The sequence below is a fragment of the Populus nigra genome, chromosome 16 (assembly GCF_951802175.1).
Source record: "Populus nigra chromosome 16, ddPopNigr1.1, whole genome shotgun sequence".
Lineage (NCBI taxonomy): Eukaryota > Viridiplantae > Streptophyta > Magnoliopsida > Malpighiales > Salicaceae > Populus > Populus nigra.
Window position 1 is genome coordinate 11,900,461 of NC_084867.1, and position 70,902 is coordinate 11,971,362.

At 33.5% G+C, this 70,902-nt stretch overlaps 6 protein-coding genes and 1 pseudogene across 13 annotated transcripts in view; 4 read left to right on the forward strand and 3 right to left on the reverse strand.

Moving 5' to 3' along the window:
- Positions 1–14,543: 14,543 nt before the first annotated feature.
- LOC133675942 (pentatricopeptide repeat-containing protein At5g61990, mitochondrial) lies at positions 14,544–19,263 on the forward strand. 3 transcript variants are annotated; one of them, XR_009835536.1, is made up of 4 exons: positions 14,676–14,851; positions 15,364–17,734; positions 17,844–18,137; positions 18,741–19,263. XR_009835536.1 is itself a non-coding variant. In XM_062097508.1 (2 exons), exons 1-2 carry the CDS (start codon positions 14,621–14,623, stop codon positions 18,036–18,038), a joined length of 3,309 nt encoding a protein of 1,102 aa, XP_061953492.1. In that variant the 5' UTR covers positions 14,544–14,620; the 3' UTR covers positions 18,039–18,141. The 3 variants fall into 3 exon arrangements, 1 of the variants encoding a protein (XP_061953492.1); XR_009835535.1 differs by having other exon boundaries at positions 14,544–17,734; XM_062097508.1 differs by lacking the exon at positions 18,741–19,263 and having other exon boundaries at positions 14,544–17,734; positions 17,844–18,141.
- A 555-nt stretch (positions 19,264–19,818) lies between these two features.
- On the reverse strand, positions 19,819–31,495 carry LOC133675510 (ADP-ribosylation factor GTPase-activating protein AGD1). Of its 2 annotated transcripts, XM_062096913.1 has the most exons (20): positions 31,185–31,495; positions 30,731–30,807; positions 30,542–30,642; positions 29,631–29,701; positions 29,432–29,494; positions 29,122–29,166; positions 27,912–27,977; positions 27,739–27,786; positions 27,554–27,649; positions 27,426–27,467; positions 26,493–26,708; positions 26,231–26,362; positions 25,895–26,122; positions 25,625–25,711; positions 25,220–25,543; positions 23,740–23,879; positions 23,532–23,625; positions 22,146–22,305; positions 21,823–22,072; positions 19,819–20,311 (listed from the first exon to the last, which is right to left on the reverse strand). In XM_062096913.1, the coding sequence occupies exons 1-20, from the start codon at positions 31,227–31,229 to the stop codon at positions 20,185–20,187; spliced, it is 2,412 nt and encodes an 803-aa protein (XP_061952897.1). In that variant the 5' UTR covers positions 31,230–31,495; the 3' UTR covers positions 19,819–20,184. The 2 variants fall into 2 exon arrangements, with proteins under 2 accessions (XP_061952897.1, XP_061952898.1); XM_062096914.1 differs by lacking the exon at positions 29,631–29,701 and having other exon boundaries at positions 31,185–31,239.
- A 589-nt stretch (positions 31,496–32,084) lies between these two features.
- LOC133676255 (uncharacterized) lies at positions 32,085–39,104 on the reverse strand. Its single transcript, XM_062097901.1, has 14 exons — positions 38,989–39,104; positions 38,766–38,861; positions 38,533–38,599; positions 38,331–38,441; positions 37,653–37,848; positions 36,512–36,597; positions 35,719–35,914; positions 35,236–35,347; positions 34,549–34,676; positions 34,179–34,385; positions 33,924–34,033; positions 33,412–33,541; positions 33,070–33,219; positions 32,085–32,637 (listed from the first exon to the last, which is right to left on the reverse strand). The coding sequence occupies exons 2-14, from the start codon at positions 38,854–38,856 to the stop codon at positions 32,416–32,418; spliced, it is 1,806 nt and encodes a 601-aa protein (XP_061953885.1). The 5' UTR covers positions 38,857–38,861; positions 38,989–39,104; the 3' UTR covers positions 32,085–32,415.
- A 2,032-nt stretch (positions 39,105–41,136) lies between these two features.
- On the forward strand, positions 41,137–48,063 carry LOC133675537 (magnesium protoporphyrin IX methyltransferase, chloroplastic-like; annotated as a pseudogene).
- LOC133675204 (trihelix transcription factor ASR3-like) lies at positions 45,150–47,410 on the reverse strand. The gene is made up of 2 exons (XM_062096501.1): positions 46,444–47,410; positions 45,150–45,571 (listed from the first exon to the last, which is right to left on the reverse strand). The coding sequence occupies exons 1-2, from the start codon at positions 47,177–47,179 to the stop codon at positions 45,279–45,281; spliced, it is 1,029 nt and encodes a 342-aa protein (XP_061952485.1). The 5' UTR covers positions 47,180–47,410; the 3' UTR covers positions 45,150–45,278.
- Positions 48,064–49,474: 1,411 nt separating the features above from the next.
- LOC133675676 (protein MHF1 homolog) lies at positions 49,475–52,598 on the forward strand. 4 transcript variants are annotated; one of them, XM_062097126.1, is made up of 6 exons: positions 49,475–49,741; positions 50,219–50,333; positions 50,435–50,506; positions 51,395–51,475; positions 51,789–51,916; positions 52,283–52,598. In XM_062097126.1, the coding sequence occupies exons 2-6, from the start codon at positions 50,225–50,227 to the stop codon at positions 52,346–52,348; spliced, it is 456 nt and encodes a 151-aa protein (XP_061953110.1). In that variant the 5' UTR covers positions 49,475–49,741; positions 50,219–50,224; the 3' UTR covers positions 52,349–52,598. The 4 variants fall into 4 exon arrangements, with proteins under 4 accessions (XP_061953110.1, XP_061953109.1, XP_061953108.1 ...); XM_062097125.1 differs by having other exon boundaries at positions 50,224–50,333; XM_062097124.1 differs by having other exon boundaries at positions 49,479–49,741; positions 50,208–50,333; positions 52,283–52,595.
- A 12,450-nt stretch (positions 52,599–65,048) lies between these two features.
- LOC133675057 (protein MEI2-like 1) overlaps positions 65,049–70,902 on the forward strand; it is an 8,553-nt gene continuing 2,699 nt past the window's right edge. The window contains exons 1-11 of one of the 2 annotated variants that reach the window (XM_062096327.1): positions 65,049–65,534; positions 66,370–66,546; positions 66,723–66,768; positions 67,378–67,716; positions 68,035–68,441; positions 68,547–68,705; positions 68,850–68,966; positions 69,054–69,202; positions 69,491–69,573; positions 69,673–70,065; positions 70,537–70,902. The exon at positions 70,537–70,902 is cut by the window's right edge and continues 283 nt beyond it. In XM_062096327.1, the coding sequence (XP_061952311.1) occupies positions 66,466–66,546; positions 66,723–66,768; positions 67,378–67,716; positions 68,035–68,441; positions 68,547–68,705; positions 68,850–68,966; positions 69,054–69,202; positions 69,491–69,573; positions 69,673–70,065; positions 70,537–70,902 (2,140 nt within the window). In that variant the 5' untranslated portion in view covers positions 65,049–65,534; positions 66,370–66,465. Of the gene's footprint in view, positions 65,535–66,369; positions 66,547–66,722; positions 66,769–67,377; positions 67,717–68,034; positions 68,442–68,546; positions 68,706–68,849; positions 68,967–69,053; positions 69,203–69,490; positions 69,574–69,672; positions 70,066–70,536 lie in introns of those variants that run through there. The other variant, XM_062096328.1, reaches the window with a different exon arrangement.

The window sequence follows — 70,902 nt, forward strand, 5'->3', positions numbered from 1 at the left end:
TTTTCTTCCACTTTCCTGGAAAGAGGTTTAGAACAAGATTTTTTTATTAATTTTTTATATATATCTAACAAGTAAAGTCTTGGACAATTTTATTTTATATTTGAAATCTTTTTATCAAGAGTGAAGATAATTTTTATTTTAAAAAGTACTTATTCCTGGCTCGGCCGGCTCTCACCCCTGTAATCCGATTCGTGCTTATGTTGACCTTGCCGCAACAATGCTTCTTGATTAGAGGATACGCCGTATCTCTTAACAAATCTAATTCGGCAAGATATGGTTGATTACTCGGTATAAAATGTGATCATTTCAGAGTTGAGATACGGTTTATTAAAATATTTTTCATAACAGATCCCATAATCCACTTCCCCTGATGCTTGTATGATCTATAAAATAATTTATTTTTGATATTAATATATTAAAATAAAATAAAAATATAAAAATAAAATAATTTTTTTTTTAAAAAAAATATTTTTAAAATACAAAAACAAGCTAAATTTAAACTATGTTTTTTCTTGGAGAATTGTGTGTCTATTTTGGAACAAACGTTTTGAAAGTGAAACAGGAACAAAGTAGGGAATCAATGCACTGGTACTTGTATTTTTCCTTAATTTCCATGTAGATGTCTGGCAATACTTGTATCATTGCTTGCTCCTTGTCATCTTCAAAGAAACATCTCTGCTCGCTCCTATGCCATTGCTTACTCCTTCCTCATTTTCAAAGAACAATCCCTGCTTCCTTCTATGCAGATTCAAAAGAATCATAGTAATTTAATAATTTAAAGTTAAATATAGTGAGGTTTTAAAAATAAATTTATGAGGTTTAAAAAATAAAGTCTAATCTCATACCAACCTTGGTTAGTTTTTTATTAATTATAATAAAATGATGAAATTTATACTCATAACTGCTTGATCAATAAAACTCTGATATTATTTTAAAAAATTAATTTAATTTAATAATTTAAACTAATAAATTAAATAATAACTTTAAAACATTCCAATAATAATTTTATATTATTATCTAGTAACTAGATATTTCAAGGAAATGCTCTCGACTTATACAAATTCTTCACTTGATTAAACAAATTGACTGGACCTGAATTTTTTTTATAAGGATATCTATACATGATTGAGTTATCTTACTCTCATCCCAGATTATAAACCAAATCCAAGTCAATAATAATGCTCACAATGAAATTGATATGATCCTGCTGGGTTTTCAAAGCTTCGACAGTGGACCGACTTCCCGAAAGAACAAGGATACATAACTAATTGATATTTCTTTGAAGTTTACTCGTTTGGACCAAAATAGGGAAAATAACAAATTAAACAAACATTGACCCCGTGACATTCACCTGCCAGATGCTTTCAAGCCTTTTATTTTCTCTTTTAAATTATTGATAATTCCAAAAAAAAAAAAAAACAAGAAGCTTGGACACATTTGTGACTGACCCGCGGGTATTTTTCAACCATGATATATACGGATATTTTCTTTTATCCTATGGTAAAAATATAACTGAGTTAGTTTTTGCACACTGAGTCTGTCCTTTTTGGTTTTCTTTTTTAAAAAGGAAAGTGTCCTGGCTGGCTAGATGATGACTATGGCACCACCCATAAATCAATACTTAAGGAATCCCTTGAATGTATATATTGAGGTGACACATAATCCAATATCCGCATATTAAACCAGCAATGGCATCATATGGGATGAAGACCTGGGCCATGCACGAGGCTTGAGCCATCCAATCTTGTATATTCTTTCCTTCGTTCTTTTGTTTTTGTTGTTGTTTGTTTGTTTATATATATATATATGATTAAATAATTAATTAATTATCTGCCGTCTTGTTATTATTTTGCAACCTCCAATATCATCTTATTTAATTTTGGATTATTTAATTATGACCCATAATTTGAGAGGGATGGTACAAAATTTAGGATAAAAAACACTTGACATCCTCTAACATGAAGGGGGTGTACGACTCTCTTTGTAATTGGAGTTTTTAAATTTTATTTTTTAAAAAAATATTTTTTTAAACATTTTAATGTGTTGATATAAAAATTATTTAAAGAAAAAAGGAAAAAAATATATTATTTCAATAAATTTTTAAGTAAAAAACACTTAAAAGAATCACCACCACTCACCACTCTCATGAGCACCCCTAAATTGTGTTAGTTTATAGCCTAGAGATTTAATTTTAAGGGGACAATCTGGTAATTAAAGAGGCATTTATTTTTAACATTTTGAGTTTGAAGGTAGAAGTTGGAATAATTTGTTAAATTTCTTTAAATGTACCGTGTTGATATAAAATATATGTTTTTAAAATCGTTTCATAAAAGATTTAATCTCAGCTAGCAAGCTTTTAACACCCCTAAATTTCTTGTGCAAAAAAATTATTTATCCTTTTAAAAAAGAAAACAAAAGGCACGTTGAATTCTTTTCAGCAAATGCACCCGTGGATTTCTTTCACTTTGTGAATTTGTTGGGCTTCAAGTGTGTTTGATTGCAGTGATGAGAGTTTTTGTTTATATATATATATATAATAAACACATTAAAATTATTTAAAAAATATTAAAATAATTAATTTAATATATTTTTAAAAGATATAAAATAATTAAAATAAATTATCATATCCTTGTACACTATACTCTTATTTATAGGAATAAAAAATATGTAAAAAAACTTTGAGGGGTAATTCAACTGGTTATATTTTAGGTTTACTATCCAATAATCACGAGTTTGAGTTCTCTCAGAGCTACTAGAAGCTTATATAGTTGTTAATTTTAGAATCCATAAAATTAGTTGAGATTAATATAAATTCACCTGATACTCACATTAATAATATATATATATATATATATATAAAAGAGTAATAACTCATATCACACACCACACGTGCATACCTACTTCCACAACACGTACTCAAATCAATAATTTAAATCTGCTATCTAACATGGTCCCCGTCTCTTTCTCTTGTGTCTCTTTACATTTCTAAAAATGTATTTTCCTTGCTATACAAATGTAGATTCATAAATTGTTTTCATAACAAATTTTATATTTCCTTACAAGTAAAATTATAATTTTTTATATTTCTAATAATTCTATCAGCTTAAACTTTAGTTTATGAATTTAAACCAATTAAAAAAATATTATGTACTTAATTATACAACTATAAAGCATTTGACTACTATCTTATGATAAAAGATACGAGGAAAAAAATGACATGCTCTCCTTATCTCTTATTGCAAAACAAAGAAATTGATTCTAAAACTGTTATGAATTCATATTTATTTTATATTATTGTTTTCGTGTCTTTAATTACATTTTTATCTTTTTTACATGTTTTTTTTGAAAAACTAACAAAAAATATTTTTTACTTAAATCCTATTTGTTTTGGCGTTTTAAAAGTGTTTTTGAAAATTTTATTTTTTTAATTACTTTTTTTTTAAAATAATATTTTTAGTATTTTTAGATCGTTTTTGATATATTAATATAAAAAAATCCTAAAATTTATTTATTTTATATTTTATCAAATAAAATATATTAAAAAATATAAAATATGACATTGCGAAACACTCAATTAAAAGTTAGGTGTGGTAGGGAAATGATGATGGCGTGGTTAATTTGGTAATAACACAGAGGTAAGCAGGAGATGAAACATCAGCGTCGGTGATGGAAGGGAAGGGAAGGGAATGGAATGGAATGGAATGAAAGAAAGTCAGCTGGACTAACAGGTGAGCCTTGAATGAGAGAGAGAGAGAACCAAGCAGAAAAAATAAAAAAAGATATTTCAGAACCAACTCAAAAAAATGGGACCCACAAATTTGTCCCCTGCTTAGTTTGCACTAATCTAGGCTGTGGGCCCACTTTAACTCTGCCTCCTCACATCTAGCAATTCAGACAATACCTTAATCCTCTTTTCTTTGATCCCTAACCCACAGACCAAAACCCCATGTCCCCCTCTCCTTACTAATCTCTTCAAATTCCATACCTGCCCTAAATTATTTTATTCCTCCTTTGCCTAGTCACCATCCAATGTTAAAGTCACCCATGGTAGTAGTTCAATCTCCCACCATGTCACCAATTCTCGGTGAACGGTCAGCTCAGCACGGGGTAGAAATGGAAATCTAATCCAATCATTGATTGACTGATGTTTTTTTCTCTACTGGGTGAGTGTTTGTATCATGTTTTTTTTTTTAAATATTTTTAATTAAAAATAAATTCAAATATTTTTTTTATTTTTAATATCAACATATTATAACTAAAATCTAAAAATATAAAAAGCAAAAATTAATTTTTTTTAAAAAATATATATATAACAGAAAAACAAACACTTATTTACGAACTGATTTTGTTTTTTTTACTGTTACCTGTTATTAACCGTGTATATAAACATATATTGAAAAAAATATCACAGTGGACAGAAAACTAATAAAATCAAAAATACCTGATATTATTTAATATATTGATATTAAAAATAATTTTTTAAAAATAAAAAATATTATTTTAATATATTTTAAAATACTGTAAAAAAATAAAAATAAAAAAACCCGACGCTGTCAGAAACCTAAAGTTAGTTGCTTTAGCCTTTTCAAATTGCTAGTATTTTTTAATTGCAGTCAATTCAAACTTTTACAGAAAACTAAGTGAAGCAATGGTTTCTTGCCACGTTTCCATATATTCCAAGAAAGGGCCATGTGGGTATCTTCTGGACTTTGGTTACGTCTTGTCACGCACGTATCGTGATCGTGGTTAGGTGAAGATAAGGATGCTACGGGATCACGTCATACAGGGTACGAATGACGTCATTTATATGTTTTTGAACAAATTAACTTCAATGAATGATTATCCAGAAGTAGCAATTAGTAATTTCGTGTATTTGAAATTATAGGAGATGTTGTTTTGTAAAATGTTTTTTATTTTAAAATAATATTTTATATTTTTTTAAAATATATTAAAACAATAAAAAGTATAATAAAATAATTTAAAGTTTTAAAAAATAAAAAATTTCATAAGCGTGGTTAGACCGTAATGTCAAATAGAATCCGCAAAATAAAACTAATTTATTATTAATTTAATTTTATAATTGCTGGTTTTATAAGTAATTTAATACGAGGAGATAATTGTTTGAATTAACAATAAATATAATTACAATCAATATAGTTCATAGACTTTTGGAAATCAATCAAACTTAGATTAATTACTGGAATCTTATTGTCCCACCGATCCTTAATCAGCTGCACAACAGCAAATTTAGCTTTTTAATCTAAATGTTAAACCAATGTAATTTTGCCAACGCAACCTTATCCTCAATTTTACACTATAATAATAATAATAATAATAATAATAATAATATGACAATCACATGAATATATATACAATGCTCTGCAGTGACACAATGTGGGCCTTTAAAATTTTAGGAAAGAATTCATAAAAAAATAATAAATAATTAATGAGGTGTTTTCATGGCAAGCTCCCTCCTGGAAACAATAATGACAATGGCGGCAATCCTCATTGGTGGGAGGAAAATTGAACCTCAAAAAAGGAAGACAGGAGGGCGTGGGGGTGATGGGGTTTCACAAGGAATGATGTAGAGAGGATAGAGGACAGGAACATTAATGGACAATAATCTCTAGTTAATTGATTTAATATTTTTGAAATTAATTTTAGTGATTCGGAGATAAGTACTGGCACGTATGCTTACACTTCAGGTCAATAAAATGAGACTTTTATTTGCATAAATATATACTTTGATTTTTAAGTGGGTGGATTGGTGGGGAAAGAGTGAGACCAGGTCATAAAGATGAAGAAAATTTCACAAAAATATGGACCCCCGTTTATACCATGCCCCCCCCATGTGTAATATTTCTTGCTCGTGGACTGCCTTACTTTATTTTCAGCACTGGGACACCAGAAAAGCCTGCTGCATTCTTGTATGAACGTGGAAACTCCTCGTAAGTTCACTGCTAAGACGCTTCCCCATGGATCTGGTTTACTTTTTCCACCACTAGCTTTTTCCTGTTTGTGTTTTTATCCGGTCAAGTTCATTGTTTTACCAGCTAGTAGGGCCTCTCATTCTTGTTGGCCTCCAAAAAAAAGAAAAAGGACTTTGGTACAAGTTCTAGTCAGGACAAAATTATATTCTCGTTGAAATTTGAGAGTCCAAGACGTGTTGATGAAATGCATGCATCTGTTGATAAGCATGAAATTTTTCAAATGTGAATGAAAGAAAAGAGTGTGTGTGGCAGTTCATGTCAAATTTCTTATACGAGAGGGAACTGCTGATGATGACATCGATTGATTTTCAACGTTTATAGTTAAATGATTCTGAATGTTAGCAAGTGAAATAGTGCTTATTGTTTAAAGTATTCTTTTTTATTTAAAAATATATTAAAAATATATTTTAATATCCAAGTACTGTCCCGATTTTTTTTCAAAATCCAAAACCTTGTTTTGGTGAACTTTCAAGTAAGATGCAGATCAGCAATGTCAAAATTTGTCGCCATGAAGTTTTTTGCATCCATGCATGCACATACCATCCATTCCAAACACAGAATTATCCCTTCGTAGAAGCTTGCTTGATTAATTTATAAACACCATATTAATTAGTTTTAGAAGCTAAAACATACTCCCAACTTCATGAACTTCAACGGCATGTATATGTAAGGTGAGAGTTATTACCAAACAGGAGTATCTCAGTGGATAAAGAAGAAGAAGAAGAAGAAATCTTGCTCTACCTGGGATGAGATCACGAGACATGTAGGAACCAAACCTATAGACTTTCTGTTTAGAAGAAAAAGAAGTGTTGACATTTTATGATCATCTCATGCAATGAGCTAGCTAGGGTTAACAAATCAACATCCATCATCATTAACAAACAGAAATTACCACCTTTTTTTGGTTTAATTCAACCAGTATTCCCATGATTGTTGAATTATTAGCTGGTGTCAACTATAATATATATGTATATTTTCACTCTTGAGGTATTTGGTTACCTTTGCCATCACCATAAATGGTGGTGGTGAGCAGCCTAACTTGAACCACTATATAAAAAGAACAAAATTCACCCATCTAAGTATAGATAGACACCACGCGAGCAGGTGGGCATTCATGGCCTGGCTAGCTAGCTACTCCCCGTCAAGGGAAAATGGGAGGATAATTAATTAGTGTGAAAGTTTTTTTATTAAAAAAACCGTTAGAAGATAATATAAATCATATTTTAGAATTTTATCTAACAACTTAAGTTATTGGGTTGAGATGATTCTTTTATATGGTATTAGAGCCTTCATAACCAAGAGGTCACGAGTTCGAATCTCACCATTCCTATTTATTTGATAAAAATTAAGCACAAGATAATATGGACCTGTGTAAGTTTCAAGCTTAAAAAACTTTCACTTAAGGAGGTGTGTTGGAGAATAATATAAATCATATCTTGAGACCTCACCTAACAGCTTAAGTTATTGGATTGAGATGGTTTTTTGAGATTAATAAAGAGATTATAAACTTTATGTTTGTTTTGATATTTTTTATAGTATGGTGTGATGCATCATGCAGTTAGTATATTATTTAATTATAAATTTAAAAATATTTCATCAATTAATACACATTATAATTTATATGGATTCAACTGCAAATTATTCTTTCGTTAAAAAAACAATAATTTTAATTTTGATTTATTTTTTCAACAACAACAACAATAAAAACTATAGATCTCACTCAAAACTACAAACCATGATACATCCTGATATTTTAGCAGGGACGGTTTGCTATGAGTTGCTGGCTTTTGTTTACGGTCTTTATCTATGATGATATGTCTTTAGTGTAATAAGAAACAGTTGGCAGGATAATATAAATTTACACACAAAGGGTGAAGCCACACGTGTGGTCAATTGGGTATCCCAACTATGCTGGAAATAATATCTTATTAGCATCTTTCTTTTTCTCCAATAAATAAAAAAATAATCACTTAAAGTTTTCTTCAACGCCCATCACCATTACTAACAAACAGTGGGGTCTCTTTCACAAAGTTCAAACCTAGCGAGCAGGGGATTGAATTTGTCCTATGCTGAGGAATAGTAGAGGATCGTATTTCAATGGACAGAGTTGTCTCAGCCCCACGTCTCTTTGAAATCAAAGTTAAAAATACGTAATGTCAAGGTCTTTTGAGACATACATAATCATCTCAAAGCTTCCAGCTTCCAAGTGGCAAGAAAGTAATTGATGGCTTCATGTTTGTTGATCATTAATTTAGTTTATATAGTTCATTGGTTCGATTGTTCTAGGAGATAAGATTATATATATAATTTGCAGGGTTAATCATTAAGTTTATATTTGGTACAATTCTTGTAAATTTACTCAAGTTGTTTTTTACCTTTGACTCAAATAAAAGTAGTTTGTTTGGTTAGAAATAGTTTTTGAATTTTAATTTAATTAAAAATTAAAACTTTTGACTTTTTAATCATGATTTATACCATATTATTATTTTTTTTAAAAATAGATCGCTTAAAATTGCTCTAGCTCATTTTTATTAAAAGATAATAATATTTAAAGAAATCAACTTTTGAATTATGACTCAAAATAAAAAAATCATATCGAATGAACAATAAATGCCTCTTGTACAATATAACCTCTATAAATTAATATTTTATGAATTATTACAAACTCTAAATACTCCGTATAGAAATCATTTAGGTGGTAGCCTAATAGTAAGAACTTGAGATCAAGAGATTTGCTCTCTTTGTGGTTTCATGTTCGAGCCCTGTAGTTGCTCATATAATGACCACTGGAGGCCTAAATGATTGTTAATTTTAGGGTCCGTGGGATTAGTTGAGATGCGCGCAAGCTGACCTGGACACTCACGTTAAACTAAAAAACAAAAATTACTCCATATATATAATATACATACATAGATGAGGCAAGGCATGATCAAGAGATATCTAATTAATTAATGCCTGTCAATAGCGAAATTAAATTGGTAGCAAGATTATCACAGGAGTATAACATGGTTTCTGATGAATGTAAACAAAAAGACCATTCAACAAACTTGGTAGAAAGAGAACAGAAAATCCGAAAAAATAAACGTTTAGATAATGGAAGTGAAACAGATTAAACAGAGAGAGCTAGGGGCGTGGCATCCAGGCGGTGTGGAAAGAGTCATAGGTCGTGGAGGAATGCTTGTGGTGGGGGCGTTCTTTTGGGTTGCGAAGGAGGAAATGGGGGCATGAACAATGCCTATTCATATCCAAATCAAGAGTCTAAATTTGAAACCCTACAGCCCACCTGCTCATATTTTTCATGTGTTCAAATTTTTTAGTGGGTTTCCATCCCTTTTGGTGGTTCTGGTTGTTGAGCAGCTTGGCTTGTTCAAACTCAACTCAAATTTACGTTAAAAAAATATAAAGAAATTTAAACAATTTGACCACGCTTCTTTCTACTCTACACAAAGACAACGAATTAAACAAGCCGATCAGCAAATCATGGCCGGCCGGAATGCCATTGTTTATGAGCAAGATAGCACTGCATATGTCATCCAGTTTTTTATCAACCCAGATACCAGGTCCATATGTCAAGAATCATGTGATTAATCGGCTGCTATATATAATCATCCCTTAATTAGACCTTAGTATTAGTAAACTCCAGTTGCCGACATCGACCAATAATTCTCCTTCTCGAGACTAAAAAAATAAACTGATGTTAATCCCATGTCGAGGGAGTTGTCCTACAAGAACCATTTGATTGCATTTGCATGCAAAATTTAACAAATAATTGTTCAAAAGGGTAGGAGTTTTATGACACAATTTAGCTATCTGTCTTTGTCAAGGAAGGCAATCATCACCTGCTATGGTTACTGGGACATCACACATGATAAATTTTTAAGTCCCACCGCCCTACACATGCTTCTTACATAAGTAGTGACTTCACTTCTAGGTTAGGTTTCTCACTTTCAGACCTGAATTTAGTGACATATCGAACTTTTTAATTATCTAAGCTCGAACTCTGCCTAGATTGCATTTGGTTTGGGGTAGAGAAGGGGTGAGATAGGGCAAGTGCATGCAATTGTATGCTTATGAGTATAATGCTTTGTATTATACCATCTAAGTTGGGTTTAATTAATGATTTGTGCTGTTAAAAAAGATAAGGATATGTGCAGGAAGAGATACATTAACCAAAAAAAGTAACAAAAAAAAAATTTTGTTTTTTAAATGACATGTGAATGATATGGCCGTTATAAGTTTTGATATTATATATTATTTTTTAAATAAATCCAAATTTAAATTTGAATTAATTTTGATGGTAAAAACTCAAACAAAGTTTAACACGATTTGTCCACTTCTTTTAGTTAATTTTTTTTTGGGGGGTAAAAACATGCATGTTATAGTTGCTTTGGGTTGATTATGGATTTAAAATAAAAATTCAACAACTGCTATTTATTTTCCCAATAAATTAAAAATAAAATAAAATAAATTAATTGTCACTATAATTTCTAGCAGTTAACTACTTTTTATTATGAAACTACAGAATAAAAAAAAACTATCATCAATCCTTTTGTAATTAGTCTAATAAGTGGCTTCCTATATACGATAAGTTTCAAACCTGGAAATTAATTGGAGTTTATAAAGTTTAAATGTCTGCTACGGTTATTTGATTCTATATAGTTGTGCACATTTAATTATTAATTAAGTATTGTTAGTTGTTTATTGTTTTTTAAAAATATGTATCAATATTTTATTAATTAAAATTTGTTTTTGAAAGCTTGATCTTCTACAGTAACTTGGTACATGACTCGGTAGGAGATTTTCATTGGCTGTGCTTCATGTCTAATAATTAATCATTAAGAATTTGGAATATTTGTTTTTAATTTTAGATTTGAGTACGTGGTTACTAATATAATAATTATTGAAAATTTATATAATTATTAATTTTAAAAATAATAAAAATTGACTTGAATATTTAAATTAATAATAAAAAAAAATGATGAGTCTAGCCTTTCTAATTATTTCAGCTTGTGTTATACGGGGTATGTAAATCAGGCAGCTCCTGATGGAGCAGCTGTCTTTTCTTGTGTATGTAGAATTGCAAACTACGCTTAAGCATGCTTAATTATAATAAATAATATAATTGACAAAAAAGATAGGTTTCCCACAAAATATGCAAAGAAACTTCTACTTAAATTGACGTGACGATGATGGGAAATTGATCCTTTACCAGATGTATAATATATAGTAATTATGAGATCACTACCATTTTATTATGGTCATATCATTGAATTTGTTTGCTCATTATTTAATAAAAGCAAAATTGTTTTAATTAAAATATAAACTAATCTAAAAATATTTTTTATCATTGAATGAATTTTTTTTCTATTGATCAGTATGCAAATTTCTTATTATTATCATATGGAATCTCTTAATATCATGATGTTGGCTTGATGGTTCAGGAATAGTCTCTTTTCTTAGTCATGGGAATTTAAATATATATCAAGAATATTAATTTAAGTGAAATTATTATAATTTTGTTAATTGCGATGTGAATGATCTTCCATACCAGAAATTAAGGAGTGAATATATATATATATATATATATATATATATATATATATATATATAAAGGAGAAAATTAGGTTGTATGCTTTGCGTAAACTTCATGAGATCATATGGTACAACAAACCACGCAAATACTTATAATATAGTTATATTACCATTCAATGTATTATTATTATTTCATATATTACCGTTCAATGTATTTTGTACCAAAGAAAACTTTCCATCTATATACTATGCGCGCTCACTCTAATATAGTTATATTGGCTATGAAAAGGTTTAACGAAGTTATTTTTTTTTAACATGAACATAATTCAAATTAGATTTCTTATTGAAAATGAGTAGGAATTAATTATTTTTTTAATAAAAATTTAATTTTTTAAAAAATAATATCATTTAAACTTTTTTGTATAAAAAACTACTAAAATAATATAGTTATGGATGGATAAACTCAACCCGTGTAAAGGAAGTTTTATAGCTAATGCTTTGAAGGGAATGTTGTCCGAACACGGCACTTAAAAATGTAGGATCATGAAATGGGCACACAGCGACCACAACATCCAGCATCATCACCCTAAACACAAAGCACACATAATCTTGTCTAAATCTTACCTTTTTTAATCTTTCAACATAAAAAACATTTGGTCCAAGCAAGTTTTAAAAAAATAATTAGAATTTTTTTTTCTTTCTCAGAAGGGGTGATTCATTCTATTAGGGGTGATTATTTTCGGTTCGATTCGATTTTTATAAAAAAAAATAACCAAACCAATTTTTTTTTAAATCGAAACCGGTTCAAATTGACCAGTTTCAGTTTGGTTTGATTTGATTTTCTTGAATAAAAACCGATTTGGCTCGATTTTTCAGTTTGACTCGGTTTTTTTTATTTTTTTAGGTTTGGGTTTGGTTTGGTTTGATTTTTTCGGTTTCAGGCTTATAAAACTGAAATCAAACCAAACTAGTTTGCTTTTAAAATTTTAATTAATTTAATTGGTTTTTTTCATGGTTAAGTTTTTTTATTTATTTATTTTTTTATTTTTTCAGTTTTATTAATTTTTTAATTTTTTTCTCACCGCTGTATTCAATCTTCATTTGTGTGGACGTGTGCGCTTACCCGCTCTCTCTTGACCTCCTCAAAGACAAGACACACATTTACTCATCTTTGTTTGTTTGAAAGCCTTTGGGAGCTTTTCTTTGCCGAGGATGGAAGTATACACGTGGCACAACAAGTCTTTTCCGTCGACAAGAATTAATAGCTAGAAGGGGAAAAAATGTAAACGTTCATGCACCCACGATTTAATATTTGATTGTCAGGGGACTGTGATGATTTCTTTTTCTTTTTTTATTTAAAAAAAGTTAAGTTTGAATTAGGAATTGAAGAGTAAACAGATTATTAATCTCTCCTCCGTCCACGAGGATGTTGTGGAGACACACTTGTTACGTGTTTCTTGCTGAGAGTGTGGATCGAAGTAAAATACCTACGGCGTCACTACATCAAGTTCATTCGTTTTTTGTGATGAACTCTTTCACATCTCAAATTTCTCATTACACGAACACAAAAGAGGGCGTGTGTGTGTCTATATATATACTGAAAGAAGAAGAGAAAAAAACGAAAGCTTATTGGGCTCTCACAGAGCTAAGAGGGCGGCCCATGGCCCATTACTCCAAAATTTAAATTAATCAAAACCCATTCAATGCAAAGGATCTTCTGGGTTGCATAACAATAATAATTAGCGGCTAATTAATTAACTCGTTAGAGTATTAAAAGATCGCCCTGGTTTAACGAATGTTTAAGAAGTAATTAGTGATTTTCTAATAATTATTTTATTGATTTTTTTTAAATAAATAAAGATATGTAACCAAGAGAGATAAATCCTTGGTAAATATATTCCTTTTGGTGGTAACTTGTTAGAGTATTAAAAGATCATTCATGGTCTCTAACGTGTAATTTTATGATATTCATAAAATAAAATAACTAGTGGTTTTTTATTAGTTATTTTATAGACACATTTTAAATAAATAAAAATATATAATTAAAAAAATCCCAGGTGAGTATATTTTTATAATTTTTAATGAAACATGAATTTTATATTTTATGTGTTTTATTTTGTGTCTATTTTTTTTTAAAAAAATAATAAAATAACTAATCACTTCTTAATAAAATATCATTTTAACCCTATCCTATCATATAGAAATATATATAAAAGTTATAAAATTCACTCAAACAAGGTCGGTTGTTGAGGTGAAAAGACTATGATTTATTCAACTTTTGCAACTTCAAATAGACTATAACATATACGCAACTTCATAATTATTATTATTTTTTTGTTTCAAAAGTTTTAGGGTTAGTCCGGCGAGCAAGGGCTCTTTTCTATGATTTCTTCCCAAAATTCAATGAAAAAGGTGTTTTGTGAAGTCTCAAGAAATATTATAAAAGTTATTTGAAAGTCAAAAGCGAGAAATCACAATATAAATTCTTCTGACCTTTGAGTATATTATAAAAGTAATTTAAGGTCAAATATATTTTTTATAGCCATAACAGTAAAAATTAACAACCATGATCATAATTAAAGGGACATCTCGTAAATAATACATGGATTATTCAAGTTTTATTAAACATGGATCTATATTAATGAATTATATTAAAAACAAATTAAAAAATAACATCCACAACTTAAAATAGTTTAAAAAATAAAACATTCAAAGTCTTTTGTTTATAATAGTTAATTAATATTATAGAAACAATAAAATTTTATTGTTTAGTTTATAGAGGAATTATCGAAGCATTATATTATATGTTTTATGTTTATTGAATCAATTAGAAAGCCGAAATCTAAAGTTCAAAAAAATAATTTGAAAAACAACCCATTGGTTCTGTTGTTTCAAACACCATTTGTAAAAGGCCACAAATTATTCTTTTGGCCCATAAAAAACCCAAATTGTAATGGGAATTGACTCAACGATGTCGTTTTATATCCGAAAGACAGGCAGCTTACCAAGAGTGAAGTGAAGCTTTGCAATTTCTCTCTGCAATTTCACATTCCCCCCTGTTCTTCCAATCTCCGTCATTTTTTTTTTGTTTTTTTAAAATGGGTCTAATCTGTCATAAGAGGAACCTAAATTTCTTAAAAATCACAGCAACCTTAAAAGCAAGAACCCAAAATCGTAAAGCTAACAACTTTTGCTCCAAAACCCAAAACAACAGCAACATAGTCAATGAAATCACAACGTTTCTCAACCAAAAAAATTGGGAGTCTTTATTACCTTTGGTGTCGAATAAGCTGAGCCCAGATGTTGTTCACTCAGTTATTACAAAACAGGTAAATGATCCTAAACGTTTGTTAGATTTCTTCAACTGGGTTCAGTTTCAAATGGGTTTCTCTCAAAAGTTACAATCTTTTTCGATTCTTGCATTAATTTTATGCAATTCAAGGCTCTTTTCCAGGGCTGATAGTGTTGTAAATCAAATGATAATGATGTCTAGTGGTGGATATTCAGAGATTTTGGATTCATTAATTAAGTCTTGTAAAGAGTTTGATTTGAATAATGGTAATGGTAATGAAAATAGTAATAATAATGATCGCGGGGTAGTTTTTGAGTTGTTGATTGATGGGTATAAAAAGAAAGGGCTTTTTGATGAGGCTGTTAGTTTTTTTTTGGGCGCGAAAAGGAATGGCTTTGTTGTTGGCTTGTTGTGTTGCAATGGGTTGTTGAGTGATTTGCTGAAAGCTAACAAATTGGAGTTGTTTTGGAGATTTTATAATGGGATGTTAGAGGCTAACGTGTTGCATGATGTCTATACTTATACCCATTTAATAAATGCACATTTTAGAGCAGGGAATGCTAAGGAGGGTAAACGCTTGCTTTTTGAAATGGAAGAGAAGGGCTGTAGTCCTAGTTTGGTTACTTACAATGTGGTGATTGGTGGGTTGTGTAGAGCTGGGGAGGTTGATGAAGCGTTTGAGTTGAAGAAGTTGATGGACAACAAGGGTTTGGTCGCGGATGTTTTTACTTATAGTATACTTATTGATGGGTTTGGTAAACAGAAGAGATGTACTGAGGCGAAGTTGATGTTGAAAGAGATGTTTAGCAAGGGTTTAAAACCTGGCCACGTTGCCTATACTGCTTTGATTGATGGGTTCATGAGACAAGGTGACAGCGGAGAAGCATTTCGGGTCAAGGAGGAGATGCTTGCTCGTGGAGTTAAATTGAATCTTTTTACATACAATGCTCTTGTTAAAGGGGTGTGTAAGTTTGGTGATATGGAGAAGGCAAATGCTCTTTTAAATGAAATGATTATGGTGGGGATAAAACCTGATACCCAGACTTATAATAATATGATTGAGGGATATTTGAAGGAACAGAATACATCACGGGTTAAAGATTTATTGTCTGAGATGAAGAAGAGTAACTTGGTGCCCACTGCATACACTTGCGGCATGATAATCAATGGTCTATGTCGCCATGGATCTATTGAAGATGCCAGTAGAGTGTTTGAGATTATGGTTTCTCTGGGTGTGAAACCGAATGCTGTAATCTACACAACTTTAATAAAAGGTCATGTTCAGGAAGGGAGATTTCAAGAGGCAGTGAGAATTTTAAAGGTAATGGATAAGAAAGGGGTTCAGCCTGATGTATTATGCTATAATTCTGTAATCATTGGCCTCTGCAAGGCTAGAAAAATGGAAGAAGCAAAGGATTATTTGGTTGAAATGATTGAGAGGGGACTTAAGCCAAATGTGTATACTTATGGGGCTTTAATACATGGATATTGCAAGTCAGGGGAAATGCAAGTAGCTGACAGGTACTTCAAGGAGATGCTAGGTTGTGGTATAGCACCAAATGATGTTGTTTGCACAGCCCTGATCGACGGGTACTGCAAGGAGGGTAGCACTATGGAAGCCACTTCAATTTTTAGATGTATGCTAGGACGGTCAGTGCACCCAGATGTGCGGACTTACAGTGCCCTCATCCATGGTCTCTTGAGGAATGGGAAGCTTCAAGGAGCAATGGAGCTGCTATCCGAATTTCTTGAAAAGGGATTGGTGCCTGATGTCTTTACCTACAACTCTATCATTTCTGGCTTTTGCAAGCAAGGTGGTATAGGGAAGGCTTTTCAACTTCATGAATACATGTGCCAAAAAGGCATCAGTCCTAACATCATCACTTACAATGCTTTGATCAATGGACTTTGCAAGGCAGGCGAGATAGAAAGAGCCCGGGAGCTGTTTGACGGAATTCCAGGAAAGGGTTTGGCTCATAATGCTGTGACCTATGCGACTATCATAGATGGGTATTGCAAATCTGGAAATCTAAGCAAGGCATTTCGGTTATTTGATGAGATGACATTGAAGGGGGTCCCACCTGATAGCTTTGTCTACAGTGCCCTCATTGATGGATGTCGCAAAGAAGGAAATACTGAAAAGGCCCTGTCCCTATTCTTAGAATCAGTGCAGAAGGGCTTTGCTTCCACTTCTTCTCTCAATGCTTTGATGGATGGGTTCTGCAAGTCTGGGAAGGTGATTGAAGCTAATCAGTTGTTGGAAGACATGGTCGATAAGCATGTCAAACCAGATCACGTGACCTACACAATTCTGATTGATTATCATTGCAAGACAGGTTTTTTGAAGGAAGCAGAGCAGTTCTTTGTTGATATGCAAAAGAGGAATCTGATGCCAAATGCTTTAACTTATACAGCACTTTTAAGTGGTTACAACATGGCGGGGCGCAGATCTGAGATGTTTGCTCTTTTTGATGAAATGATTGCAAAAGATATTGAACCTGATGGTGTTACCTGGAGTGTAATGATTGATGCTCATCTCAAAGAAGGTGACCATGCGAAAACTTTGAAGCTGGTGGATGACATGTTGAGGAAGGGTGGTAATGTGAGCAAAAACGTGTGTCATGTGCTAATTGATGCATTGTGCAGAAAGGAACATGTTTCTGAAGTGCTGAAGGTACTTGAGAAAATAGAAGAGCAAGGATTAAATCTCAGTCTCGCTACTTGCAGCACTCTAGTACGCTGTTTTCACAAAGCAGGCAAAATGGATGGTGCAGCCAGGGTCTTAAAGAGCATGGTCAGATTCAAATGGGTTCCAGACTTCACTGAATTAAATGACTTAATCAATGTGGAACAAGACAGTACAGACTCTGAGAATGCTGGTGATTTCTTAAAGCAAATGGCATGGGAAGTTGCTTGCCAGGTGCGGGCCTGATTGCTTGTAATTGGATGAGGGAATTGTAGTTGTAATCCTTCAAATTGTTTTCTTCCTGTAGTTTCATGGGATTATGAATCTGAGCAACATTTTCCAGGAATTAAGCGATGGGCTTAGGCAGCAACGGTGGCAGCCAAGTCTCATGTTCATACAATGTTGCTCGATACTAAAACGGTGTAACAATAAATTTACACTGTGTATCTTTGCTCGGAAGGTTATCAAAACAAGGTTTTGGTTGGAGAATTTGGAGAGAAAGGAATGCCAACTACAGACATCACAGAGGGACACTTAATACCTCCGGGATAGCTACAGTTTTCCATGAGGTGCTGGCCCTCAGAATTTGAAATGGACCACCATTGGTTTGAAGCCAAGGCCTTAATCTCTCCACCAAGTAATGACTTCTACTCTTCATCTTAAATTGGAATATCTCCTTGTTTTGATTTTCTTTTTTCTCATTTCTCTTTTTCTTGGAGATGAAGTCGGAAGTGGTTTCTGGTTTCCACTACAGTATGAATAATTCCATTGTTCGAAATGGGCAAGACATCGTTTTTAAGCCACTTTTTCTTTGTTGTAGGGATGCGCACGCCAGTCCTTATAAGTTTAGTGACTCTCTGTTTTCTTGTTAACTTTGTTTCTAGCAGGAAAATATTATTAAGAAAATTAGGCAGTGTAGGAATCTGACTGCATCCTGACATGAAAAAATTTGTCTCAACTCTCAAAAACTTGCCTTGATAGGTTAATGATCTTAGATTCTTTATTATCTTGTCTCTCTTTCTCATCTTATGGTAAACGGTGATTTTACTTGATGATATTTCTGTTGTCTCCCATCTCTAAATAATTGAACTTCAATTGGAGCTGTAAAAAATTCCCATGTCAAAAAAATGTATTTTTCTGGCTGCAACTTGCGAAATTTCGGGCAATGATAAGGAGGTTTGCTTGTGCTGACAATTCACCTCTGTGAAATCTGTACTAACAACTGCTTTACTTGGAACAGGTAAAAGCAGAAAATAGTAAGTCAGAGGGATAAGAATAAATGCATGAGGCATTGATTTGGTTTAGTGGCCACTGACCAAGATAGCAGATGAAGGCTTGAAGCAGGCTGCTATCGCCATCAGCCTTTGGCACTGGCTGCAAACATAAAAACTTGCAGCTGCGGCAACTAAGATTATGGCTTTGAAAGCGAGCAGAGCAGCGCTGGGCAGAAGATGACCATGATTTTAACTTTTGTCATGTCTTCCAGTTCTCTGTGTATTTGAGTTACGAGGTTGTATACCCTCTTGCATCTAATGATGCTCTTTTGTATCTTCAAGGTCTAGACCTCGGCAATGTTCAAATTTAAAGCAGTTTCATCCGAGGTGCATTGCATGGGTAGTAGTATTTTATTCCTTTTGGTATCCAGCTAAGCAATAAAGAAGAAACCTAGCGATCTGGAGGATACCTGCAAGGACAACGTTGTACTGATGTTTTGTTACTCGATGTATTAACTATAATTATAATTAAGACATGCTCTTAGACCATCCTTCTCTCTCACCCTCCTCTCATACGCCATTATCTGCCCAATCATCTTTCTCCGGCACCGGGGACAGTAGAAGTATGTTCTTGTGGCCAAATATGACTTTTCTGAGACACGAGGAGTGGTGGAAAATGTCTCTCTCCACAGCTCACCTGGTTTACTGCATTTGTAAATGGACAGGCTTCTACATTTGTGCTCAAGTTGTGGGACAAGGCTGCCAAGATTCATGCTGAAACACTGCCCGATCTTTTTTATCATGAACAAAGCCACCAGTTCATGTCTCAATTTGGAAGACAGGTCACAGACTCTTGCGAAGGGGACCTTCTCACCTCAAATTACAAATGTCTAACATGTCGAGTACGTAAATAAATAGAATATTTGATTCTCAACTCATAATTGGATATTTCATCAATTAATCTATACGTGGGGAAATTTCAGAGAATAAATTATTCCATCTGATTGAGAGTTATTCCTTGATCGTAAGTAATTTCTTGATCGTAAAATTTAATGAGTTATTTTTTGATCGTTTTCTAGAGTGCGATGATACACTGAAACCCAGTTTTGGAGGAAGAACGACCGGGGTAACTTGGAAACAACAATACAGTAACTTTACAACAACACCATGTCAGAATCCTAAGGAGTTAAGAAGATAAGGCTGTGCAATAACTTTACAGCTATAACCTACCACAATCCTGATGGGTAAAAAAAGGTCAGCTTGAAGGGGAAAGTTTAAGCACCTATTTTGGCTATTACACACAGACTGAACTCGTATATATCTCATGAAGATGGAAGATTGACTTAACAGCCAATCACCGCATCTTGTAATCAAACAAATTTTGGTCCCATTTTTTTATACAAGAAACCACTTTACAATAACTAGAATATGATACAGAAGTTGTCCCTTGATTTGAATTGGAGACTCCATTCACCGTCTTTCGGTGAAGAGTTTGCCTGTTAACAGAATAACAAGCTCGCCGTCATCAATGGATGATCCTGGTGCAAGCTGTAATGCTGTTTTACCTTCGCCATTCACGGCTCGTGGATTGGCCCCCCTGCATCCGTCAGATTTGTAAATGAAAAAAATGGAAAATGATAAGCATTTGGTATTGAAAAGATGATAAATTCATCCAAATTATTTGCGAAGGGCTAATCTTGAGAGAACATCAGTTACAACTTCAGTGGAATCAAGTTTGGCTCTATAGAGTTCTGGTGATCATTTATTTCCAAAAAAAAAACATGCATTCAATTTTCATGAAAGTGTCCATGGAAAAAAGACTGGATATGAAGGAAACATTCTTCCCTCCTATACTAGGATAGTCTTTGAAGTGAAATATAATTGTGTAGGATTTTATCTGCAGAATCATAAAGATCATCATTGCAGCTATGTGGATAGTGCCATTAATGCCACTAGAAAACATTGCGGATGGAATTGGCCTAGCGACCTGCAACCCAACCAGAGGTCTTATGACATAATTATATGGTAGCTCAAAGTAAGAAGTATGGAGATTCTAAAGGAATCTTCTACTAAAGTCACTTGATCTTAAAACTAAATGTCTGAGGAGCTGTAAAAAGTGCAGAGAGAAAACAGAAATAGGAGCGCTAACAACTATAATAGATGCCCGTGTGTTAAACAAAGAAATGTATTTTTGCAATGCCTTTTCTTGTTTCATGACACTTCACATTCAATGAAATTATCTGACATTGTATTCATGTCATTGCTTCACTGTCCAGACATTATATCAAGCTATCAACATTAGAGGTTACAAAACAAGACAACGAGAACTATCCAAATCTACGGTTCAATTGTAGGAAGCTATTTTTCGGTGGTACTGGAAGACCTTGACATTCTTGTTCACTCCTATAAAGGTCTCAGCCAGATCTTCAAGATGTTTGGTACAAGCCATTTCTTGGTACAATGTTAAAGTCTTTGGCTTGCAACCATAATGGTGGAAAGTTTAAAAATGTCACGAGGACTTTCTGAATTCTCCCTCCAGAATTCAAAACCATACTTCAAAGCCATTATAGGCTATAACTAGGTAATGGCCTTCTATCAAAATGTTCAGTGCATGGAGCATTATAAAAGGAAAGGAAGACGAGAGGAAAAAAACATAAATTTCATAAGAGAAGCTCTTAGAGAGATCAAAGAGAAATGATAGCCTCCAACCATGAATAAGTTCAGATAAATCCAGAAAATTATTGACAAAAACCTAATATAACATAAATACGCAACATGGATGCTTGCCGACATATTCACAGTTTTACACTATCAAATTCCTTTCCCCCGCAATAAAAATAGCACGCAAGATGGAATTTTAATTATTGCATAGAAAGATGTTGGTAGGGAAGTTCAAGAAGCTAGCAGCTTAACAGTGGATGAAAAAACTTTCCATTTTACCAAAGCCAATAGAACTTCTTTAAAGAACCCAAGTGCAATGTATAATTTTACCAAGTTAAAAGCAAAGCATAAGGAAGATGTGATAGATCCTTTTCCAGAACAAGATGATCTACAAATTTTTGCTGGTTAGGACATGAAAAGCAAGGGCTAGAGAAAAGAAAGAACTACCTCCTAAGAAGCAATTTTGCAATAGGATATCTCTTGCTGATAATGCAATAGTGCAGTGCTGTATGACCTTTTGAATCAGAAGCATTTATATTTGCACCATATTGTAGGAGTAGTTCTACCATGCCATTGTCAGCTGTTAGGCAGGCAAGGTGAAGCAAAGGGCATCCATCAGAAATTTCCTTTATGAGCTGGTCGTCACTTCTATTTAATGATGTCAGATAGCTTGCTGATAGCTTGTTCAAAGAATCACCTGCAAAGCAATCAAACTTGAGATCAAGGTTTTCCAGCTCTTCCAACCACATTGGCCATTGTTAAGGACGTACTAAATGATGCTTGTCCATGGATAGCATTGACATCTATCCCAGAGCAGACAATATGGCGGTAAACTCCTTTCTTGTCATTAGCATGGATGCTTTCCCACATCTGTTGCACCACTGGGTGTTGATTGTCCCTTGACTTGAATACAAAAACTTTTTGTGCATACTGCAATACAGGAAAACAATCAGATTGAGTCCAAAAATGACATAATCTACTGGCTTATTACAGCTAACCTACACTTACTCCCTAATGAGACATTTCAATCAATAAGCCAAAAAAAATTGACAAGGTAAACATCAGGGCTAATAACAGGAATTGGATGAGCACACATGCCAAAGTAAAGAGTAAAACACCGCAAATTCAGGATGCATATCAGAGGAGGTTGCGAAATGTGTTGAACTTTAAAATTAGGAATTTTTTAATTCATTCTTGCCTTCTGTGAGCACATGGTTTCCCCATCATGAATGTAGGTGACAAAAAGCAATCATCTGAATGGGTTAGGAAGAGGCTGAAAAGTCAAATTGTTTGAAGGAGGCCAGAAAGACAAATCATGAGGATGCCAAAGTATCTGTTTCTTTAATACTTAAGTTGACATATATTCGCAACTGCTGAAGCAACAAATGGAATAATGATCAAGTCACTTTATGCGAGGTAATAGTTATTCCCAAGGCACCGACATGTCTTGACTAGGAAGAAACAAACCAAAACCTAAATTACCACTCTAACCAAACTTCTAAACAGACATGTATATGCATAATCCCCTAAAGGGACCATACAGCCTTGGGCCCACGCTGCCAGTTAAATGCTTAAAGAGTATAATGATGGTTAGATTAGGAGCTAAAGACCATCAAAAGACTGCTACTGTTGTAAAAGAATCCACATATGAGACAGCTCAGTACTTATGCCTTTCTTATATGCATCCTAGTTGCGAGCAAATCCCATTCAAATCTTTCACCATTTTTTTTGTCGTCTCCTTACTTCGAGAAAAGTATCTAAGAGCCTTCATAATCTACCCTTTGACCAAGAACTGGGTCTATCCCCACCCATTCCCAAGTTAAGCCCATAAACTAACTATAGGCATTCATTACAGAACTATCAGTGTGAGAATGGTATGTATATCTACTAAATCCTAAGGTTCGAGAAGCATTATGATAAATGACCAATTAGTTTACTAACAAATTCCATTTCCTTTTCATTCTCCAAAAAAAAAATCCATCTTTGGTTCAAAAATATATTAGACATGTTCTCTTTTCAGAATGAAAGTCATCTAGGGAGCAAGAGAAAAATGTCACATTGTCACAATCTCCGCTGATTGGTTGGGATGTTCTTAAATAAGACTGGGGAAATAAACATGAGATGTCCAAAAGAAATGGAATTATTCAGAGCAATACCTTCGCATGAATAAACTGCTCCTTCACTGAGATAGGATCATCTTGATTGGGTTTCCTTGGGCGGAACTGCTCGTGTCTATCAGATTTAGAAAATCTATGCCACCCAAACTTCCAAATTATTAGTGTTGAAAAAAAAATCTTGAAAAAAAGAAGAAAAAGAATAGAAAACACAACAGTTTAAAGCATATCAAATTTCTGCATTACTGACCTGAGTGCTTCATCAGAAGTAGAACTTGTTGGATGCAACAACTCCTCCCAAATTGTGTTTGCACAATAATTCCCCAGTGACTGAAACAAGTTTAAGATAGATGGATCCCACACTTTTACATCAAGTGTTAGTGATCTTACCTGCATTGAAGGATTACCACAATGCAACATGAATGTGCAAAAAGAAGGAAGAACAGAGCAAAATACCATAAGTGTAAATATACTCAAACATCAATGAGGCCAAGCTCAAATAAAAGAGAAAGCAAATAAAACAAAAATACATCAAACAATTATAAAAGACCTGGATTTTTCTCTCTCAACACACCCAAATTCAGATATTAACAACTGTAACAGTAACAGACTTTACATGATGTGAAAGTTTATTCACTATAAACTTATTAGAGAGAGATAGAGAGAAGAGAGTTGTACGGAATAGGATTTGAGTTCACACACAGTAAGAAAATGGAGCAAAGACTCGTCCGTTTTAGGTTCAGGTTTGATGTAAGTATATTTAAGACTGTAAAGGCAACTCCAGGAACACATTATAGTTGCATGTAGACTATTGTTCACACAGAAGAATACAAATATTTCGTCAGTAATGATCTTAATTTTCCAACAAAAGTATCACTGGCAGCCTCAATTATAGATCAACTTTCAGGACTAGTAAAAAGTAACAGTTAAATGAATCTGCAGTTTAGTCCCCTCAAAGTTATTAAGAGAGAGAGTGGTATCGAATGGAGTGGTCAAGTGCACGCACACAGTAAGAAAAGTGAAGCAATGACTGATTTTATTTTTGTTTCACTTTTGATATAAGTAGATAGACCATCTATAAACAGTAAAGGCATATCCAGGAACACAATATAGTTGCAAGTGGACTTTTGCACAGGCAGAGGAATAAAGTATTTATCGGTACTGATCTAACTTTCAAATGAGAATATCACTGGCAGCCTCAATTATAGATCACTTGGACATTCAGCACCACAAAAATGTAACAGTTAAACAAATCTACGATCTAGTACCCTCAGAAAAGTTAATAATACCTCGCTTACATGCCCTAACCACCTTACTCCTATTAGAGAGAGAGAGAAAGAGAGAGAGAGAACAGAACTGTATGGAAAAGGAGTCAAGTGTATACACAATGTAAGAAGAATAAAGCAAGGATTCATTTGATCTAGGTTCAGTTTTGATCAAAGTGTAGTTAACAGTGGTGGCTTGTGCATAAACTCAAGAATTGGTGAGGTCAAATGGTAAACAGAAGCACAGTTTTCTTTTAGTATACTTGCTTGTAGAGACATGTGGACGCAAGCATGTCCCCCTCATTCATGTTTGCCTGTGCTTCTCGTGAAACATTACTTTAAAATACAATGCTTCTAAGGTTCCTGTCTTAGGTTCATCAGAGAAAAGCACAAATTTCCTAATTCTTATCTGAAACTTCCATTCAGAAACAATGAAATGGACATGATCAAGCATTGATAAATTACCTTTGATATATGTACCCCAAGATTACGATGAACACCAGAACATTCAATGCATATAAGAATACCAAGGTTTAAGGATGCCCAGTCTGGTTCAGGTGCACCACAATCAGCACATCTGTCATTCCCAGGTACTCTTCTCAACACATCAATTGGCTTTTCAATTTTTATGGTGTAATCTTGCCGTCGCAAACTTCTGGTTGGATGTAAATGACTTCCAGTATCAAACGTGAACTCCTCAATCTCTGTCTGATCAGGAGAATCTATGAACGAGCCACTCTCACTAACAGAGTGATGGTCACCACTTCCCATCGGACTAGAAGAAAGAAACTGACAGATAAATGGGCCATGTTCATTAATATACAAATTGACACAAAAGATACAGGGTACTGAAAAACTGTAGATATTTACTCTTTCGGTTATCTGGGAACTCAATAACGAAGTGATCACCCCATTTATCTTTTCAATCCAGTCCATTTGGTCTAGTGCATTCTCTGCCTGCATTAAAATCCAATACAATTGAGAACCTTTACAAACTTAACCTACTTCTCAAATTTACAAACTCATTCCTGATTGTAATTTACAGCAGGAAGGAGAATAAGTTTTTTTCTTTTCCTGGTTATTTTTATATTCAACAGTCAATATCCAGTTACATGTTTGAGCTGCATTTCGATGACAAACCTGCAAAGTGTAGACTTTCATTGGTGAAATAATTCTGAAGCAGAATCTTAAATCTGATTGATCTGCATCAACCTTTATTGTTGATGTTAGAAGGTTCACAGTGTGACGAGCAACAGATTTTTCATCATGCACACCACCATGGTAGTGAGAAGAAAGCCACCGACTCAACAATCCTTGACCATTTTCAGAAGAACCATTTCTCTGTACCGCGGATTGACTCCCACCTGACTGAAATAGGGCGGTGCATAACATCCAGTGAACAAATATCAGACTCTAAAAGAGGTATATAATTGACAGCTATCAACATTACAGGCTATATTCCAGTGAAAGGCTTACGGATGACCAGTTGAATGGCTTGCGATAGTAGTAAAGCATTCCTCGATTATCAAGAACAAAAAACCTTCTTTTCCAATCACCTCTTAAATTTGAGGAACGCTTTGATAGATATCCTTGTCGAATGGTTTGAACCTGTATAATTGTAGTCTTAGCTAGTCATGCAAGCAGAGATACCATGAGGATGAAGTAATTGTGGGGAAAAGACAAAATTTTCAACTTATAGACAAAATCTTGTTAAAGGTGAGCTACACTTGCGAACTACCTTCCCCTTAGCAGCAGATTGCATAACCTCCTCTATCACTTTTTGTGAACTCCTAGCAGCAGGTCGCACGCTATCTTCACGAGGAGAACTGAAAATGTCATTTACAGAATGCCTACTTTCTTGATCAATATGCTTCATGAACTCTTGCATCCTTTCATGAAGGGATACTTGATCATAGTTGGAACATTCTCTACATTGTTGTGCATAAGCCAAGACCTATAACATAATAACCAATGGCTCATATATTGTTTCAACTAAGAGAAATTTAAAAGGTGAGGCTACAAATATGAAGCAGCCAACTTCTGCAACAAGGAGAGACAATCAAAGAAGAGGACAAGAAAGAATGTTCTGGCTTAATCAGATTAATGGATACTGGAATTTAGAACCTCATGTAGGAGGCAAGCCACAAAATTAACCTTACGAAAAATTCTACTAATTGAAAGTCAGTCCCCTCTATAAGTGGGGCAAAATTGGTCAATTATTAGTGGAGTCAAAAGACATAGTGCTTAATTGGTACATTTCAATTTCAAGCAACCCTTCATAAACCATCGAGGGCTTTACCCTTTCTGTTCATGTTGCTTGACTAGAAACTTTTATACTCTCCTTTTTTAACCAGTCCTAAAGGTGTCCTAGATGGCATAGACAATCTTTTGTTCACATGGTCAATTAGATCTTCTTAAATAAGAGTTGAATGATGGTAATAATGATTATAGGATCTTGTATTTTTCTTCGAAAAATGCCTTTTCAACCCCATAAAAAAGAAAAACAGAAAAAAATGAAAGCTTCTTCAAGGTCACTTATGGACAACTCCACGATACAAGAATTAAGGACTTGAGAAATTGTTTTTGAAAAGAAAAATGTGCTTTTTGGGGAAACTGAACTAATTTTTTAACAATACAATTTTGTGAGGGAACAATTAAAATTAAAAAGGACCTGGTTAATGAAAGGCTCCATCTGGTGCAATAGCTCATATCCCTGAAAAAATCAAGAATTCAAAGTCAACAACATACAGATTCGAGAATGAATTCAACCTTAATATGATCACATGATCACTGAGGTACCTGCTTGAAGAATCGAAGATGAGCATCCATTGTTCCACTAACAGCCTCCAGAAACTCAAATCTCCTCTTGGCCTCGACAACAGAAAGAGCACTAATCTGAAGATAGAAAATCATGTATTATATTTAATCCAACCTGCTTATTAAAAAGTTTATAGGATCCATGTTACTCGGTTGAATAAACTTACCAAATTAAAGCGTGCTTGCTCAAAAGAGGATCTTGCATTGTGCAGTTCCTGGAACGGTCTCTCTACCAAATTAGATTTAAACTGATGGTTACCTATGATTAACTACCTGAACAACCTACAGAACAAAACTAGATGGTGCTTTAGTATTAGAAGTCAGATGCAATGGATTGTACCTCCTGTATAGCAGAAGTTACATCCATCCTAGTACTCTTCCTCAGTGAAAGAAACTTATCACGCGCCTGCAGCACAACATCAAATTGGAACTGAATTTTGTCATGATCAAGTATATATTGGGCAACACAATCCTCGAAAATTGAAGTTTATTAACCATAAATAATTACTCATGCAGAAGAACCCTCTTCAGAAAAGAAAAGAAGTCCTAGCAACACTTCTGAATGGAAATGAAAAACCATTCTATAAAACAAGGAGATAGAAACTAATCTGAAAGAAATTAGCGAGTGTGGACCTAGAAGATGATAGTGATGTATTGTTATTAGTTTTATAGGTATGATTATTATCAGTTTTATAGGTATGATTATTATCGGATAAAGAAGAATATATAATCAAGAGATTGAAAACCTAAACATAAGGTGGACTTGGATTACAGTTGCATATAAATCAATCAACTCTAATGTCCCTTTTCTATGAGTTTTTTCATTCTTGTTCTGGATATAAGCAGCATCTACCACGAGTACCTTTCTCCTGCAACTACCAGTATATTTTGCCCCTGTATTAGTCTTTCAAGTCCAAGGGATATGAGTTCACCTTCCAGAAAAAAACAGAGCAAATGAATCCATAAGGCAGATGGGAAAGGTACCCTATGAGGAAATCTATTATGAAGGGCATTTATTACTTGGACCATATTTGTAATTATTTCCATACTTTTACATAAAACACTTGGAAATTTTGAATCTCACAATTGCTGCTTCTATCGGCTTACTAAGAATCTGGATATGTAAATATCTATCTGCATGCAAAACATATGCATTTACTGGGAAACCAATATCACCAAAAATTGAGAGATATTGGTAAATAATTTACTCAAGTTTTCTTTTCTATATGATGATTCTTGGGTTAACTTGTTAGTACCTTTGTACCACATAATTTCTCCTCAACATTTAGAAAGGAAACCAGAAAAACATGTTTTGAAATTTTAGTGTGCATTTACAATGCCTTTGTGCAAAAACAACATTGAGATATGACCCAATCAGGAATGAAAATGTAATCACGAGTAATGAAGGCCATCACAATGCCAGCTGAATTACATGGAATTTAGAGAATGAAAACCACAATAAGGTTGCAACAGAGATTATCAGCAGACAAGATACGGAATTTACATGCATACCTTCAAAGTTATATCATAGTATTAGATGAACAACCCACCTGATCATACATCACGGAAGCCTTGTCAAAACGTTTCCGTGCTTCCTGCAACAATAAAAGATTAACTGTAGCTAAGCAACAGTCTTTTTAGAGAGAAGTCCAAGATTGTTCTCAGAGCTTAGATGATGGTCAATGAAAAATGGATATATTTCTGATTATATATTATGAGCACACTATAGTTTCAACAAATAAAAAACGAAGTCAGTGTATAAGGAATTCTTCTTAAGCAACAGTATTATGAAGTCCAAACTTGCAGGCATTGACTTTTTTATACAAAGAAAGCATCTATTTGACAGGAAATACGAAGTACCTTGATGTCTTGCAGATCAAAATTAACAAAGTTCTGCAACTTATCATTTAGCATGTGCTCCACCTGAGAAGGCCAATTTCAAATGGCGGTACAGCAAATCACTTAAAACAGTTTTCCATATTCTGTATTTAAATGGACAAAATGAAAACCATATCTAGCAAGTCCAGGAAGCATGCAAACCGTGTTATAAATTGTCTACCTGTGACCGAAGAACTTCCTTGTATGTACCAATTTCTCTCAACGTGATTGTGAATTTGTTCATAACAGGACCTAAGGACGACCAAAAAAATGCAGTACTAGGTTATGAACAGCTAATGCATTGAGTTGTTTATTAGGTCCCTTAGATTGTTTTTTTGCTTTTTTGATAGAATAGGTCCCTTGAATTTTACATATAACAGAAATTATGGCAAATATAACAGCATTTGGAAAGAAAGAAAAAAGTGATAAAGATAAAAGCACGAATAAGATACATGTAACAGGCTGCGCAACAATACATGTTACTTCATCTTGACCGGCCAAGAGTTAATGTGATTTGAGTATATTTTGCACTCTCAGGGAAAAACCCCAAATCTAAACTCAAGACTGGTTTTTCAAAAGCTAATGTGATTTTATTAACATTCATCCTGTCATGAAAATGATTCAATATTAAGCTACGCCCAATTACAGCTTACCTTGGCTAAGTATCACTTAATTATGCCCTAAACTAATAATAAAATTATCCATACCAGTTAAAAATGCATGCATGCAACAGATGAACAGAAAATTTTGACATGCTGCACGAACATTTGGACCATACTATGGAGCACGTCAGCTAGTTACACCAGTGATTATCTTCACATCATATCAGGATAAAAATAAGGGACGATTTCAGTTGGAGAGAGATGTTGAATTTCAAATGCAAGTCAGTCCAAATACTTCACAGCAAGTAACCATGTATGCTTTCTATCCGTCAAAGTTACAAGACAAAGCAGTTCACTCAACTGGGGCAATAGCTAACTATCTACTTAGCGACACAAGCAGAGTTACAGGCAGAGCATTGCTCTTATCCAGCAACATAAAAAGCAACAACAAATTCACTTGATAAGCAAAAACAGAAAACGTGGATATTACCTCCAAAAGCAACACAAATAGGATCATTATGTCCTCCTCCAAAAGCTTCAAGCGCACTCGCAAAAGCAATATCCCCATCATATCCTTCTCCAAGCCCTTCTCTGCAAATTTCAACAAACACAACACTAAGCAACATTTTCGACATCACAGAATAAACTCGACATTATACGAACGACAACTTAGACTTACGTGTACTTTCGACATCCTTTGTAGAACTTCAAACACCTCCCTCGTAATGCCTCCGCGCTTTCTTCCATGCATTGCATCTATTTTCACACCAATTTGCTACAAATTAACCATAATCCAAACACACACATACACTTAAAAAAAAAGGTGCATAAATTCATAATGTTCACGTGCAAAATTCACAATAAACACATGTAGAGTAAAATTAAAAAAAATAATTACAGCAGAATCCTTAATGATGAGTAATTATAAACAATTAATTAATAAGGTAGCTTAGCATTTGGAATTATAATTTCTTGTCCTCCAGCGAAAATTAATGCAAAAAAGAAAATGCTTAAGAAAAAAACTGCGTTCAAAATGCTATCAATGCAATGTGGAATTCGTGGAGATTAATCGGATCAGAAACAGGAAGTTTCGGTTCAGAATATCGGCGACGAAACAAAAAGAAGAGAGAAACCTGTTGCCGAAACATCGGCGAATCGTCAAGTTTAGAGAACTGCATTTTTATTTTTAAAAAAAATTTTCTGCAATAATAATTGAAAATTCTTCTTCTTCTTCTTCTTCTTTGTTTGTTCTGTCGTTTCAGCTTTCGAATGTGTGCGTAAAGAGAGAGGCGGAGAGGAGACAGCTCCTTTTTCTTTTTTACTAAAAAAGGAGAAAATGCGTGTAGTTGATTAACGGCCGCAATCGATGGAATTTTTGCGTTGATTAGATTAGAAGGATTTATCAAAGCAGCCTTCTTTTTTGGCGAACTTTAATGGCTGTCTCTCAAAACCAGCGCCCCCGCCCTTTGTTTTCGCTCTCTCTAAACAAAAAGAAAAACCTCTCATTTTCGTCCCTTTTTTGTATCAATTTAGCAAACGAGTCCCTGTATAAAAAACATTTGGTCCTGTAATATATCACATTTTGCCAGTTTCACCCAATGAGAATCCATTGCATGTTTAGCTGGCTTACTTGGCTTTACCATGAAAGGAAGAACTTATGGAGAAAAAAATAGGTTACAAAAGCGTTTAGTTATATGTGTTATTGAATAGCTGTTTCAAATAATCCCTATTGAATTTCAATATCCCCTTTTACAACTAAAAATTGACAGTATTATTTATAAATTCTAAATGAGAGAGAATAGAATTCTCATAATATTAGGAGTATTTAGCGCTACGATTAGACCATGTTTTTTTAAAAAATATTTTTTTTTGTTTCAAAATATTTTTATTAATTTTTGAAAGTTTTAACATATTAATATTAAAAATAAATTTTAAAAAATAAAAAATATATATTATTTTCATGTATTAAAAAAAAAAAACTTTTCAGAATACAATCTTTCCAACTTATCCAAACACCTACAAGAAAGATCACATGAAGCAAATTTAGGCCTGGTACTAAAAGACAAGGCCCTCTTCCATCACCAACGTAAAATTTGGAATCTCATTTCAGACAGCAAAATATTGAAGGCACAACCACCATGTTCAGCTAGTTTACGAGAGTTCGGAAATAAATAGGCAAAAAAAAAAAATTATCAATCCCAAAATTCAAAAGGAATTGTCAACAGGGAAATAAACTAAATACAACTAAAATCCCTCCAGCTGATCTGACTACGAAATGAATACACCCAGTGCCTCGAAAAGGAATCCCCCGCCTCTCTTTTGGTGGGGGAGGAGGTGTCTAATCAAACGCTTCATCAACAGAACTCATCGCCAGAGCCTACTTATGAAGCCCTTCTTGTCCTTCTTCATCCTGTTTTCTAGAGATGGGAAATCAATGCAGTTATAGGCAAGGTCTAGAACAATAGGATTTCGAGGTATTGATTGGAAAGCTGGAGGGAAGACTTCGATGCGCGGAACACTTTTGACATTTGGTTCCCCAACTGCTGACTCGTAGACATCAAGTTTCTCAAGGAGGAATTTCTCCACCTGATACATTCAAATCAGTAAGTCAACCAAGATCAGACGTGCACAAGCAGGAGCTGAAGCGACTCCCTTGAATTATTCATAGGATGTAACAAACATTATGTAATGATCGCAGACAAATAGAAGCACTAAAGTGAAAGAGAAGCTATAAGGCTAATAAGGAGAACCCATAATAGAACAAACTAACTAATTAGAATTTATAATTTATTCATGACAACTTTATAGCTGGTCAGGATAGCTTAAAAGTATCTGCAGAATATTAATGCAAAGCTTATATCAGAGAATCTGTCTATAGAAACCAACAAAGAACTCGGAGCATCCTTGTCCGGTACCTGGCTAATGCCAGCTTACTCTCTTTTAGTAAACAATAAGGAATGGTGGTCCTCGTCTATTCTGTGAGAAGCAAAAGGGAAAAACAAAGCCCAGATGGTTTACCTTCTTGTCCACTCCGCTGAGTGATATCGTGGAAACTTTCTTTGAAAGATTCTCCGAAACCTTCTCATGCTCCATGATCCCAGTAGCATGCTCTATGCAACTGTTAGCTCTGCACTCGTTGTATAGTGTTCTCAACTCTTTGATCGTTACCTGTTATACAAAATCATTAACAGTCCAAGACAACCATTTGGCATGTCATACAACTTGCACGTCATGAATCAAAATCACACCAAGAAAGCATCAACAAGAAAATGTTCCTTAGGGTACAAAGCAACTAAAAAAACCACAATATATGTAAAGGATTGCCCAAAGTTTTAGTCTCCTTTCTTTAGGCTACATCACCTCATCAGTGCTCCTCACAGTTTGGAATTTCTTTAGGGCATTTTCAGCAAGGGATCGAGCATGGCAGTATAATACATATGCTTCTGCTCGCTTTCCAGCTGAACTATATGATTTTGCCAAGTAGAAGCACCTGCAAATATTTCAGGAGAAGAAAGATTAATAAAGATCCTAAACCTGGCAAGGATAAATTGATTGGCTCTTGGAGAACCAGCTTCAATTGTTTAATTCTGATAAGCAGGAATGTAACCGTTGATGTGCATTGTGAAGGGCATAATTAGGCAAGTACATAAGAAAAGATCATTGGGAAAGCAAAGGATGATTAAAGTTGATGATATGGGAGGATAAGATATCTAGCCATCAAGTGATTTCTTGAATATCACTTATAACACCCCCAAACACGAAAGGGATTGTCAAGAGATTCAACCAATCAAGAACTATCAATTGGGGGAAAATGTAAGTGAAGCAGCAAAAAAAATCAATCTAATGAATTGGTATAAATTTCAAATCCCAACCTTTGTGCTCGGAAAGCCGTACTTCGAAGATCACAGTCTTCAGTGAATTCTACTTCTTCAGGTTTTCGGTCTCTTCCAGAACTAACTAAATCAGAAAGGTCAGCTGTATTCTGTCAAACATAACATTAATAGAAACACAAGAGGTTAGTTATTTTGCTGAGATAGTGGCAAGTTTTGTATTCAGCAGTAGTTCAAATCATTCCTGTAAAAAGAAAATACATGTTGGAAACACATGCATAAGGAAAGATTGCTAACCTGTAATAAACGATCATACAAGCGAACAAGCTCTTCAGGCTTGGTAACTTTCTCATTTTTGTCATCTCGGCGCCAGGTAAGTTTACTCTTGGCAATGCTAACCAACAACTGGTTACGCTCAATGGTACGCTGTCCTAGTACAGCACTAACAGCTTTATCAAGCCCATTTAACTCATCTTTGACACTGTCAGCATTACCAGCACTGACCTAAAAAATAGTGTACAAAAAGTTAATTATGGAGGATTGGAATATAAAATGATTAACAAAACTAAGACTATAAAAATATTTAAAAAACAACCAAAATTACGATGGTACAAGCAGGAAAAAAGAAGGAAAACAATTAACAAGATTTGGCTGAACTTCCACACACCAAGTCACTGCGAATGAAGCTCCTAGCCTCGTGATATGCCGTGAAAATTTTGTCAAAGACAGCTAATTTTTTCTCAGCTGGGATTGAATCTGCTGCAGGACCATGCAAATCCTTCTCCAATTCTTGTGCTGAAATAATCATCAGACAAGAGACATAGTTTCAGGCTCTGTTAGAGGCATAAAAATAAGTGAGGGGGAAAATGGCCAGCAAATTATGAACATTCAATCCACTTCTTAATGAAATTGATGAAATCTAGGTATTGTAACATAGAGATCAATCTCTCAATAAACCTATTCTAATAATCCAACCTGCTAACAAGTCAGTACATTAATGCATCACTAGCAGAGAAGAAACTATTTGGCATATATTGCCATCACCCACGTTGAATCATGCATTCCCATTCAAAGATACACATGAACAGAATATATCAATCAACAATCAGTTCATAAAATTTAGAGAGAACCAGTTTATAAAATTTAGAGATGAGAATCATTAAAAAGAAGGAGAAATAGCATAATGACCATCCTTGTAATTGTTCAAGAGCTGCTAAAAGAGAAGATTTCATAGCAGAAATGGATTTTTGCTAAAAAAAACAATTACAGGAGGTGATTACACACCCACCACAAATATAGTACTCCATGATAATATTCCCGCCTAAAGTTTTACTCATGGAAAGAAAATGTGAACCTTTTAAAATGGCAACCCGAGTTTTTGCATTTGAAATTGGAAATCTGTGACCAAGCCAATGAAACTCTGTCAGGGATGCAGCCTGTTGAGATCTTGCTTCAGCCATAGCAGCCTACAAAACAGCGCAGAGCATTCTTAAATGCAAGAATGAAAATAACAAAATAAATATTCATAATATATTCCTCAAATCAAACTATAGAATGGACAAAAAAAGAGTTTAGAAATACAATAGCCATAGCCACCGAGTAACATAATGTTCTAGACAGAATCCAATGCAGTCAGAATCACTCATGCGTATAATAAAGGCTAGATTTAAATTGGTCTAAAATAAACATTCTGGAATGTATTAACTTTTCAAATGAGAAGGCAACAGATAAAAAACAGGCAACTACTGAAGACACTAAAAGTAGGAGAACAAAATACTGGAGACACAAAAAGAAACAATAGGTCAAGGACAAATTCTGATAAAAGATCAAATCTCACCTCCAATTTTGCTTTGAAAAGGTCTAGCGCAGGACCTTCCATCTCACCAATTTGTAAGAGCTCAGAAGTTTTCAGATTTGACTCGCCGATTTTGTGCCTGCAGTATCTAATACTAGGTTCCAGCTCCTCAACGCGCTCACGGCACAAAACTTGATTCTCTAAATCTCCATATTTCCCCAGTTCCTCATAAACCGCTCTATACAATACATTAAGCTAGTCAAGCACAATATTCAATATAAAAGCCAAATACTTATTGACCAAGCACTGAATATATCTTTTTATACTTTGGAAGTATTAGACGAGAGGAATTTGGTCTGAGAAAGTGATACTCAGTATCAAAATGTTAGCCTATGAAAGTGTCAATGTTTTAAGGGGACAGTAATCATTGCATCCACACAAATTCAATAGTGATGTTTCAACTATTAACTTTCTGTTAGTTTAATTTTGATATCAAAAAAGCACAACAGGCAATTTATCAAACAGACACAAACTCAATGTTAAATATTTGAAGTGGATAATCACTAATCATTCGCTATGGGAAGATGAAATCAGGCAGGAGGACAGACATAGCAGAATGGAGGGGGTACTGAACTCGAGTGCATGGAATTGTGTCTTTAGAGCATAGCTACCATATACAAAACTCAAATCCCCTCAAGAACCAGCTTGGGAAGTACCTGGCTGGCTAATGGCCCTTTTTTCAAGAAACATTTATTGACAGGTAGAAACACTGGAAACACTATTAAATGTGAAAACAGTAGTGATAATGATTTAATATGATAAAGATGAGAATAACCTGGAACTTATAAAATTCTTCAACGCAGTGTCCCAATTCCGATCTTGTTCAAACAACAGAAGCCCATTCATATATGATGCGTAGGCCTACAAATCAGGCGTCAAAGATTGTTAATTGAGAATAAAAGAGCCATCTCAATATGAACTAAATTGGAGGAATGCTCCTCAACAGGCAGTACATGGAGTAGTTATTAGCAAAACACAGAATGCAAAGCAACTTGGTGCAGTTAAGTTATCAAGAAAATGATCAAAATATCTAAAGGTAAATTATGATAGATGATAGAACATATGCATAGACTCCAGTCTTGGATGTATGATCACATCCATGCTTTTGCATCCTCAAACTCCTCAAAACAAGACACTCTTGAGACAAAACAGAAGAGCAAATTCTGTGGTCTTTAGTGCCAATGCATGAGGTTAGAACTATAAGATCTCATTTATAATTAAAAGACCTACAAAGCTACATCCATTACTTTTGAAATATTTGAATTCACATAAGCAACATGTTAATAGCTAGATAACATGTTTACAATCCCATAAGCACATTTTGCATACTCTAGCTTAGATAATAGGCCAAACTATGCAAACAGGTACAAAAGAATGGTGACGAGATCTGCCTTATCTTCATTTCCCATTCCCGGCAAAACCCAATCTTTCAAAGTTGCCAATGAAGCCAGCACTGGTGAATTCAATTCAAATAGCATTGAACTCAATGGATTCTTTCATAAACAATGCAACGCAACAGTGTTATGATTCTGTAGCAATCTAATACAAGCTCTAGTTGAATCTCATCTCACCAATGCAAAACAGCAATGTTTATTATATGTTATGCTTTTAGCTTCAAAAGCTGAAAAACAATTTCCCAAATGACTTGTTTGCAAGATAAGAAATAGAATTCCAAATGAATTAAGAACATAAGCTAGGAAAAATTGCTTTGACCATGATCTATGGTCATGCTGACCACCACTAGGAACAAACTTGACAGGGAAGTTCATCCAATTCTTTGTGCAAGAATTAGAGCAAAACTTCTTGCTGATGCAATCAATACACAAGTAGACACAATCTGCACTAACTTTTATTTGAATAATTATTAGGAGGTATCAAGGCAATATGACTTGAGATGACTAAAATCATAGACACACCTCTGCTTCCAAAGATGTTCTGGAATCTCCCTTGGCAGCACATAATCCTGAAAATAAATCAGCCCATTTTACTGCTTTCCTCAGTCTCCCAATCAAATAAATACGTTGCTTGGCATTTGGGCCATCTAGAAGCTGTCGTTTCTCCATAGCATGGCTCCATGCTCTCTCTGCCGTATAAAGAACCATATGCAGATACCTGTTCTTCTTCAAACAAGATAGATTATAATCTTGACAGACTATGAAACAGAAATATCATTTTCAATCTCTCATATATATAATGTCTGCTAATCCACGAAGATAAAGAAACCTCAAAAACAATGTAACCAGTGGACGCTCAAAATAGTTAATAAAGCAACACAACTACCACTATCCCCAACAAAGGATGCTCAAAACCGATTCTTGCAACAAAATTAGGCTACCAAATGTACTCTGTGACAGAATTGTTATCATTTGTTTCATAAATTCTAATTCTTACTTGATCAAAATGATCCCAACCCATTTCTCTACATTATCCCTTCACTGTCTATACTTACAGAAACAAAGTGCATGTTGCATTAAATTAAGGAAAAAACAACAATACAGGATTAAATGAACAGTGCTGATTTCTATAAGCTATACATATCAACAAACATAGTGCGCAAAACAAATAAGAAAAAAGCTATAATCAACAACACACACCTCACTTCCGTAACAGTGGACTCATTTATAGCTCTGCGCGTATATTTACCGCGGCCATGAGTAAACTTCAACGATTTATATAACCTCCTTAACCGTGCAGTACAATACCTTCTGTACTTCCAATAAAATTCAACCAGTTACACAGTCAAATCAAAATTCCTTAACAAACAACTATCAGAGTCTAAAAGCTAAATTCACATACCGATAACGTGCATAATCCCCATGCCTCAATCCATGCTGCATTTGCGCAGATTTCAGCAATTGCAAAACTAATAACCAGAACACAATTAGCAAAATAATAAATTAAATAATTTCACTCAATTTAAGCTTAATTCATTTAATTTTTTTGTTTAATTTAAAATGGAAAATGAGATTGCATGTTCATTTGGTTGATAAAAAAACAAAGACAGTGGAGATTTAAGAAAAAATAATAACCGTTGATTGAGTATCTCGGATTGATCTGATCAGAATTATTGGATTTCGGACCGTCGACTTCCATTGCGATCGCTTCATTCTCTTTCGCCATGATTCCTTCAAGCAAACAAAAAGCGAATCACGACAATCAAAGAAAAAAAAAGTGTCATAATTAGATCCGGAAATTGGCGATAGAATTTAAATAAAAGAAGGCGCGGTGGAGGGGGAGTTGAAGAGATGCTACCTTGCGGTGGTGGTAGTGGCGCCGCCTGCTGCCTGGCGGTGGTGGGTAAAATGGTTTCAGTTTGGTTTTTAACGAGCACTGTTTTTTAAGTGTTTGGTGTTGTGTGGGGTTTTGGGGTTTTCTATTGTTTTGTTGAGTAGAACAAAACGGTCCGGATCTTTGTTCGGTCGGGTCGGGTTTTTTTAAATTTTCTCAATATCATTCGAAAACAATCTGATTACCAGTTTTAAATGGGATGGTAATTATTTTTCCATTTTTCTTTGACTTTGTCTTATTATTCTCTAATTTTTCCTTTTAAACATTTCCATGATAAATTGGAAAATTTTTATTGGTGTAATAAAAAAATAGATGTAAATGTAAGAAGAATACTTCAATTAAGAAAAATCTTAGTAAGTTATTGCCCAGAGAATTATGGAAGGTAATGCAATTTAAGGAAAAACACGCATCCATGTGCATGAAAGGGTGATGACTAAGCATGATGATATTTTTGTTAGAGGTATGGCTGTATGGGTGATACGGTCATATAACAACCTCATTAATTTATTTATTTTTCTTTGATTTTGATTTTTAATATTAAATTTCTTAAAACTAGGATTTTATATTTTTTTATTTATTTTTTATGAATTTATTTTGATCTTGAAACCTGGATCACTGGCTTAACAGATTAACTGAGTTGACTCGGTTTATTTTTTTCAGCTGTTTTTTTAATTGATTTTTTTATCTCAATCTCTAATATAAAGTTTATTGGAAATTGAAATTTATATTTTTTTTTTCTTATTTTCTACAAGGTTATCTAGATTTAACGATTAGATAGCAAACTGACTCTGTTCATTTTGTTTGTGTAACGATCTGACCCAACATGTTGTGTATTGTCTGTTTTGGGCCTCTCAGTCCACCCATTACCAGGACTTCTGCCAAGGTTCCCCTCACGGTTTTGTTCTTGATAGCCACGCATGGTCCCAAAACGTATACAACATGTTAGCAACCAGCACCACCAATAAGGTCTTGGTTCTGGACGCTCACTTCTTATGTAGGATATCATAGTCTGATCCTTTTTAATTGAATATTTTTTAATTATGCTTCACAACTTTTTTTATTTTTTTTAGATGAAGCTATTTTATTCTCATGGCCTGGATCATAGGTTTAACAAGTTAATCCATGTGGATTTATTTTTTTAATATATTTTAACTTGATATTTTTATTTTTATCATTTAACATTTAGTTGATTATAAATTAACTTTCATAATTTATTTTGAATTTTTTTCTATAAATTTATCATGATCTCATGAAGCAAGTTGTAAATTTAGTAAGTTAATATGAACCAATTTAATATATTATTGTTTAATATATTACCATATAGAGCTCATAGTTAATTTTTTATAAGAAAACATGTTTAAATATTTTTAAAAGATTTTTTTTTAAAATTTAGCTCTCATCGCAGCACGAGAAATGATTTATTTTAATACGTATCAATGTACCATCATCCTTTTCTCATGTTCCTCGTATATAAAGGGGAGAAAAGAAAATCACATTGAAGTTAGTATCTCAACCATAGTTTTTAGTTTTAACCAAGTTATTCGGGTTAAATTTTTTTAAAAAATAAAAATAACATCATTTTAGTAAAAAAAATAAAAATCAATGGGTTATAACCAGGTTTTTGACCGGGTTTTGCCGGGTTGCCAAGTCACATTGGGTTTTTCCTTACCTTATTTTTTCTTTAACCCAGCCCCAGACCAGTCAGGTTCTAGATCAACCCTCTAGATCAAGCCGGGTTTTAAAACTATTATCTCAACCTATTTTTTTAATAAAAAAACAAAATTAATGTTGGTATTACTAATTAACTAAACCCATTTTTTAACAACTAATTAAAACACGCTCAACAAATACACACCCAAACTGAAAAGTGGGCCAAAAAATCAAGCCTGGATAACTTTTCTTAATCCGCAAGATATAACAAAATATTAAAAATCATCACAACCCAAACCCAAACTCAATCTCCAAGTACGTACCAACCCTCTCCTTGCCGGCCGGGAAAATTTGAAAAAGCCCAAAATCCAAAAATAAAAATATTAAAATGGCATTTACATCCTCAATATTCTCTCACATTCCCTTGAACAACCAGAGAATATACTCTCTGAGTTTCCATAAACCAAAACTACTCAGAACCACCGTCACCGCCGCCTCACTTCCGCCTCAATCGCCTCGGACATCGACGGAGCCACCTTGGCCGTCATCGGGGGCGGGTCGGTGGCTGCATTGGCTGCCGCCATATCACTCAAAGACCCCGAACGGCGGCGGCGCCCCCAGGCGGAGGAGGTGGGCGGCTGAGACAAGGAGGTGGTGAGGGAGTACTTCAACAATTTTGGGTTTCAACGGTGGAGGAAGATACATGGAGAGACTGACGATGTTAATAGAGTGCAGATGGATATTAGGCATGATCATTCAAAGACTGTTGAGAATGTGCTGAAGATGTTGAAAGACGAAGGGTCGTTGGAGGGTGTTAGTGTGTGTGATGCTGGGTGTGGTACTGGGAGTTTGGCTATACCCTTGGCGAAAGAAGGGGCGGTTGTTTAAGCTAGTGATATTTCTACTGCTATGGTGGCTGAGGCCGAGAAACAGGTGAGCTAGCGGCGGCGGCGGCGGCGGCTCTTTGTTCTGCTGTGTTTTCTTTTTGGTTCGTTGTTCTAGTGTACAAGTGTTAGCGGTTTTTTGAAAAGCTGCTTAAATTGGAAATGTGGTTTTTATGTGTGTTTTTTGTTCAAGGAAATGGTGTTTGGTTTTTGTGGATAAAGAAAGTGAATTGCTGGTGATTTTTTGGTGGATGAAATTTGGTTTCGCTTACCATGGATGGGTTTGATTTCATGGGTTTTTTAGGTTGTTTTAGAAATGCAACGGGGATTTCACAGAATTGATTCTGGTGCATTCAATTTGAAGAATGACGAGGACGGTTGAGGGTGTGGCGACTGTGCAATCATGGCTGCCACACTTGCTCATGCGCGGTTGTGAATGGACAGTGGGCACAACTTGGCGGTCTGAAGTATTTGTGACCATTTCGTTAAGAATCATGAGTCGGATTCTTGAATGGCATAAAATTATTTGGTAACGTGCAGGGGCAGAGATAGGAATTTTTCTTATCGATATAAATGCATATAAATTACTTTTTAAGATTAATTGTTCACTTGGATATATAAATTTGTCAAGTTAACAATAAAATTTTAATTCAAATATATAACATAAAATATATAAAAAATAAAATTTAAAGTACATAAAATTCAAAATAAAAATAAAAATAAATTACACTATTAAAGCTACACCCTTTGATGTTTTGTAGAATAGAATTCATCTATAATCGAATCCAAATCAATATCTTCAACAAGCTCTCGTTCAATGTAAATCATCGTAGAATCTGCTAAGAACTCCTCTTTTATTTTATTAAAAAGTACAGTTTTAACATGTTTCATAACTGAAAATGTCCAGTCTATAGTGGTATGAAAACAGGCAAAGTCAAAACAAGACGAATCAACCTGTCAATTAAATGATAGTGCTGCGATTTATTTATTTCAGCTAATCCTCGACATAATTCAGAAATGGTAAACATATTTTGAAAGCTCTCATGATAAATCACATAAATCTAATAATGCTCTAGTTGAGATCTCACGTAATACATCTCTTGTTCATTGAAATCTTTAGGATAAAATTTCTCAGCAAGCTTATAAATATCATCAGCTTTAAATGATTTAAAATTGTCCTTAGATTCTAAAGCAGAGCTAAATACGAGAAGTTCCACTGTCCCATCACTAAATTTAGAATTTAATTCTTCCAATTAAAAATCTATTGTTAAGTTAAATATATCATAATGATAATGCTGGTAAACAGTCACTGAACCTTGTTGTTGACATGAACGAGATGTAGCCTTTTTATACTAAGCATTCATATATGGTATGTTAATCTCATATTTTGTGCAAACTGATTGCACATTTGCAAGGAGAAGATCAAATCTGGCATTTCTCAAAATTCAAAGCAATGTTGTAGTAGTTGATACAAGATCCATTGCATTTAAGATGTCAAGAGATTTTTGCTGCAAAGCTCGACAAAGTAAATCTGTAATCCCTATTATTTTATGCATCAAATATAAGATGAATATACATTCAAAAGATTTCATCATAATCAAACAACCACCAGCTTCTCCACGTATAGAATTAGAAGATCATTCTTTAACCATACTTTCAAGCACAATAATAGTTGCACCATAAATATCTATTAAGCTGCAAATAGAATCAAAATGAGAGCTCCAGCGAGTAGTTCCACTTCGATGTAAATTACCAATTTGATTAGCCCCTCTACCAGTCTCACATTCTCCAATAACTACCATATGTGCAATTTCTATAGCTTGAATATCATGTAACTCGATATGATGTTTGGAAGAAGCACTAATAAGTTTAATAATGGTTGTTAATTTTGAGAAAAATAACCAAATAAAAATCTCATTTACAGCTACTGCAACTAATGCCAGTTATAGTCAGTGAGCAAAGCAATGTACATAAATATGCATAAGAACAATATCTGAAAAATAGAGTTTGGATTCCATTCCATGCCCCTGTCTGTCATAGTTAAGAGAACATTGTTTTTACACTTTAAAAATATTTTTTAATTATTTTTTTGATATTTTTCAATATTATATTAATATCAAAAATAATTTTTAAAAATAAAAAAAATATTATTTTAATATATTTTAAATAAAAAAACATTTTAAAAAATAATCTCCTCTAATAATACATTGAACTTCCAGGTTGCAGTCCTAGCTTGCCATTTGATTGGTACATGCCTGCCACATCGTGGCTAGAAAAACAAAAAAAGCTTCCTTTGATTTCATGGAGGAGAATAATTATGGGTTTTGAGTTGTGTTGGCAGTATAAAAGTGGTAACCGTATGATCTGGCAATCTAGTTGAAACTATATTATAATTTAATCAGAGCATGTCCTTGCATATGAAAATGTGGTGTGAAGAAGGACAATTACAAGATATATTCAAGAACTCAGAATATTTTGAAAAACATAATTATAAATATTCAAGTATTCGAATAATATTTTTTTCTTACCTGGGCTACAGCCCACCTGAGCCTTGTGCAAGGCTCCGCCCTTGGTAACGTGCATTGATTAATTCCTGAAGAAGTTATTGAAACCTAACTTGGTTTCCGATTTTGTGCAGGCAAAAGAGCAGCTTCAAGAAGGAAGTGAAAATGTAGTGCCTGTGATGCCAAAATTTGAAGTGAAGGATTTAAAGAGTTTAGATGGGAAGTATGACACAGTGGTCTGTCTAGATGTTCTGATTATCTGATACATTACCCACAAAGTAAAGCAGATGGGATGATTGCTCATCTCGCATCATTGGCTGAGAATCGACTACTTTTGAGCTTTGCGCCAAAGACATTTTATTATGATCTATTAAAGAGAGCAGGGGAGTTGTTTCCTGGGCCTTCAAAGGCAACAAGAGCTTATCTACATGCAGAGGCAGATGTAGAGTGGGCATTGAAGAAGGTTGGGTGGAAAATAAGGAAGAGAGGCCTGATCACTACCCAGTTCTACTTTGCAAGGCTCGTCGAAGCTGTTCCTGTGCAAATGGAATAGAGGTTAGGTTTGAAACTTGGCATTATTGCGCTTGCTCTGTTGCAAGAAATGGTTAGGGTGTTTGTTATTAATTTGTAGAGCCTTGAATTTTCTCTCTATATTGTCATTATACTCCTTTACTGTTATGTATTCAAGTGTGTACTAGATGACCGTGCATCTAACATTTGATACAGCTAGCAAAATTTTGCTGTTCATCTAAAATATCCTTTAATTGTTCATGTGATCATATGATGACACCAATTTGCTACTTTAGGAAAAGCTGTTGATCCCTTTTCCTTTCAGCTTTTTGTTTGCTTCTCTGTGTGCAATATGTCCATTTTACATGTTTCATTCAGTAAACTAGATGATAAGAGAGTGACTAGCATTGCAGTTTTTAGGCCTTTGAGGCTCTTAAACAGATATGTACTGCAACCTGTTGATCTTTTTTGTCCTTTCTAAATTTAAAAGCACTTATCAAGCAAATTTTCATGCTCGAAGATGAATTGATGTTGAAATTTAAGCAGAGCAGAATTATTCAATAAAAAAAATATGATGTCTGATGCAAGTCACGTCGATTATTTTCATAAAGAAGAAACTGGAGCAAAACCCAGGCTAACACATGTCATAATGCTCAACTACAATGTAGGAAGCTTCACAAACATCTCTTTGTTTTGAACCATTAGCTTATAACTTATCAGCAATTTTTACTATAGCATCCGTGAGCTTATTGAGAGCACTGACTAAGCTGTCATTATGGTCCTTCCTTTGCTCTCTATCCAGCTGACAATTAATATTTTGAGCTTTTAGTTGGGAATTCAGCATGCTCATGTTCCTCCCTAAAACTTTGATCAATCTATCCTCAAGATCAGGGTCCTCACTTTCATCTGATGATAAGCGCCTCTTCTTCCCCTCCCTAGACATCGATCCTTTCCTTGTTTTAGTTCCTAGATTTTGTTTTTTGGTTGTACCTGCACGCACTGCACAAGAAAATCATTTCGTGACCAACAAAAAAGCATTAAGATTGAATTCTATTGCACACTTTTAATATTGAATATGGTCTCAGAAACAAGAATGATTTATGACTATGATAATAGCCTAATAGATAATTTGCACAGAACATAACATAAATCTGCTTCTGCAATCTAGCATTAATACATTACACAAACATAGCAGGCTAGTCTTTGTTAAGATAGTTACAGTTTTGAGCATGTCAAGATATAATTCAGTATGTAGCATAAGCAGAGAAAAGTCTTGAAGAGAAAATTGGGCAGAGAATGAGAACTTAGTGGATATCTTTTAATATAACAGTTGACTCAAAATGGTTATATTTTGGGTTGGAACTTGATTGTGAGTGATTTATGGATATTCAATTTGCAAATATGGAAACTTTCAGACTTAAGTAAACTACCAGGGGAGGATTAGAACGAGGCTGTGACACATAATACATGTGAAAATATTTTTACCTGTTAAGCAGCTCTGTGATTGGAAATACAGATTGGGCAATCAGAAGATAAATTTAATTGAAAGCCCTGCTGATTGACTTTTTTTTATAGTGAAACCGAGTCCTTTACCTTAAACATTGGTAACCACACTAGGCAAAGGCCTAGGAGTCAATCGAGAGGAATTGTTTTGGGAATTTCAAGTGAGTTGTTTCCCATATTGAGGTCCAAGAATTAGAGAATTTAAGAAGTGATCATATTTAGCAGATTTTCCCGTTACCTGAGTTAAGAGTACCCCAAGCCCCTAGCAGAATTCCATGCAAAACATCCACACCAAATTGACATTGATTGAGGTACAAAAAGGAGCAAAACTGTATTCTGTAATTCACCTTGCAACACAATTTCTCTACCTGATGATATGGGCAATGGATTTGCCCGTGTCTTTCTCAGATTCCCAGTTGCTGTAGTTTCCTTCTTGGAGCTCCAGTAAGTTTTATCCTGTCCAGGTTGTTCCCATTCCAGAAATAAACCATCTTCTGCTCTAGCACACTGACTGCTATCAAGATTTGCCTCGGTGTATTCATGTTCCTCCTCCTCTTCCTCTGCTGTTGCTGCCTCGTCTCTATCAATGCAATCCATTTGTTTCTTGAAAGTGATTTGTGACAATGGAATTGCATCAGTAGTGATCACCCTCCCGTCCAAGAGATAGTAAACTTCCTTGTCAAAGAAACTGGGCAACTTCCTTTCTCTCCTCAGCTCATTCCTCATCATCCAAAATGATTCAGCCTCGTTCATCTGCTGAGACTCCCATGTTTTTATCTTCTTAAAATCACATAACATGTTTCCCCATCTTTTCCGGCATTGAACAGGTCCTCGGTTCACACCGTGCTGTCTACAATATGATGAAACTGAATCCCACTTGGATTCAATCTGATCTGATCTCAAGGCTGAGGTGGATCTGCGACTCCATTGAAATTGGTTCTCTACAACCTTCTTGCTCTCAATGAGGACAAAAGTTTCTTGCCTAGTCCATCGAGGATGTCTTGTTTTAGTTTTGTCATCCCCATCTAGTGCTTGTTCTTTACGAACTCCGTTGGGTCTAGACAATTCCTGTGTTTCTTGTCCATCATTTGACTCTGACACCATGACAATTGGACTGTGTATGACAGTAAGTAAAGCTCAAAATGTCTGAATGGTCTTAAATCAAAGGACCATTCAACTTGCTGCCTGAGGTAGGAGAGGAGAGAAGGATGTACTTCTTGTGTCTGGATAGTATCATGTATGTGGTATGGATTAGTGCCTTATTTCTAAGGATAAACCCTGAACAGTTTCATATCTTTTTCCATCTAATCAATTTTCTACTATAAAGGGAACCTCACCCACCCCCAAGTATTTCAGTGTTTAATAGGATACTTTCTTTGGTTTGGATACCCTAAATTAGCATCCTTATCTCTCCTAATTCAAAACATAAAGGCTAATCCCTGGCATTATGGTCAATGGAGGCCCTAATAGTCAGTGTTGTTTTTTAAGATTCTACCAGAAATGGAGATACTCATGCCTAATAGGGATGTCACCTTCTTGTTTTGCCACGGAGAGTTTGAAGGGCATCCAGTTTCTGTTTAGCAATATACCATAACATTGTGTGTCCTTGTATTTACACCTCTCTTTGAGTGGCTTGCATGTGTGCGACTGTGCGTGTGTACATGTGTGCGCTCTTTTGCGCGTGTGTACATGTGTGCGTGTGTCTGTGTATGCGCGCGCACATGCACGCTCTTTCAATGGTTTGTTCATAGTTGAAGGTGAGCTAAAATATGGGAAAAATTTCTTTGCAGTTGGAGGCTAGCCTCAGTACCATATCCTGGCACAGGTTGGCCCCGTCATGGTCTCCGTCTGATGGGAGGTAGATTTTGGTAAGGCAATTCCGGAGCCTGAGATACTCCAGGGAGTGCAAACCAGTTTTTATGGAAATTTTCATTTACGGCGAGTTCTTAACTTTGTATATGCAGCATAATCAACTTTGGTGTTTAATATCTGACCGTTTCCTTTAGTTTTTTTTTATTGTTTTGAATACAATATTTTTCATGCGTTACTTCAGATTTGCAGAACTTTTGCTGTATCCATGGGGGAGTCATTTGTGTCTATAGCACCCTATGGTTAATTATACTACCATACAAGGAAAAGGGCTGTTTAAAACTCCGTTGATTACCAGATCAAAGAAATCCCCCATTCCATGCTTTTCACTGCATACAGTCTGGACAAAAAAATCATGATTGATAAACGCATTGACTCACCAGGATTCAGGTGCTCTTAAGTCCAAAACCCTCCTTCATTAGGGGTGCCAAGCTAAATTTGATCGTTTCCATTTATAATTTGAGTTATGAAGAAATTCCCTATAGGAACAGGGTATAAAAAGCTTGTATATACGGTTGGCTGATCAATTTCTTGCATTGTACCTACCTTGTGTAGGAAGAAATTCATTACAGGAAAACAAAACGCATACATCATTTTATCTTTTCCTGCACTGCAAATAATTCTGAGACATCGGAAGCTATCAAGAAGGTACCCTCTTTTAGGAGAAAATGAACTTTATAATCAAGATGCCAACGCAAATGCCAAGATGAATTTCTAAATTTAAACCTTCATCAATTGCACAATTTTTGTTGATAATGTATGTGAAAGTAGGGTATCAATAATGTAGTCTTGAACTGAGCTCTCTTTTAGGTATGTTTGGTTGGATGGTTTAACCTGTTTTTTATTTTTTGTTAGAAGTTGATTTTTTTATTATTTATAATTATTTTTTTATGTTTTTGAATTGTTTTAATATATTAGTATAAAAAAATATTATTTTAATATATCTCCGAGTAAAAAACATTTTAAAAAATAATCGTTATTATATTCTCAAAACACTTTAGCATGATGGAAAATTGATTTTTCTATCTTGGAATGTTTAGAGAATAAGTATGGCTCCATATATCTTCTTAATTTCAAAAGATTTTCTTTAATGACTTTACTGTTTTATCTTAATATTGATTAAAATTTAAATAAGCTATATATCTTCTTCTTCTTCTTCTTTCTCATATGCTGTGAAAGAACATGCACTCAACAAAAAAAAAATAAAAATTATCGTTTTTTTTTTTTTACCGTAACCATCTAAATCTTTAAAATTCATTTTTATGTACATGAATTCTATTTATTTTTTTAAAAGAAAAAGTTAGGTGCTAAAATTTCCCAAATCTCAAGGAATAATTTTTTTAAAAAAAATAAAAACGTCAAATGGTTAATTAAAAATTAAAAAACTTGCCTCAAACTTCAAGTGATTAATTAATCATTTTTTTCCCATTAACAGGTCCTTTAAATCTACTCAATTTTAAAATGTCAAATAGATCTTCATTAAAACTCGGGTACTTAAATGAAAACAAATGTAATGGACAAGTAGTTATTTGACAAAATATGAAAATATCGAGAACGTAAATTGTAATTAACTTTTACATAACCCGATGAAGCTGATGACATGGCTTGTGAAGTAGTCCAGATCATCAACTGAATTAACTAATATCGAGGGGAAACCGTTAAAAGGAGAAAGGCAGCCCCCATCCCTCTCCCTCCCTCCCTGTCTTCAAGGATCTCCCTCTCTTCTCTCTGCAACTAATTAGGGTTTAAAGTCACTCAAATAATCACAATTATCGTGGTTTTTCTATCAACGTCAAGGTTAGTCGATTTATACTCTTGATGTCTTAAATGCATTATATGTTATCGATAATGTAGGTAATGTGGTAATGTGTTTGTAAGAAGTCCTCAAAGAAGAAATTTATGGGTTATTTGGAATGAAATTAACCCATTTCATTATCTTTGTTTAAGTTTTCTTAAAAAAGTGACGAATTGGATTTTGGTTACTTAGTATTTTTTATTGGGTTTTTCCTGAATTCAGAATCTTTTTGGTAACTGTAGTTTCGCGTGGGTCGTATCATATATTGTGAGTAATGTAGTCTATCTGTTCGTAAAAGTTCATTGTAGAAGGTCATTAATTATTGTTTAAAACTAACACATTTGATACATTCCTGTAATCTTGCTACTGGAGGTGGTTTTTCAGAATTTTGCTGCTTGATTGGGTGTCTTGTGTATTTAGAATTCTTTGGTCATTGTCAAAAGTTTTTAACTTCTGTACATTTTTTAGTAATTCCGAAGTTTAGCATGGAAGGGGGGAATGGAAGCGAGGTAGAAAGAGAAGAAGATGATTCTGTGAGCGATATTCTTCAAGACCGATTTAGACTCTCAGCCATATCCATTGCCGAGAATGAAGGTTCAGTTTGTCAACGTGACACTCTTTGCACTGCTGCTTGGTTGCTTATGTATTAAATGGGTTTTATTTCTTTAACGGTTGTGAACATGCCCTTTGAGCAGCAAAGAAAAATGGCGTGGAGATATCTGAACCAATAACTTCTTGCATTGCTGATTTGGCCCTTAATTATACAGGTAACAGACTAAAGTTGCACCCAATTTCTATTGCTTTAGTTTTGTAGAGCTTGTTTCTATTGCTATCCATTTGAGAACAGTTCATATTGGTGTGTTTCTGATTTATTAGCATTTCACAAGACCTGCAAATCTTTAGCCCATGCAGTTAGCAGAATTTAAGCAATGTTTTGAGTATGGTATGGTATGTCTTTACAGCGATGGATTTTTAAATTTAGCTAGATGTACAGTACTTGGTTTTGTCAGAGCCATCAAGTTCCCCAAAGTTTGTTCAATTCAAGCATTGCACCAAACTTGACAGAATAGCTGATTATTATGCATATGTGACAAAGCTGATTTTATGGTGATTTATTTACCGCAGTGCATCATCTCCAACACTGTCATTTAGCACACTGTACTGTAATATGTCTGATGATTACGTTCCTCTTTGGGTCATACCTGCACTAGCATGGACCGAGTTAATGCTGATTTTTGTTGGTGCAACTATGAAATGATGGTTGCACACTTATGGGGAACAAGTATATCCTTCTATCTGATTCTTTTGAGCTTAGTTTGACAAAAGCTTGGTCAAGCTGACGAGTAACAGTTCATTCTTGTGATGTTAACAAACTGAGCTGGGAGGTTTAATGCTGCTCATTGCATATTGTCTTCTAATTCCTTGTATAATTCTTCAGTGGCAGGTCAAACTCTACTAACTGATTAGTAATGGAACTTGCCATAAGGAAAACCACTAATAAACAATCGTTCCTAGGCAGAATTATGCATTTTATGAATACAATTCCTTATGATGCTTCCTTGGAAAAAATTCTAAGCTGATGGAGAAGTTTTATTTGTTCATTGTTAGATAAATCTTGATTAAATTAATGAAGTGGGTGCTCTTTTGAAAATCAGAACAACTTGCGAAGGAACTTGAGGCATTTGCACAGCATGCCGGTCGTAAATCTGTGAACATGGAAGATGTCATACTTTCTGGTGAGTTTTGTGACTCCTCAGGTTTGACTGTGCTGTTAGTCTATGAAAAAGAATGACATTGTTGTTGTTTTCTGTTTTTTTTTCTCTTTCGTTGTTTGAGTACTTTTTATATCGGATTTACATATACTTGCTATGAATCTTTTAGCAATTATTATTATGATGCAAGTGGTATTTTTGCTCTTTTCTCACACTTCTGCCAAAAGATCTCAAATAGAGTGAGAAGGAAGGCGTCCCTTTTTTCCATTTAAAATGTGAGGAGAAATCATTAGTGTCCTCATTCTAATATTCTGCATTTATTTTGTCTTGGTTTCAGCTCACAGAAATGAACATCTTACTGCGTTATTGAGGTCATTTTGCAATGATCTGAAAGAAAAAGAGCCCCAATCTGAGAGAAAGCGGAGGAAAACATCGAAAAAGGAAGATAAAGCCACTACAAGTGCTGTAAATATTCCTGATATTTAACAATTGCACATCTCGATTTTTGGGAGAATCATGTCTAGTGCATGTAATTGTATGTACACAGAAAGATGATTTCTATAATTAGGACTGGATGTAATGTTAATTGTTTAAGCTCTTTGCAATATGATGAAATTTCTAATGATCCTCCCCCTACTTGCTGCTGTTACCAAATACTCCTCCACTTCAAGTTCTTTTCACTTCTCGTTTTATAATTTGCTTGCACAGTCTATATGCTTATTATAACTCTCTACATGGATGATGGACAAGATATGATAACATTTTATTTTACAAGGATGTCATGTCAGATTTACATATATACCGTCTCACGTCCTTTTGCTGACTTCCCAGGTGGAAAACCAAACTAAGCAAAACGAAGTCTTCAAAAAGACCGCTGATTCTGGTCTTTATCTATAGTCCGCGCGTAGCAATCATTATTCTCAGCTGAGTGTATCTGCCTGCTTCTGTGGTGTTGAGATATGGCCACAGCTGACATCCAATATTGAATCAGTTTCCTCCTTTTTAATGTGAAGCTCGACCTTGTTCCAAAATATTACATGGGAATTTTTCAAAGTTTCTGATTTTGTTATATGGAGTCGGTCAAACGCTTACAGGAATACTCATATATACATTCTCTCTCACTTTCTTTGCATCCTCATGTATTTTTTCTCCTTTTATATTTATTAATTTAAACATCAAACATTGTTGTATTCTGACGAGACTTGTATTATTGCAAGAAACACCAATTACTCAAAAGATATTGGATAGAATTGAACGATCGGCCCTCTCAATTCTTGAGCAAAAGCCCATATTGTTTCTCGCACTCACAGTGGGCTGTGTCCATCCCGAGATATTCTGGCTTGCCAGACATTACTTGGGTGTCCATGCACTCTCTGTCTTCTATGGGCAAGGACACCCCAAAATTTCCTCGGGAAGATGCCTAAAAATCTAATCTTTGGTTGCGAGGCTGAGGGGTCATGTCATATATCATCATACAATGCCAAGAAAACGACCATTACCAGGGAATATTCTAATTTCTACATTGAATTGGTCCTCTAACCACTGACCACTGACCACTGACCACTGACCAACCAGCTACTGGCTCATTTCCATTTTATTTTTTCTTTAGCTAGCCTTTGAGAAACGTGTAAAAAGGGCAATGATTGTGCAGTTAAATTTGCAAATTTCTTTTTTTTTTTTTCCTGAGTCTTGCTTTTCACTAACTCCAACGACAAAGGCGGGAATTCATTTTCAAGCCCTCGTTTTCAAAAAATGCACTTAAGTTGGCAGACTTTTACATTACAAAACAAAAACTTTGAAATTAAACCAAAGGTAGATGGATGACGTAATTTGTGAGGGAGGGTCATCGCATACTTTTTGCAGAATCTTTAAGCTAGTCCAGTAGCAATTGCAGAAGAGTCAGAGCAGAGAGAGAGGAAGAGAGAGAGAGAGGAAGAGAGGAAGAGAGAGATTTCGCTTTCAGTGTTCAGTTTCAAATACTGTATTCGATCAAAATATTGCTGGGATTTTTTATTTTCTTCGTACAGTTACAAAATTCATGATTAACGGATTATAAGAATCACAATGGAATGAATTTAGCGTCCCCTCTCACGAACATTGTTATAAGACCCGGCTAGCCTAACCGGTCATTTTAGCAACTCCCTCAGGCTTGACTGGAGTTAAATCAATAAAAAAATTTAATTTTTTTATAATAAATAATGCTATTTAAAAAAAATAAAATAATATCATTTCAGGTTATATTTATATATATATATATATAAACTTAAATGAAAAAATAAAAACTTAAACAAAACTTGAAATAACTCTCATCCAACATGTAACTCACCCAACCCGCTACACACACACGAATTGTAAAACGAAGGAGTAGATTAATACTTGATACTTGAATTTTAAACTAAGATATAACTCATCCTGGACTCTTGTTAACCTTTGTTTTTATAAAATAAATACTGATTTTATATCATTAAATTTTAAATTTTGGATATGAGAAAAAAAAAACAGCAAATGATCTGATAAGAAAATGATCAACAAGAGTTAAGAGATTAAATTAAAAGTTTTCCAAAATAAAAGATTAAGTTAAAACTGCGTTCAAAACCTAGGGTTTAACCATTAATTTACTGGAAATGGGGACAAGCTGTAGGGTGTGTTTTTTTTTCATTTAAACTGTGTTTTTAAAAAAAATTGAATTTTTTTAAAATTTTAAATTATTTTAATATATTGATATTATAAATAAATTTAAAAAAATAAAAAATATTTATATATTTCTGAAAAAAAACCACTTTAAAAACTAAATTGCTATCATCACTCCAAACATCATCGAAATTGATTAGCTATTGGCTACTTTACACGCGCATGGAAATGAAGTGGGGCCGGGTCACTAGTTTCTCTTCTTACCCGACCAATCATGATACAAGAATTTCTCTCTTCTCTTTTTTTCATTACACAACACGAAAGGAACAGTTGAGAAGTTGTCTTTGTTCACTTCGGGCCCCCGACACTGAATCTCCATCATCATTTACAGACTACAGCCACGTGGACAAGGTGTGCTTGGACACTGTCAAAGTGCGAGCAGTGAGCTATGGTAATGGAACCTCTTGTCCGATCCCTATCAAGTTGGCGCGCATGTGAGCTTTGGTTAAAATGTTGTTTACAACTTTACACGGAGATCCCAGCAATGCTGGAGCATGAAAAATCCCAAAAAAACCTAATTTTTTTATTTTTTTATTAAAAATATTTATTTAGTTATCACACACTGTAATTTTAATTCTTGCTGAAAAAACATTAAAATTTCAAAGAAAAAATATATAACTTATAGTTTTTTTAAACCTGGAATTTCTTTTAGAAAGCTATTAAAGCATGCATGTATGGTATGCTTTGTTCAATCATATTTTAGTATAAAGAAATCAAATAATCATAGCATTTAATCTACTCCTATTCTTTAATATTCATGCGTCCAAAATATTAGTGTGCGTTGGTTTGTCATTGCGTTAATGATTAATTTTCAAAGTGATTTTTATTTTAAAATAAATTAAAATAATATATTTTTATTTTTTAAAATTTACTTTAACATCATTGCATCAATATAATTTAAAAATATTAAAAAAATATGAATAAACAGCACACCAAACAAAAAGGGATTTTCTTTAAAACGGAAGTTAAAAAGCTGCAGCTAATCAGAGCCTTCGTGTTCAGGCTTCTGTTTCACCTTTTTGTGCTGGACGTTCAAGTACACAAGCTTCAGGCCCACTATACTAAAATAAAATTTCCAATAAAGCCTTGTAATTAAGTTATAGCCAAACCCAATTTATGACCCAAAGTACGCTAAATAAAAGCAATTCTGGCTGTGGTCCACTCTCTTTTCAGCCTCTCGTTCACATGAATCTCCTTTTCTTTTCCCTTCTTTTCCTTTCCTTTCCTTTGCCCCTGAAGGTGGATAAGATAGGCTGACAAATCTCATAAATAGGCATTAACTATTGTATATAGAATTCCTTTGGGATTGGGATATGGTATGATAACGTATAAATTTTTTAAATTTATTTAGCTGATAATTGAAGGATATTTTATTGGCTGAGTTTTGAATAAATTATTTACATATTAGCAATTTCAAATAATTAAGAAAAATAAAATAATAAGTCAAGGCACATTTACCGTGTTTGTTTTCGTTGTTGGCCACATGTTTTAAAAAATAAATAAATTTTTTGTTTAATCTTTTTTATTTTTAATTTGTTGATGTTAAAAATAAGTTTAATAAATAATAAAAATATTATTTTAATATATATTTAAATTAAAAATACTTTTAAATATAATTCCAAACAAAAACAAATTCTACGAAACATCACGGTTCTTCTTCCCTCAATGATTCATTCCACTCCATGATCAATGCCCATTCCTGTGTCACTTTCATGCATGCAAGGCAACAAGATGGAGCAAGCTAGCTAGCTGTAGATCCAAGGGCCAGGAAACCACCATTAACTCGTGAACCTTTTTGCCTTCAACCGTTTCCCTCCCCCTCCCCTCTCTTTCGCTTTCATTGCAACCGTCCGGTTTATCGGAAGTTTACTAGAAGCTGCTGCGTCACGGTATGACCCTGCCTGCCTCGAGTAGCCACGTAAAGACAATGTGTTCTTCCATAATGGGTGTGTATTTTAGCACATTATGTCATGCCCGTTGAGTTTCTCAAACCTGATATGCGCTTGCTTTTCATCGGATTTATTCATGTTTTTTACTCTTTTTGGTACCCACGCGACAAGATTGATATTTTTCTGATTCATTTAAAATAAAATTTTGAATGTTTTTATTTCTTTCTTGCTTTGAATTATTATTTTATATATTTTTCACACTATTTTTTATATACTATTATATTTTTAAATAAAAAATATTTTAAAAAAACAGCATCAGCTGCAAATTTATTTCCTGCCGGGCCACGCTTTATTGCAGTTTTCTTTGTATTTTTGCTCTTTTACGTCTTTCGTTGTTCCCTTTAATTGTACTGACAGGTTTGATTTGTCTCCGGCACACAACGTTCTCCTTAAGCATCAAGCAAATACGTGCCGCATGGTTTTCAAGCCTTTCTCCTCTTTTCTTTTTCGGTTTTCTAAGCCTTTTTTCTTTTTTCTTTTTCTTTTTCTTTTTTTCAGGTCGGAGAATTATCATTCAACATGTTTAAATATTTTAATATTAACATAATATATTTTTTATTTTTTTAAAAAAATCATATTAATACATCAAAATAAATCAAAAAAATTAATTTTACTGGCTTACCTGAAATTAAAACCGGGTCGGATTTATAAAAAATAAGAGTAATTAAAAACCTAGTTGACCCTACAAGACACGATCAAAAATCTTATTACAATTAATTAATTATTTTTTATTTTTTATCAAAATAATATGATTTTGATAGTAAAAAGATTAAAATTAATCTTAATAACTCAATCATAACTCATAATTTAGTTTTTAAATGGAGTCGACCACTAAACCGAGTTACCGAGTTACGGTCATAAAACTTAACCAGCTTAACCCACGCTACTATTTTGGATAAAGTTTGGAGCTTCAGTACAATCATTAGATTGTACACGTACACAGGGATTTGCCAACCTGTAGAGAAAAATTGTAAATCTTGCCAGAAAAATATGGGTAATCTGTCTTGCTACACTACAATCTCTTGAATTAGTAGGCAGATGGGAGTGGGACCAGTCCAGCTCCATCTAATTTAGGCAGGCTCTAAATACATGTAACCACGTGGCAACTCAAGACACCTGGCAGATTTCGAAATCCAATTTTCATCCAATAACTCGAATTTATTAATATATCCTCCCTGTAAGTGGGGCTTCATCAAATTATCAAGAATCCCCTTGAAAATCTGGTGGATAGGAGCTCGTTTCTTGAAAATTGATCTGGAAAATGATCTCTTATGCTTCATCAAATACATTAAACCTTATATTTTGTTTTTATGTCCCGATCTCCCTACCTACTAGATTGCTTCCACATTTGCGTTCAAGCTCTGGAGATTGAATAGTCAATTAAATAATCATGCTCTCTTGAAATTAAAAATCTTTTTAATTGTATAATTTATAAAATATCGAAAACGTGGACCTTAATTATTTCCAAGTTGCGTCAAATTGAGAGCTTGGAATTGCCACCCCATCAAAAATCTTGAAATCAATTTTCTTTTCCGGCAAGAAATGTCCTTGTAGGAGTTAAAAACTTTTCCATTTCATGCAAAAACAAGTTCAAAAACTAAAAATAAAATAATTATGTTAAAGAACCACCTCAACCCAATAGTTTAAGTTGTTATATAAGATTTCAGGATGTATTTTATATTATTCTCTAACATGTTCTTTCAAGTGAAAGTCCTTTGGGCTTGAAATTTGCATAGATCCATGTTATCTTGTGCTTAATTTTTATCAAATAAATAAGAATGATAAGATTCAAACTCGTGACCGCTTGGTTATCAAGACTCTGATACCATATTAAAAAATTATCTCAATTAAATAATTTAAATTATTAAATAAGATTTTAATATATAATTTATATTATTTTTTAATAAATACAAGCACGAAAGTAATATTTAGTAGCGTTCCTAGACAATATTTGACAAAAAAAATGATTTTTAATTTAATATAAAAAATAAAAAAGGCTACAGGAGAAGAAGAAAAAGTAAAAGGGGCTATGATCCTTTTCCTTAATAAAAACAAAAGAAGGTACTTCAAGTTCTATTGCAGCTTTTGATAACTCGACCAATGAAAAGATAACACATGGAATCCTCGAGAACAGCACTAGGAATAAATGCTTTTCTAATCCTTTACGCAGAAACCATCTTTCAAAATTCTTGCCTCCAGAGGTCCATCGCCTCAACGAGGCAATGACAACGACTCGGTCTCTTTCCTTCTCACTCGCTTGGCTTCGATGGCTTGGCTTTGTCTATGTTCTTTCCTTTTCGAGCAAACAACATCTTCACATGATCCATGTTATTGTTTTGCTTACAGTTTGGTGGTGATTAGATAGATGGTTTGACACGTTAATAAATAGTCATTAGTAGATAATTATGCGAGAAGCCAAATCTAATATCATGCCAAACACTCTTTCCCTTCCCCCCTTTAAAGAATACAGTGAATGAAGTTTCCTGATGGGGCGTGATGATAAAGGACTTGAGATTTGCATAATAGGTCTCGAGTTCGAGTCAGAGCGTGTATCTCTTATAAGAACTTGGGACAGCTGGAATTTTACTTACTCATACAAATTCACAAAGTACGCTTTTCGAGAGGTGGGGTCTTCTCGAATCCAAAAAAAATACAGTGAATGAAAAACATGATGTCATATTATCTATTATTTTCGTATCCCGAATCGTGCTCAGATATGTTTTAAAAATATATTTATAATAAGAAATATATTAAATTAATATTTTTTTAATATTTTTAATGTTTAATATCAAAATTATTATATTATATTTAAGCTACCAATAATGATGGGACATGTGGGCATTGAGATTAAAATGTTATTATATGGATTTAAACAGCAATTACTCGAGTTGATTAGAGGTAAGCAAGGTTACTGGTTTGGCTAAATTCAAGACAGGGACAAATAATGAATGGTTTGGGCAGAGCATCAATTGCATGGATGGAATTAAGGAAAATCTTGCAAGACAGCTCTCCGCGCGGTGAGAGTATGATCGAGTCATTTTACAGAAGAAAATAAAATATTGCGGTGGTTAGTCGACATGAAATGATTAAGGCATCTATTAGGGGAGGATTTTCCTCATAATAAATAAAAGGGATTGGCCAATAGGGCATCTAGATTGGTACATGTCAGAAAAAGGTACCGGAGAGTTTGGTTTTGGTGTCTCCTCTCCACACAAAAGCCAAGCTGCAGCATTCCCATTATATTTTTTTATTAATATCACATAAAAAAATCAAATAAATTAATATATGTTGGAATAGATAAGGAGTGGGATAAAAAGACATCGGTAGTGCTTATCAGTTACATTTTAAATTGTTTTATGTTTGTAAATATATTAAAAAAAAATTATTTTTAAAATTTTCTCTTTTAAAAAAATGATCGTACATACCGCAATAACAAGGTTAAGGGCGTTACGTATATGCCAAACAATTTTTCTAATGTAAATGGGTGTAATTTTTAGTTGTATCATTTTATAAAGACTAGTATATTAGTTTGTGTTTCGCCGTGGATGGATCCATTTAAAAAAAAATTATTAAGAGCGTGGAATTTTTTTTAATTGTGTTATTAAATTTGATCAGGTGGATTAATTTTGAAACCTCCCAACCCAACTACTTGCCTAACTCAAGTTTTTAATTAAATTATATAAAAACTAGTTCGATTTAAATCGATCAATTTTATAAGTCCAAATATAACATTGGTGATAGATAAAAACATGACTTGATTTCTAAAAAAACTTCAAGATGATAGTTTTCTTATAAATTAAAACAATAACAGATTAGATCGACCTTGTGACCCGTGCTATGAACTTTACTGGATTTGATAAATTTTTTTTATAAACTTTTTTCTTTAATCATACAATAAAAATAAATGCTCATAAAATTGAGCACCAACATAAAAATAGACATGTGTTTGAGACAATTGTCCTTAGAAAGTAAATAAAAATCAATAATTCGATATATTTCTCAATCAATCCAATATTAAATGATGATTTCAAAAAAATAATAAAATAAAAACAATTAAAATGACAAAAAAATATCTTATCGACTGGTAAACTCGTCAGACCTGTAAATCGGGTAAGCTGTGTTAATACGTCAAATTCGTGAATTGAGTTATAGACTCCACTAGGATTATGATTTTTTTTCAAAACTATTTTTTATATTAACTATACGATAACAATAATAGATAATTGTGAAATCAAACACCAACACAATATCGAGTTTTTCTAGATCGTGATAACCTCGTAGAAAGCGAAACAAAATCAATTACAAAACTAAATTCTCAATTAACCTCATATCCAATGATAAAAAAAAAACAAATTTAAAATAGTTAAACTTGTTAGACTCGCAAACTAAGTTAGCTAGTCAAACTTGTAAATAGGCCTATAAACTATATAAAGTTCAATAATGTATTTTTTTATGAAACTATTTTTTTAACTATATAAGAAAAAAAATAGACGATAAAAAAATCAAATTTAATAAAAAAAATATCTTACCAAACTCGCAACCTAGGATAACATTGCAACAACGTGTTCAGGAAAAAAGGAAAAAAAACAACAACATAAAAAAATATTATAACAATCTATAATATTTTGTGAGAAAAACTACAGTTTTTTCTTGTATATTTTAACTTTTCTTGTAATATCTGATTAAGATATTTTATAAACTCAACTTCTTCTAAATCAGGTTGCTGAAACTGATTTTGTATTCAACTTGAATATGAAAGTTATTATTTTGAATATTTTTTTATTTTCTTGGTTATTTTTATAATTTTTTCCTAGTTAGTTTTTCTAGATTTAATTTGTTTTATTTTTAATTAGCCATGTCAGTTGAGCACCTATTTAAATAATCTATAAATATTTTCACAGTAATTTTAAGTATTATTGAATTTCAAAGCACGTCAAAAAAGATTTTTTCCCTGTACGTTAGGACTGTAACCTTAAAATTCGAGACCATTTCTTTATTTTCTCTATAGACTGCATCAACACATCAGCAGACAGATTTGTTTTAAAATCCAAAATATTTCATGCGCAGGCACTCATTTTAAAGTTATCTTTTATCATAAGTAATATAAATTACGTTTTAAAATTTTATTTAATAATTAAAATTTTTAAATTAAAATAATTTTTTTATATAGTATTAGAACTTTGATGATCAAGTGGTCACAAGTTCGAATCTCACATTCCTTGTTTTTTTAATAAAAAATTAAGTACAATATAATATAAATCTGTACAAGTTTCAAGTTCAAATGATTTTCACTTGAGAAGGTGTGTTAGAAAATAATATAAATTATATCTCAAAACTTCACCTAATAACTTAAGCTTCTAGGTTGAAAAGATTCTTTCACAGTTTGTAACTGCACTCCACACTATATTTTATTAAATTTTAATATTTTTATTATTTAAAGTTATTATTTTTTATTATTTTAATATACTGAGGTAGAAATTAAATTTTTTAAAAATAAAAAATATTTTAATATATTTTTAAATAAAAAAATATCTTAAACAATAACAACTACCGTATTTATATAAACTTCCTTAGTCAACCATAAGAAATACCAGGGGCACTTACTGTTCACAAGTGTTTTGGTATCATTTTCTCGCCTTCAATTTCATAACCACCTAATACCAAACTCCCCAAATTTCTTAATTGCATGGTTGTCCTCACACGTGCCGAACCCTTATACCCGAGGAAGATTATGACTCATTGTTCACTACCTTGCCGTGTCGTCAATCGTGTGTATTTCTAGCTTGATTGAGGTTGGTCTAATTTATATTTTATGATTTTTTAAATTATTTTTTTTATATAGTAATATTAAAAATAATTTTTAAAAAATAAAAAATATTAATTTAATATATTTTTAAATAATCACTGTCACATTATTAAATATTGACTTCATACATGAAAAAACAAAGTAAAGGAAATGGTAGCAAGCTGATTTTCAATTTTCTGTCCATCTGGGCAGGTTTGACTGAAATCATTTACCTATTTGCATCTCATTTGATATGGACTGAATTCCTCGTGTAGATGAAAATAATAATAATAATAATATAATAATAATAATAATAATAATAATAATATTGTGCAACAGCGAAGTTAAGAATGTTTATTAAAGGAGACAAATCATATCAATAAATATAAATTATATTTTCTAATCAGTATATAAAGGGACGGTTCATTTACACATGCAAGTAGCATGAATTATTTATTACGTGCATATTCAACTCTTTGATCCCAGATCAAGAGTATTTTTGATATGTTTATTTATTTATGAAACCGTGATTTTCAACTCATATTTGCAATTTAAAATATCTTATATATATATATATATAAAAATTACTCATGAAATAGACAGTTTAAATAGATAAAAAGTTTTTTTTTTGTTTAACGTGGGTGTCCGAGTCAGCTTGCACATACCTCGACTAGTCTTATGGATCCTGAAATTAACGACCATGTAAATTTCAAGTGGATAAAAAGTTTTTGAAAACACTGTCTATGGACACTTCTTATTATTTTTGGACCGGGCACCTCTCCAAATTTTAATGGCACCGTCTCCCTGAATATCCCCGTGGATGTTTATTTTTGTGTTATAAAGTATTTTTTAAATATTTTTTATTATAAAATATATTAAATTAATGTTTTTTTTGTGTTTTTAAATAGTTTTGATGCATTAATATATATATATATATATATATATATATATATAATTATAATTTAAAAACATTTCTGAAAAACTATATTCACCCCATGCTAAACACACATTTGGTGGTGCAAACCGCGTTAAAAAATTTTTTTTTTGTTAAAAATTAATTTTTGTGTATTTTAGATCGTTTTGATGCGTTAATCTCAAAAATAATTTTTTAAAAATAAAAAAATTATTTTAATATATTTCAGCATGAAAAATATTTGAAAAACAATCGCAACCTCGCACCCTTTCTGCTCCCTTGCATTGTTTTTGTTCATCTTTTATTTCTGTTGCTATAATTGTTTTTGTGAACTTCCCTTCATTACATTGATTAACTATGGATTCAATACTTAAATATCACATGTAATGAAAGAATATTCGTAAAATAAAATAACAACAGCAAATAATCCTGAAATCTAGAAAGGAAAGAAACAAAGAAAGATAAAGATGAGGTCTGACAGAGAGTTTCTCTAGGATCAAATTCAGACCTCGAGGAAATTAGAATATAGCCAATTCTTTTATTTTAAAAAAATATAGATAATACGAGTTGAAATCAATAAATTATTGCCAACCAGATAATCCCTTTTTTTAGTTAGAAAACAACTGGCTTCAATTTAGAAATTTATTTATTTATTTGAACCAAAATAACTGCCAGCCAGATACACTCACAACTTTTATTTTAATTAAAAAATAAAAAAACAAATTAAAATCAATTTTAAAAAAAGAACTATCTCCAGAACACACCATTAATCTTGAGGTAAATCATGTACAGTTGGAATACATGATAGCGGCAAGCCAGCTCATTAAACATTTCCGTGACTTCAAAGCATCAACAAACAGCACCCATTAAAGCTTAATCGAGCCACCAAGCCACAGCCACCTGACCCTTTGTCTTAGCTAGTAATAGCTGTAGCCAAACAAACCGGCTTGAGCAGCTGTCCAGGTGATTATGCTTTCTCTTTAATTACACCAGAAAAAAAATAAAATTCTTACCATCTGTATGGATAACTCCCCTTCCAACCAAATTATAGAAACAAAAATACGATTTTATTGCTTTAATTTTTTTTTAGGTTTTAAAATTATCTTGATATAATAATATTAAAAATATAAAAAAAATATTATTTTAATATATTTTTAAATAAAAAATATTTTAAACCACGGTCAATATCACTATCTTTAAAATAACCTAATACTATTATTGCAAGAACTAAAAAATAAAAAGCGGCAGTAGTCGACTGAGATTATTAAATACATAAGGAATTATATTTACTCCGATCACAAAAATATTATTAAATTTATCATAAAAAAGTTCAAAATTATAATCTTAAATATAAATACAATTCCCATACACGCAAAACGATTTTTCTATGTTTATAAGACCCGATCTGACTTATGATTCACTTCAAGATTCAAATAGTGACCTGGGTATGTCAAATTCATAAATGGCAAAATAACTCTAATTTATTAAGTTTTTCTTAATAAAATAATATTATTTTAAATAAAATTAAAGAAAAAAAAAGTAATTACCAAAATTTAAATTAGATCACCTAATCAAATACATTTTTAATATAGTTTGAAAAAAAAACACAAATCTAACTTGGATCGACAAGTCATTGAATTGGTTAGACAAGCTAGACAGACAACAATTAATAAATATGCCTCCAACATATCGGTGTTAATGTAATATTTAATATTGTGATAATAATTATTTTGTAAAATATTTTTTATTTAAAAATATATTAAAATAATTTTTAAAAAATCAAAACAATAAAAAAAACTACAAAAATTAATTTGAAACATAAAAAAATTAAAATTTTTTTAAAGGCGCGGCCAAATTATAAAAACAAATTCTATTTAAGGGTTTATTTGAAAATATGGTTGATATTGTTTTTATTTAAAAATAAATTAGAATAATTTTTTTAAAAAAATTTAATTTTAACACTAAGGCATCAAAATAATAATAAAATATAAAAATAATTTTAAATTAATAAATTTTAATTTGTTTTTAAAAATACGATTCAACTGTAATCACAAAGTCACCATAATTAAATGGCACGAACCAAAGATGCCCTTTTTATTCCCCGAATCAAAGTAGAATCAAAGTCCAATGCCAGTCTTGCATTAATCCGTTCCGTGTTATCCACACACATAAAAGAAGAAATAAAAAAGAAAAAAGAAAAAAAGAAAAAAAAAATCCTTGCCATCAGATCAGAGTCTTACATTATACTTACCCACACCCGCCTGTTTCTTTTCTGCCTTGTCTTCATTTCAAACCAAACCTCCCTCAACAAACATCTCTCCCTCTCTCTAACAACTCATCTGTTTCTCTCTCTAAAACTCACTGAGTCACCGGCGACCACCAATTCTCGCCGGGATTTTCACTCTTTTTTCTTCCGGATTCCAAATTATGTCTTAACAAAAGTATATTCTGTTTCTTTCCTTTTTGTTGTTTCTTTCCCTTAATTTGTATCTCTCTCTCTCTCTTCATTCCAAAAAGCTTGTGCTGGCAAATAGAAAAGAAAAATGAGTCTCTTGTAGATCACAAAATTGAAATTTCATTTTCTCTTTCTCATTCTCTCTCTCTTCGATCCTTCTTATTTAATTGTGTATTTCTTCCTCTTCTTCTTCTTTTCTCCTCGTAATATTCACAATTCTCGGGGAGAGAGGGAAAGAGAGGGAAATTGGAGATGATGAAGGTGGTTTAGCTTTTTGTTTTTCTGGAAAGGTGGGTTTTTTCTGTTTTATTAGACTAGGTCAAATTCTGGTCATAAGGAATTGGACTTTTTTTTAGTGATTACTGTTTTTTTTTAAATTGGGATTTTTTAGCTTAATTTTGAGGTTTAAGTTTATAATCAATTTCAAAGTTTGAATTTTTTTCGTTCTGGTTCCTTTAGGTCGGTCAGATAGGGATTTTTTTGTAAAAAAATGAGCTTTTTTCGTGTTTAGCTTTTGATAGTTTTTCTTAAAAATGGTTAATTTTAAGTAATTACAAGTCCTTCAAAACTGGAGCTTGCCTGCTACCTTTTCTTCTTGCTTGATCTGTTACATTTCCTTTCTGTCTTTGATTTTTCTAAAAATGGGAAAATTCACTGCTTTGTTTTCTACGAAGCCATTAAGGTTTTAATATTTTATTTTTGATTTAAAATTAATTAGGAAGTTATTATAATTATAATTCTGTTTTCAGAAAACAAAGCATTTGCATTAATGATTTGGTTGTTGGTGGGTTAGCAACTGTTTATATATATTTACGACTATACTGAATGTAAAAGAGTCATTTTAATCTAGGTGTTTTTTTTTTTTTTTTGCATAATCTCTTTTGGGTTTGCTAACTTGACAAGAAAGCACCAACCTTTTCGTTTCACTGAACAAGTAGTTGTTTTATGGGTTCATGCATCTTTAATTTTGATAACTGTTTTCCACTGTTTATAATTTAAAATGATGTGGGCTTTAAACTCCCCCCCCCCCCTCCTTTTTTGTAACAATTTAAAAGATATCAAAGTCTCTTAGCTGTTTGTTTTGTTTGAAGAAACTGACTTTTGACGTTTTTGAGTTCTCTACAGAAGAAAGGGCAAGCAATGAGCAGCGGACAGAGCCAACAATTTTGATAGTAAAAGAGATTTTTGATGAGAGTTTCTGGGTGTCTCTAAAGCTGCACCATGCCGTTTGAAGTTATGGATCATAGGGGTAGTACTGCTGCATCCTCCCACTATTTCGATGACATCCATTTTCCTGCTGAGGTAAGTTCAAATATATATCTGGTGACCCTTGACATTGCATTGTATTAACGTGAGCTGTATTTGGATTATCTTTCTGTTTATGACTTGGTGGCCCTCATTGTACCTAAAAGAAGTGGTACAGTGATAATCTTTTTGTTTGTTATTTAAGTAATTTGTTTGCAATTTGTATTGGACAGAGACAAATTGGGTTTTGGAAGCCTAATGTAATGCCCGATCACCAAGGTTGGTGCCATTTTTTTATTTGCCTTTAGAACTACTCCAATCTGCTAATTAGTGTTCTTTAAAAGTCTCCTTCGATGGAGTCGGCTTTTGTAGTGGGTCGTAGCTAACATGGCTTAACTTGGACCTTTTTATGTGAAAGTCAAGTCATTGGAGAATTGGAGTGCTCCAAATGGAGTGAATGTTTGAGCACATACATTGAGTGAATGATTTATGTCATTTTAAACTGAATTAACATCATCAGTAGGTTTCCATACCTGTCGCTGGTATTTCTATGGCTGTTTAGATTTCATGTTTGTTGTATATGGAGATTTATATCTTACTCCACTCAGGTTCAGATGTTTTTTTCAATCTTTGTTTCCCGTTCTTGTTACAGAGTTGTGAAACAACAGTGAAAGTTTTCATAATGTAATCACTGGCATCGTGTTCCTGCTTCAGTGTCTAACAATTCTTAATTAATATCTTAGTGACGTATATGTTCAAATCTTTTAAATTAATCTGCCTGGTTGTGTTCTTGGACAACATGTCAAGTTTCTCGGAACTATTTAATTTCTCACTGGATTTGCCTGGAGGATATCTCTGTTTTAATTATTGTATAATCCTGTCCCTCAGTTGGAACGGATGGAAAGATACCTATTCCCAGCGGCAACTGTGTAGCTTCTTTTCCTTTGGAAAAAATTTCACCAGGTGGACCAATTCTAATGCATCATGCGGAGGTATCACGGTCAATTCTAGCCAGAGATCAAAAAGAGAAGTCACTCATTAGTGAAGTAAGTGCTAATACATCCAAGCATGCATGGAGTTCCATGGATCATCATCCAAAATCCTGGTCAAGTTTGTCAATGCAACCTGCATCCTATAGTACAGGGAGAAGTAGGGTTGATATCAGTGGGACCCAGTGGGAAAGCAGTCTCTTCTCGAGCTCATTTTCTGAAATATTTAGTAGAAAGTGTAAGCCTCCTCTGTACAACATACATCTAATTGTTTTTTTTTATCATGTGTTCTCTTATGGCATTCCTTACCGTATCATGTGTCGAGGAGAGCTTTTGTAATGGATGTCTTGTTATCATCAAGTGAATGTATATGTAAATTGCAAACTCAATTTTTTTGGGATAAATCTTTGAACATGTTTAAATTTTGTGATCTTATATCTTTTCAGCAATGCATTTTATCGGTTGATTCTTTTTTTCCTTGCTTCCAGCCTTATCTAAAAGATTTAAAGTTACCAATTGCCATACGTTTGACAAAATCCACTCTGCATATTTGCAGTGAGGCCATCAAGAAATGACATTCAATCTCATCAACCTGCTAAGACCATCACTTCTTCCCATGAGGAAGAAGAACCTTTTGAATCACTTGAAGAACTTGAGGCGAAAACTATAGGAAATCTCCTCCCCACTGAAGATAACCTGTTTTCTGGAGTGACTACTGAATTTGGGCGTGATGCTCAGATCAATAACTTGGATGATCTGGAAGATTTTGACCTGTTCGGCAGTGGTGGAGGCATGGAATTAGAAGGGGATGTGGCCCGAGGAAATTCTGGTCTCCTCAGGGGAGTTTCCAATGGTCAAGGGGACTCTAATGGTTCAATTGTTGTTGGGCATCCTTCTAGAACACTTTTTGTCAGAAACATCAATAGCAACGTTGAAGTTTCTGAATTGAAGGCTCTTTTTGAGGTGCATATTATTCTACATTCTGCAGTAATTTATTTGACTTTTGCATCAGGTAGTCCATCCAGTTTATCTTGCATGTCATCTGACATTTGTGTTATGTTCTGTCAGCAATATGGAGATATTCGAACTCTCTATACAGCCTGCAAGCACCGTGGCTTTGTGATGATTTCTTATTATGATATAAGAGCAGCTCGAAATGCAATGAGTGCACTTCAAAATAAGCCATTGAAGCATAGGAATCTTGACATACATTATTCAATTCCAAAAGTGCGTCAGTATTATATTTTTATCTTGAACTTATGGGCTTGATTATGTTTGTTTGTCTGATTTCTGTGTACATATTTGGTCGCTGTACCTGCTCATTTGACCTTTTTTAGCTTGGTTTTTCTTTTTGGCTATTTATTCTATCAGGACAATCCATCAGAGAAAGATATGAACCAGGGCACTCTAGTGGTCTTTAACCTTGATTCTTCTGTTACAATTGACGAGCTTCGTCAAATATTTAGTGTTTATGGGGAGATTAAAGAGGTAGTTGGTTTACGGAGTATTATTTCAGTTTTTACATAAAGATGAAAGATTTCCTGCTTCATACTGTTATTTGTATGTGGTTTGCAGATCCGTGAATCCCCACATAAGCATCATCACAAATTCGTAGAGTACTATGACATTAGGGCCGCAGAAGCAGCCCTTTCTGCGCTAAATAGGAGTGACGTTGCTGGCAAGCAGATCAAGATTGAATCAAGTCACCCAGGGGGCACTAGAAGGTATTTCACTTCACATGTAACAGTTTCTACAGCATAGTTTCCTGTTAAGATTGAAATTAACTTCTAATGGGGCTTTGTGGATCTAATATTTATCATGTGGTCTTAAAAAGGCATAATCCAAATTGCTTGCTACCTTTTGTCCTTTTCAACTCTTTGCTTCTATCTTTCTTCTGCTTGAACTTGGATTGGTGATTCTCAGTTTCTTTGATATACTGCTTGCAGATTTCCAACTGTTCTTCTCCCTCTTTATCTGCTGCTGATAATTTATTCAATTTTTTTTATTGGCAGCTTGATGCAACAGCCTGAGCATGAGCAAGCTGAACGTAATCTTTTACAGAGCCCCTTTAACGACTTATCATCTGGACCATCGGGTAGGATTTTGTCTGACACAATTTGTTTCAATTAAATGAGCTGAACTTGTTTTCCTTACGGGAGTTTTATTTCTCATGCTCTGAAAACATGTTTCACAGCCACATTTTCTCCTGGAGTATCAGCATCTAGCTACATGGCTAATGGATCTTCTCAGGTTTTACATTCTGCTATCCCATCACAGCTGGGTGCATTCGCTGAACTTCACAGGAGTTCTAGTGTTTCAAACAACTTACCATCTCCAGTGACAGCAAGTGCTGCTAAACAATTCTCCATAGATGAAATGAAGTTTGGCAACAAATGTATTCCAAGCATTCATCCTCATTCCTTGCCAGAGTACCATGATAGTTTTGCCAATACTATTCCATACAACTCTCCAAGCACTATCAGAGACATGCCCAGCAGTTTCACTTCCAAAGTGACAGAAGGAATTAACAGCTTACATATTCGAGGGGTAGGGTCAAACGGGCACATGATGGAGCTTAATGGAGGGGGTAAGTTCAGATGATCATCATGTGCCATGCACCATTTCGTTTATACTTTCTTTTTCTTGTTGTCTTTTCAATGAGGGATGAAAATCAGTAACTGAATTTTTTTATGATGAGAGAATTTTAGATTCCTGATTTTGAAGATGGCTTGGGGATTTTTAAAAGTTGGATATTGACGGGCTTGTAAATGTGAAAATATGTCCTCGATTCATAGATAAATATAAAAGAACAGCTATAGTAATGCTTCAGACGTATTGAATAATTATGGTGTTCTAACTCTGTTATAAAAGCATTGATGGAGAAAACCCATTTTGCTGCAAGTACTGTTGGTCCACGTGCTAACTGAACCAGTTGTTATTATTATTATTATTATCTTTAAAAGTTCAAATCTGGTTTACCTTTGTTATAAAAGGTTCCTCAATTTTTAATTTACTGATTGTTTTGTTATTTTCATTATTGTGTGGAATCTTTTTCAAGTTTTTGGATCTCCTGGAACTGGAAGCTGCACTCTTCCTGGGCATCATTATGTATGGAAGAATTCCAAGTCAGGTCAACAACATCCTTCAAATGCCATGATTTGGTCAAATTCACCATCATTTGCCAACGGTGTTCACACTCATCATGTTCCACACATGCCTGGATTCCCTAGAGGACATACAGTTATGCTGAACTCTGCACCTGCACCCCATCACATTGGATCTGCACCAGCTGTCAATCCTTCTCTATGGGATAGGCGGCACACATTTTCTGGGGAGTCTCCTGAAGCTTCTAGTTTTCACTTGGGTGCTCTTCGGAGTGTGGGTTTTCCTGGTAGCTCTCCACCACATCCAATGGAAATTGCCT

Bases quoted from the DNA above. Each gene is read 5' to 3' on its own strand.
- LOC133675942 (XM_062097508.1), top strand. From the start codon at position 14,621: ATGGGTCTAATCTGTCATAAGAGGAACCTAAATTTCTTAAAAATCACA. The intron at 17,735-17,843 runs GTGCGGGCCTGA...AACATTTTCCAG, and splicing joins CATGGGAAGTTGCTTGCCAG to GAATTAAGCGATGGGCTTAG.
- LOC133675676 (XM_062097126.1), top strand. From the start codon at position 50,225: ATGGAAGGGGGGAATGGAAGCGAGGTAGAAAGAGAAGAAGATGATTCT. The intron at 50,334-50,434 runs GTTCAGTTTGTC...CCCTTTGAGCAG, and splicing joins ATCCATTGCCGAGAATGAAG to CAAAGAAAAATGGCGTGGAG. The intron at 51,476-51,788 runs GTGAGTTTTGTG...TCTTGGTTTCAG, and splicing joins GGAAGATGTCATACTTTCTG to CTCACAGAAATGAACATCTT.
- LOC133676255 (XM_062097901.1), bottom strand. From the start codon at position 38,856: ATGGCGAAAGAGAATGAAGCGATCGCAATGGAAGTCGACGGTCCGAAA. The intron at 38,442-38,532 runs GTATGTGAATTT...TTGGAAGTACAG, and splicing joins GGGGATTATGCACGTTATCG to AAGGTATTGTACTGCACGGT. The intron at 32,638-33,069 runs GTAAACCATCTG...TGAATGTATCAG, and splicing joins TCAGCGGAGTGGACAAGAAG to GTGGAGAAATTCCTCCTTGA.
- LOC133675204 (XM_062096501.1), bottom strand. From the start codon at position 47,179: ATGGTGTCAGAGTCAAATGATGGACAAGAAACACAGGAATTGTCTAGA. The intron at 45,572-46,443 runs GTAGAGAAATTG...TTTCTTGTGCAG, and splicing joins TCCATTGCCCATATCATCAG to TGCGTGCAGGTACAACCAAA.
- LOC133675510 (XM_062096913.1), bottom strand. From the start codon at position 31,229: ATGCAGTTCTCTAAACTTGACGATTCGCCGATGTTTCGGCAACAG. The intron at 26,123-26,230 runs GTAAGCCTTTCA...GCCCTATTTCAG, and splicing joins AGCCATTCAACTGGTCATCC to TCAGGTGGGAGTCAATCCGC. The intron at 23,880-25,219 runs GTAATTTATCAA...CCTTCAATGCAG, and splicing joins TTGGGGTACATATATCAAAG to GTAAGATCACTAACACTTGA.